Source organism: Musca domestica, unplaced genomic scaffold (genome assembly GCF_030504385.1).
Source record: "Musca domestica strain aabys unplaced genomic scaffold, Musca_domestica.polishedcontigs.V.1.1 8, whole genome shotgun sequence".
Lineage (NCBI taxonomy): Eukaryota > Metazoa > Arthropoda > Insecta > Diptera > Muscidae > Musca > Musca domestica.
In genome coordinates this window covers 3,900,636-3,972,724 of record NW_026712409.1, presented here as the reverse complement: position 1 = coordinate 3,972,724, position 72,089 = coordinate 3,900,636, and the positions used below count along the sequence as shown (strand labels likewise).

The 72,089-nt window shown below is 33.4% G+C and overlaps 2 protein-coding genes across 3 annotated transcripts; one reads left to right on the top strand and one right to left on the bottom strand.

Moving 5' to 3' along the window:
* Positions 1–11,670: 11,670 nt before the first annotated feature.
* On the bottom strand, positions 11,671–14,691 carry LOC131806636 (aldehyde dehydrogenase family 3 member A2-like). The gene is made up of 4 exons (XM_059131116.1): positions 14,275–14,691; positions 13,816–14,210; positions 13,556–13,753; positions 11,671–12,109 (listed from the first exon to the last, which is right to left on the bottom strand). The coding sequence occupies exons 1-4, from the start codon at positions 14,647–14,649 to the stop codon at positions 11,977–11,979; spliced, it is 1,101 nt and encodes a 366-aa protein (XP_058987099.1). The 5' UTR covers positions 14,650–14,691; the 3' UTR covers positions 11,671–11,976.
* Positions 14,692–20,076: 5,385 nt separating this feature from the next.
* On the top strand, positions 20,077–33,955 carry LOC101893703 (uncharacterized). 2 transcript variants are annotated; one of them, XM_059131114.1, is made up of 3 exons: positions 20,077–20,636; positions 31,195–31,333; positions 32,064–33,955. In XM_059131114.1, exons 1-3 carry the CDS (start codon positions 20,599–20,601, stop codon positions 32,706–32,708), a joined length of 822 nt encoding a protein of 273 aa, XP_058987097.1. In that variant the 5' UTR covers positions 20,077–20,598; the 3' UTR covers positions 32,709–33,955. The 2 variants fall into 2 exon arrangements, with proteins under 2 accessions (XP_058987097.1, XP_058987096.1); XM_059131113.1 differs by having other exon boundaries at positions 20,080–20,636; positions 31,192–31,333.
* Positions 33,956–72,089: the final 38,134 nt, after the last annotated feature.

The following is a 72,089-nucleotide window of genomic DNA, read 5'->3' as shown; positions in this document are numbered from 1 at the left end:
TTCAAAGAAAATAGTTTACTGCATAGTAATAGAGAAAGAATAATCCGATTTTGTTTCAACTTTGCAAATACTAATATTTGCCCTAGTTCTCGGTCAGGTGCAAAAATGGATAATATTGGTCCACTCCATCAAGTACCTCTCCCACAAAGGGACAGAATTTTGAATAATTTTAACTCTTATAAAATGTAATGCAAGTGACCGACTGTCTTGAAAATAAACATATCACAATATTTTTTATTAATCCAAGGTCTGGTGTGAAGATGGATTATATCGTACTACTCCTTCTGGTACCTCCCCCACAAAGGGTCAAAATTTTAAATAATCATAAGGCTCATAAAACACGAAATTGACGTCCGTTTCCATTCAGACTTGGCACATCTCAATATTTCCATCAACACACGATCTGTTATAAAGATGGTAGAGGTTGGATCATTCCTTATTGTACCTTCCCCACAAAGGGTTAAAGTTTTGAATAACCAAAACGATCATAAAATCCGAAATAAGCATCCGGTTCTCTTCTGGTTACAGAAATTACAATATTTTTATTAACCCAAGGTCTGGTGCGAAGGTGGGATATATTGGTCCACTCCTTATGGTACCTCCCCCACAAAGGGTCAACATTTTGAGTATCCATGAAGCTCAAAAAAGGCAAAAATAACGTCCGATTACATTCAGACTTGATACATCTCAATATTTCTATCAACACAATATCTGTTATCAGGTACCACTCCTACATAGGGTTCAAGATTTTGAAGGAAGTAGTAGATATAGTCCAAATCTGGCACTTTGTAATATTTTTATCAGTCTTACGCTAGATACCAATTGGCCAATTGCTTCGGAACCTCCCCCATAAAGGGTCAACAGTTTGAATAATCATAACTAAAGACTAGAGGTACACAATCTGTCGGCAAAACCGACTGATACTATTTAACATTTATTTAGATAATCACTTAGACATTTAGAAAATCTGTCAATATTTAGTTATAGCTCCTATATACGTCAAACAAGTAAACAGACACCTCTGCTGAATTTGTAGACTTCGGTTCTGATGTGGATATATTTCCCAAATATATCTTGATTCGATTTCACGTCATTGTGCACCAAATGTGTAATATCAGCTCAAATGGGTTTGGTTTTGGGGAAAATTGGTGTAGAGTCGAGAGACACAAATTTTATTGAAAATCGATTCATATTGGGAAATACCATATATTAGTTATTTCCGGTTTCAAATCATAATGTATAACTTTACGGGTAGGTTTACTAAATATGTCTAGTGGGGTAGGGTATAAAAAATCGGCCCCTTTGACTTTTGACCTTTTTTAACGGGTTATTATCGTTTCTGTACCGGTATTACTACGTGTTGTCATCTAATGACATTTTAGGGAACTACGTTTGGGATTTGTTTACCAAAATCCTGAACTCTCTTCCAGAGACAGTTTTTATACTGCATTAATTATTGAAAATTAATATAATTTATTCATGGAAATTCAATCGCTCTCAAATTTACAACTAAATCCCTTTAGAAATGCCAAGGGACTTTCATTTATTTTTTTGTTTCCTAATTTAATATTTTTTTTAATTTAAACATATGAAAATGCTCTCCAAATAGAAAATAAAAAAAAAATATTCAAAACTACTCTCACTCATAAAGCAATTTTTTCTCATCTCTTCAAAAACCAACAACAAAAACATATAAATTAAGTGATAAAATAAATATAAATTTATACTGTATGAATAAAAACAAAAGAGAGAAAAAAAAAATACTAAATATAAATATTACTATTATTATTAAACAGAAGAAGAAGAAAAACAAAAGCAACAAAGTTCTTATATATATATTTTAAAAGACAAAATAATTGAATTGCAATTTATTCATTCTAAAACTAAGGTAATAAGCAGCGAAAAACAAAAAACGCAGCGCAAAACCATAAATATTTGTTCTCTACAAACAAACAAAACAAAATGGAAAAAATATGGTGAAAATTAATGATTTTTTTAATTATATACATACATATATATATGAATCAATTAAGTACTAAGTGAAATTTAATTATTCGACTAAAAAAACAAAAGGAATACCCTTTATTTTTTAATTGTCTGTTTGTAATTCTCCTTCTCTCTCTCACTCTCTATCTGTTGTCTCTCCTTCAAGCCAAAACATATTCCTGTGTTAAACACACCCTCTTCTAACTGTTATCCACCAACAAATCTATCTCTCTCTCTCTGTATTTCCTCAATCTCTCTTCGTCTTTCGATCGTATTTAAAAATATATATTTAATATTTGATATTAAAAACAAAAAACAAATGACGATGAAGAACGATATAAACTAATAAATAAACCAAAAAAATAATAACAATTAAGATACAAGCTTATACTTAAAGAAAGTAAACTGGAAATGGTAAAAATTAATACAACTTTTATAAAGATTATTATTAGAGAAAACGATAGTGGCTAATGGCTAGCTGGCTGACAGAGGAACAAACAAACAAAACACCTTAGCTTCTTGGCCTAGAATGGAAAATAGTGTGCTAGCCATGTTAGTAGGGGGTCTCCCCAGAATAATAGGAGAAGGTATTTCCAAATTAAAAGGAAAAATAAAATAATTTCAATTTTTTTTATTATGAAGAGAAGTTAAAGTAAATGCAATGTTAACATATATATATAAATATATTATTAAAACTTAAAAGAAACAAAAAAATTTAAAACAAAAATTTACATATAATTTTTTTAATAAGAAAAAAAAACTAATATATAAATCTAAGAACCAGCTTCAAAACTTAATCCTCCTATAGAATCCCTCCCATTCCTTTTGAAAAATGAAAATTAACCATAAAAACCAATAATATTAACGTGGTGTTACAGCCAAAAGAAAATGCATAGCTGTTCAGTTGGAAGGAGCAAAAATGACAGACCTTGACAGATTTCTAAAATACTTTTAATCTTTCTTCTCTGACAATTCGAAAGTGAACTACTATTTAATTTTGAAAAAAAATCTCATGGAATTGGTTTTCTTTTGAAATCACTTTCGTATTGTCTGAAGGGGAATGGAATTTTGTTTTTAATGAAAAAATTAAAGCAAAAAAGCATCTAAAGGTTATGTTTCTGAATTGTTAATAGTCTGTGTGGCCCGATTTGTGTGGCTGTAACGCTGTGTAATTAAACCAAAACTAATTTAATATATACAAAATTTAACGACAACAACACAAAGTTCTATTGTTTAATACTATTTACATACAATTATACAAATTTGCTAAAAACAACAACAACAAATATGAATGTGTATTTTTTTATTTTTGAAATTTCAACTCAAAATCACTTTGAAAAAATGCTTCCTAAAAATCAAAAAAATGGCAAATAAATAAAATACAAAAACAAAAATAAAATTTAAATACAACATCGAAAATAAAACCAACACCGTTTTTTCCTTTTCCTCTAACCAACAACACACACACACAAAGCAAATAAATAAAATTAAAACCAAAAATAAGTTTTTTTAATAAATATTCCATAATTTCCCCAAGAAAAAAATATTTTGTAGCTAGGCAAGAATTAAGAAAATAATAATTAATATATTGAAGAATACACAACAGAGAAAATATCAACAATTTTAAAATATGTGAAACATTTTTTTTTAATTTATTTCCATTATCTTCTTGTTCAGTTTTCCATTAAGTTTTAATAAAAGAAAAATTTTCAATATTAACAAAAAAAAAGAAAATAAAACAAAATAAAGCAAATCAAACTTGTTTTGTGTTTATTCCAAAATGGTTTCAATACTCAAAATATTTGCAAAACTATAAATCAAACTTGTGAGAATATCCTATTCTACAATAAATATGTATAGCGAACAATGTTACATATTTTTATTAATTGCTCTCACCTGCGTAACCTAAACCTTTTCATGCTACTCAAAACATCCCATACCAAATTTCCAATATTAAATATTAACATTTTTCTCTTCCCGTTACTATTAACCAAACCAATTGAAACCACAGATCCAATTTTATTGATGCAAGAAAAAAACAAAAGAAAAAGAGACAAAATAAATTAACAAAAAAAAAAGAGAAAACTAAATGAATTTCCGAAAAAAAATATTAATTATATTATTGCATAAGCAAACAACCAACACAGTTCAACCAACAACAACAACCACATGATTGCTATTTGAAACAAAATAAAAATGAATATTTCAAAAAAAAAAAAAAAAACGTTAAATTCTTTTTGGAAGTATTAATATTTTTGTTTTACTGTCGACAGGTATGGAATGAATGAGGAAATAATTTAGGCAGCCATCGAACCATTAACAAACTCTCCATGAAGTGTTTTTGTACTCTTTTTTCAAGGCTTCTCTTTTGGCTTCGTCAAAAGATAAGAATTTCAATGAAACAAGTAAAAAAGTGTCTGTCGGTTTTGCCGAAAGATCTATACCCACAGCTACTGTTCGATTATTTAAATATATTTTGACTTCTGTTAGGATTGTTCAAACTGTTGACCATCTATGGAGTAGGTTCCGAAGGAATGGCCCAATATTGTCCATTTAGTGTCGGACCTAAATAGATATGATATACATATTAAAAAGTGTCAGGTTTATTTACCGGATTTTTTCAAGTTACCTACCTATTTGTATATTGTAATGGCCTATGACAAAGCTGGCCGTCGCAGGTCCACTTCTCTTCTTGCAGAAAATCGAAGATTTATATCTACTTTTATGCGAAATAATAAATTCCATATTCATCTCAGGTCTCTGGTTGAGAGAAATATTTGGATATAGCAACTTGTTATATCTTTTTCAAAATCTTGTACCCTATATGAAGAGGTGCCAGAAGAATTGGTGCGATCTCTACCATCTTTATAAGATATCATGTGTTGATGGAAATATTGAGATGTACCAAATCTGAATAGAATTGAAAGGTATTCAAAATTTTGACCCTTTGTGGGGGAGGTACCAGAAGGAGAAGATCAATATATCCCATTTTCACATCAGATCTTGTGTCAGCTGAAATAATGGGATGTGTAAATATGGAGAGAACGGGATGCTTATTTCGGATTTTATGATCGGTTTGTTTATTCAAAACTTTGATCCTTTGTGAGGGAGGTTCCAGAAGAAATGGTCCGATTTCTACCATCTTTTCAACAGATCTTGTGTTGACAGAAATATCGGGATGTGCCATATCTGAATGGAATCGGATGTTAATTTCGTGTTTTATGAGCTTTACGGATATTCAAAATTTCGACCTTTTGTGGGGGATGTACCAGAAGGTGTGGACCGATAGATTTCATCTTCTCACAAGACCTTGGGTTAATAAAAATATTGTGATATGTGTAATTTGAAGACAATCGGACATTTACATCACATATTATAAGAGTTATAATTATTCAAAATATTGACCTTTGTAGGGGAAGTACTTGATGGAGTGGATCGATATTGTCAATTTTCGCACATGAACAAGCACTAATATTAGGATTTGGAAAGTTGCAGTAAAATCGGATTATCCGTTCTCTTTCTTGAAAATTTTCGAACTTCTGTACTTTTTAGTACTTCTGCGATCCTGTTTTACCTTAACTTATATATGTTCTGTTCCGAAACTGCAGGGATAAACAACTTTTTATTACGACAACCAACATTTCCTTTATGATATCGAAAAAATGTCAAACTAGTAGATTCTTGCAAGTTTTGAAACAGAGAATTTCATATACCATGGATACGATATGAGTTCTACTCGGCCAAGGACTTTTAACCCACACTCATGGTAGATGAATACAGGTAGATGCTTGGAAACATTGATATATCAAAATATTTAATATGTTTTTTTCTTCAAATATTAGTAGATTTTTGCAAGTTTTCTTATACGACACTGAATAATTTTTCACATAAAATTTTCAATTTCAAAATTGGTTTGACAGTTCATTGTCTCAGCAGCTACGTCGATGCGACTACATCTATTCTTCTACCACGCCTACACTGAAATCTAGTTAGAACTATACGGAACTATAGTCGGCTGTAACAAAATCCATTTCTAACAACCACAATGAAATGACTTATTTGCTAAATTGAGATTTTCTATTGAGATAAATAGATGTATGAAATGCGACTCCCAGCAAAATCACCTTCGTCTGAACACTACATGATTTAAACATTCGATTTCGAAATGTAAACAAAGATTCGTTTTCATTTGAATCGATAGAAAACCCCCACATCACAAATCGATAACTCGAATTTCGTTCACCACAAGTTATCGATTGTCATATATCGACTTGTTTAACATTATTGGCCCATTCCAACAATTTTAAGTGGCAATTGACATTAGAGGAAAAGAGATAGCCATATAGAAAATTTGATTGAAATTGAACGCTCAAGATTGAATTTGTAGGGCATTTTTATTTTTTAAATAATTATTAGTTTTCCTCACAGAATTTACAAAATGCTGCTTTGCATACTTTTAAATATTTGACAATGCCAACATTGAAAATATATGGTTTCATAAAGTAGAAGAATGCCCAGAGAACATCTTAGTACCTGCGAGTAATGTTTTGATTTTTGTCATTAGGATTTAACTGAGAATGCAGGGCTGCCAATAAAATTTTGCTTAAAAATCGTAAATTTTTAAGAAAAAAAAAATCGGCATAACCGGTTGTTGCTAAAAATTGTCAAAAATCATTTGTCATAATTCTATGTACGAGTTTAGACAAAATTAGAAATGCCAAAATGAAATCCCCATGATTTATTTCAGAAATTTATTTCAAAATTTCTTCAAAACTTAGAAAGTTTAACACCTTTAGCTCGGATTCTAAGGGTGGAAATATATAAAGCGCATATTTGGCTGGCTTAAGTCATCGACTGGCTTCTTCATAGATGAACAAAGGAGTTTTAGGTTGACTTGGCCCTAGGTCGATTTTGGCCCTAGGCTCCTTTGATCATTTCCGAAGAAGCCAGCCAGATAAGCGCTTTATGTATTCCCACCTTTAAGAATAAAATAAGAGCGTGGAAAAACATATCTAATAAGGAATTATTTCTCTTTTTCAATACCTTTCCAGTTTTTAAATCAAATTTAAACATTTAAAAGGATTTACATTTAAATCAAGGAGTTTTTAATATTTGATTTGCAAGTTCTACGTGACAATTTGTGTCGTTTGTTAAAATATCGTAAGTTTTTAAGGCAAAAATCGAAAAATCGGCAAAATGCCGATAAATTGGTAAAGCTGGCAACCCTGTGAGAGTGTTCAATCATTTAGTGGAGAGTAATATGAACAAATTATGTTCTCTTCTCGTTATGAATTCCTTTCTCACTCTCTCGCGGCATATAAGGGAATATAATATACTATATCCACTATATTTATTTAACATTTGGTATAAAAGGTTTTTATTTTAAATAAACCGTTGGTAGTGGCAAGAACAGAGCGAGCGCAAAATTGTAAAAAAAATTAAAAGAAAAAATTATAACACAAGAACAGCAGCTTAACTTGCAAATAAATAAATCATCGGCAACAGAAAATTAGAAAAAAATTCTGAATTCGGTTATAACAAACAACAACTAAACACGTAATGCACTCATAGAGGGGCGTTCGTTGAAAAAAAGAAAAGAATTACACCGAGAGTTAATGGATATTGAAACAACACACAAGCATAACAAAGCTAAATAACAATTGGAAAGAAAAAGATTTCGTAATTTCTTAAAAAAAACCGAAGCAATTTTCAAAGGAAACCTCAAACCAAAAAATTACAAAAAAAAGTGAAAGTGAAAAAAATTACAAGCAACATTAACTAAGGGACGCTTTAAAAAAATAAACGAAAGATTAGACTGACCTCAAAACAGGTGCCTACCAAAAAGAAAAAAAAATCATAAATTTTATAACCAAAAGGCCAAGAAGCTCACAAAAAATACAAGCAAAATGAGTGGATACACAGATATAACCAAATTGGATACACGGTAAGTTGAACAGACAGCAGTCGTAACCAGCAGTAGCAGCAGCAGACAAGGGCGGGGTATTTTTCAATGAAGAGACAAGTGTGAGAGACGTTGGAGGAAAAAATTGAACATTTTCAATGATTATGTCAAAAAGTTGGAAATTGAATATTCCCAAAAAGTTTGATCGAAAAATTAATGAATTTTTTTATATTCCATTTCTATGGCCTTATGAAGATTCAAAATTGGAATGGTTTTATGTGTGTGTGTGTTTAATTTTATTAACGAAAAGTAAATATTGTAAAACCAATAGCCTAACTTACTGCCACACATTCAAGCGCTGTTTAAAAAAGCTAAACACAGTAACCTAGCTTTGGCCCCCTCACCCAGACTGACTGGCATAAGCTAAGCTACTACTACACCTGTCCATTTGACACCAACACACACGCGGACACATGCCAAAGCATTTTCCCCCAAAGACCCCAATAGCATTTATTATGTTGTCCGGCAATTATCATAATTTAAAGTTTAACATAAATGCTCCAAACCTATCTTCTCAATTCGATTTTTTTTTTGTTCAAATTAATGAAGGTACCACCTATGGTTCCCCACACCTACCCAACCCTCCCCTCCCATTCCTATGGCCCACCATGAAATCACCGTCATCTGTTCGATACAAATTTTTTTGTTGTTGCTGTTGTATTCACCACTAGAGAAAATATCGTACGATACGGAGCGGGGCGAAAAGTGTATTGAAAACACATTCACACTGACACGAATCTAGCAAATACACCAAGCAGCTGACGTTGTCGGCAAGTTAACTGGCTTTAGCTCGAAGAGTAGTGGAAGTAGACGTAGCAGTTATGGCTAGCTAAGCATTGATATGACACAATCATCATCATCATCTTTACAATTTGCCACAGAGGAGCGAGGAGCAGGCACTCAATTCTCACACTTGATTGATAATAGCGGACTATTGTTAGATGCCCTCTGATTATGGAATTCATGTAAAGTCTAGGCACTGATTCATATATTCCATTACGACGACAGTCACAACGTCACCACAACTTTCATTGCCCTTTCCTCTAATAACTAAAAGTGAAATGTGGGCATTCCTGTTGGCATTGAGCAATTTTTTCTAGACTTGGGGGGAATAATGTATAGCTAGAACCCACCGTTTGTTTCTTTAAACATTATATATTATTTATTTTTGCCATTTGTCGGCTATTTTCATTTGCAAAATCATCATCAATAAACTCACGCCACCCGCATTTGGTTGTATTAAAATGTTTGCTGAACATGGACGCGATGATGACGACTACAACCACGAGCCGGGGCCGCTTGGTTTGTTGAATGACTGGTAATGATGGTATGGCTGGCGGTACAGTAGAGGCCAAGGGAATATGTGGCTGTATCGAAAGACAAAACCACTTCAACTTGATGAGTTGATGAGTTGTTCTTTTTAGAATCTAGGTAATGTTTATTCTGTGAATTATGATGATGTGCTGATTTGAAATGAATTTATGACATGGAATTTTATCTTCCCATTATACAAATGGTTTTCTAAACGAGAAAAGAATTTCAATCATTTCGGGGATTTTTGTATATAACATAATATTTAAGATTCCTCAACAATAGCACGAGATTCCTTAACGCAAAACTTCGAACTAATAAAAAATTTGAGTTCTTTGGTCTTTGTGAAGGTATTTTCAAAATCCAATGGAATTCAAAAGAATACAAATCTCAGTGGAACATCATTTCCACCTGTAGCTACTATTGATTTTTATAATGCCTCTTATTTTGAATGTAACTTTAAAAGTGTTTTTAAGAAAATTATAAAAAATTAATAAACAAATGTTAATCAAATATACAATTAGAATTAAAACCCACAATCTTCATCCTGGTAGTCTAACCGCAAAATCTGAAGAAAGCAACCTTTTGGGTATGGAGATTAATGCTCTAAATTTGTTTAATCTTGAAAAGCTTGAGTCAAATTCCCAAAATTGTTGTTGATAGTGCAAAGATAAAAAAATCAAAAAGTTAGAGCAAAAATGTTGGCTTTTATATTTTTATTACAGCAGTTTATATTCCTATAAGAGTGATTGTGATTTCCAGAATATTATCAGTCATAAATATGTACCCATGTAGGTCCGTATCTATTTGTTATTGATGTGTCATACTTTACAAGTACTTGTCCTTTTTTTGATTTTGTAAAACCCCACTACAAAATTCCCTATTAACTGATTAGAAATGGGTAAACAATTCTTATTGATTTGGTAATTAGTTAGGTACCACCACCTATTACTCATAAAAATCGATAAGAAATTCACAATTATGTCAATGTCATTATCAGCGAAATGCTAAAACTGCAAAGTTGAGGTGTGAGACTGTCAAAGAAGAGGTGACAATATTTTTTGTTGTTTTCGCTGAAAAAACGCTAAGATATTTTACATTTCAGTGCGTTAAAAACATTGAATTAGTCATATTATTGACGTCGATGACAGTCACATAATAATAATATGCACAAAGACAGATTAAAAAGATAATGCCAATGATCCAATGAACATCCTTCATATTTTAATAGGAAAAATACCCATGCATCATGGTAAATAATATTTGTGCAAAACTATTTGCAAAATATTTACACAAATACCTGCAAAAAAAAAAAAAAAAAAAAATAACTGGCTACTGAAAAATAATAACAAGCAACGACCCCCATGGTGTTGATAATTTTTATTATTTTTTAATTTGATTTAGCCCATAGATTGATTGTCCGTCTGCTGGACATATTTAAATATAAACAACAAATGAAAACGCAATGTTTTGTTTACATTCTCATCACACTCTGCCGCTCCTTTCTTCACACGCTCATTTTTAGCAGGCATTGAAATTGTTCGTTGGGCACCATTATAAATAAACAGAAACAACCTTCATCTCATCTGTTTTTTTACTCTCTTCTACAAAATGGATGGTCGGTGTCTGTTGTGTGAGAGCAAGAGAGTTGGGGTTATAGAAAAGATGTTTGTTATTGTTTATGTTTCACAATCAATTTAAACAAGACAGCACGAAATCATACGATACGTTTACGTTTTGTTGTGGGGATGAGTGAGGAGGATATTGATTCAAAAATTGATTCACAATAGCATGATACGTACGCTGCTTAATTTAAAAAATATACATATACATTTGAGTGTGTAAGCTCTACTGAAATTAAATTGATTTTTCAAAATGAAATATGTGCATACCTGAGAAATGACTCAAAATGTCGTTACTGCAAAAACCACCACTGCTGGTATTGGTTTTAAACAATTCAATGGTTTTCTTTGAATTGCTCAGAACGTATAAAGCCAAAGGTTTTTCTCTATATATGTTTTGTATGGTATATAGTATATGTAAAGTAGGTTGGTTGTTAGTTTTGCAAAAGAAAAATGAAATTAAAAAGAGTCATTAAAAAATTTATAACCTCAAACCCCTTATGAAAACAATTGATTGTTGGATGAGTCGCATGAAAATGTTAGAGCAAAGGTGTTAACAGCTTTTGCACGTTTTGTTAGGAAACTCTTATTCTATTTCACTATTAATAATTGTTTAAATAAAACCATGCATAGAACATTCATTCTTAGGGTTACTCGTTTCATATACCTGAACAGTGCATTATAACATCGTTACTGCAAAATCCACCACTAGTTGTCTTATCTTTAAACAGCTGTACAACTGTGTCCGATTCGGAGAACACATAAATCGCTAAGGGCTTTTCCCTGGTTGAGTGTTAAAAATCATATATAGAACATAAAGTAATGCAGGCATTTAAATGGGAATTTATACAAATATAGATTACAATAGGTGAACAATAGGTGTGTAACAGATATATAGGGGAGGATGTGATTCAAGGCCGCCACCATTACAATTAGCATACAGAAATAGAGAATACCTTCACCACAAAAAATAAACATAAATCAACTACCTATCGAAATTGTAACCAACACCAAATCTATCCTAGAGACAACTCTATTCTACAGGTTCTTGCTGGGTGCAAACTGATTCCTTCGTTTTGTTGGAGGTCTTTGGTTTTATTCTAGTTTCTTACCGGCATAATGCATGATTGTGTCGTTAAGTAACATGCCTCCTGCTCGTGTACTGTGTATGAATAAATTTTGTATTTCTGGTTCCGTTGTGAAGACATACATCGCCAGTGGGCTTTCTCTAATTGTTTTGATGTGTTACATTGTGTAGTTGGTGGACATGACACAAAACCAAACGATGAGAGAGAGGTGTTTGTTTTTTTTTTAAATTTTTATTTTTGGTTGGAGACAATCGACATGTTTGACAAATGAGACAAGAAGACAAAATAATATGAGTGTGACGATGACAAATTGACAACATTATTTTATGACAGCCTTGCTCAAAATATATGTATTAGTAGTTGTAAGAGACTCTCTCGGCCTGTGAAATCAATGGCTAATGATAATCGAGGGAGAATACGTGAGCTTTGTTTATACTTTTTCGTTCTCATAGCTGTTTTATGAATTATTTGTGATTTCTCTTCAATGTTCAAGAAATGTTGTTACTGAAGTATATTTTTTGCATCGCCTAGACGAGCAGAATGAAGACTCCTGGTATTTTGTTATTATCCAAGAAAAAAAGTATTCATGAAAACCATTGGCGCATAACAACTTTTATATGAAATAAGGTTTTTGATTTTTTATTCAAGAAATTTTTCTCGGAGAATCTTAAGCCAAATTGTTTTTAATTTTCCATATAAAAAGTTGTTGTCTTGAAATGTTTTGTTACTTTTCACCTGCTTCAAACTTAATGTAAATTGTAAAAAAAGGTGCAAAAGCCGTCTAAAGTGCAACAAAAACAACGTGGACATTGAATAATGATTTCTTGACTTTCCACATTTAGTAAACGATTAGACGCCAATATTGATGGTTCAAAATGAAAAACTGGAAAATGTGAATGATTAACCATTGAAATTGATGAAATTAAGTGAATTCTATTTCTTTTTTTTTATCAATTTTCGAATATCAAATAAGAGTATTCAAAACGCTTAAACTGTTATAGATTTTTTGAACTAAATCCTCCATATAATTACCCAAATTTAATAAAAAAATAAATCTAAGTCGAATAAAATCACAAAAATCATCTTCTAAGAGACGAGATTTAAATCTGTTTGCCTATATGAAACAAATTTGTGTCCCATCATGGAATAACATTCATATAAACTAAACTATTTCTTACTTTTTTACCTTAAGCCAATAATGACATTCATATCCAATGTTTTTTCTTCCTAAGTTTTGCAAAGGTCTCACCTTGTCGTTTACTTGGAGATAGGTAATAAAATTTCTTCTGATTTATACAACCTTATGCCTTTTCTATAAAGCCCAGAATTTGATAACCTTGTCGTAAAAACGACTCTAGTTCCAATTTCCCAAAAATAGATAAGATTATTTTTTTTTTGTGAAATAAATCCCAATTGATCCTCTATCCTCTTGTTTTGAATACTCTGCAATAAAAACTCTTTGGAAAAACCTCTATCTATACTTCCTATTATCACACAATAGCTGAAAATGACATGGAATTATTTGAAAATGCATTTCATGAATTTGATGGATTTACCCATTTGGTTGTGGAACCATGTTGACCTACCTGGAGTTAATGAATTTGATTGCATCGTAGGCACTTTCAACATTATATATGGGCAAGATTGGACCGAAAATTTCGGATTGCATCACAGGATCTTCTGCTTTAACATCTACAATAATTGTGGGTTCAATATACAGTTCATTGGCGTTATAGCTACCGCCAACGGCAATTTTGCCATGTTTCATGAGACCAAGCAAACGGCTGGAAAGAAAATTTGCAATTAATACTGTATCCCAGCATTATTTTTCTCTTCTGCAACTTACTCAAAATTGGTTTTGTTTATAATACGACTGAGATCAGGACTATCTTTGATATTATCACCATACCATTCCTTAAGGATTTCTTTGGCCTCCTTGATGAATTCTACTTCAATTTCTTTGGAACACAACACGTAATCGGGAGCAATGCAAGTCTGACCACAGTTAATCAATTTGCCCCAGAGAATACGTTTTACGGCTGTCTTTAGCTCAACCGATTTGTCAATATAGCAGGGACTCTTGCCACCCAATTCCAAGGTGCAGGGTGTCAAGTATTTGTTGGCGGCAGCGTGGATGATTTGTCCAACACGCGTGGAACCGGTATAGAAAATGTAATCGAATCTTTGTTTAAGCAGTTCTGTTGTTTCCTGGGGTCCTCCACAGACAATGGGATAACATTCCTTGAAATAGAAAAAAGTAAAAGTAAAGTTGTGGTTGCAACTAAAGCAGGCAGAGGAGACTTACATTATCCAAATACTTTGGCAATGTTTCTTGAATGAATTTGGCACAATTGGCAGCAACTTCACTGGGCTTTATCACAACACAATTACCGGCAGCAATGGCTGAGGCAACGGGCACCAACAACAGCTGCAGGGGATAATTCCAGGCACCAATAACCAAAACTACACCATATGGATCCTTGTAGATCTGTACATCGTCCATGAGATTAACCATCGACTTGGGTGGCAGCTCGGGCTTGACCCAATCATCAATGTTGTACAGAATGTTTTTGACATCATTTTTCAGAAATTCTGTTTCCACAACTAAACTTTCCTGTTTGGGACGTCTCAGATCGGCATCCAAAGCATTAATCATGTCATTTTCATGTTCTTCGTACATGCGCAACAGATTCTCCAATTGCTTCTTTCTGTTGAAATTGAGAAAAGGGATTAATGAAATATCAAATTTATTGAATACATATTTCTTCTAAATATCATAGCAACATTAGATCCAATTTAAAAACTCGATTCGAAACTGCAATGTTTCATGATTTGCAATAATTTACCAATTTATGTTTTATTAATGCAAAATACTGATAGTCATGATGACTCGGTATATAATAAGTACCTAAATTAATTGTCATTGTCAGTGATGGCAGGCAGGCAGGCTACAGACTTTGAACCGTACTTATCATGCGGAATTTAAATTAAAGGTGGAAGAAAAAGGAAAATTGAGTATGGAACTGGTAGTTTGCCACACGGCAAACTAATCTTACCCCTAGTCTACATACAATTTGAAGACATTTTTTTTGTATTTCTATGTCCGTAATAGAGATTTCTTTCTGATTTTGGGATTAAACAGGGGTATTAATTTCAAAAAAAAAAAAAAAAAGATAAAAGTGACATTCTAACCTTCTGATGCCATTTTTTGGAGTTCGTAATGCATTTTAAGGAAGGTATTAGCTGGCCAACATTAAATTTGATTTTACTTTACTTTCTGTTATATTCAATTTCCATATGGGAAGGTCTGAACACTATGTATGAGATCGATCTATATAAGGTCGAAAAGTAAGTCCATATGATAACTAAGTTTGCGGACAAAGACATAATTGTGACTTTAAATTCGAAAAAAAGCTAAATTGGAATAGTGCAAAAACTACCTTTTTTATACCCCCCACCATTGTATAGACGGTATATTGAGTTTGTCATTTCGTTTGTAACACCCCAAAATATATATTTTAGACCCCACAGAGTATATATGAATTCTTGATCAGCATGTCCGTCCGTTTAGCGATGTCCGTCCGTCTGTGGAAATCACTCTAGTTTCCGAACGGAATGAAGTAGATTGATAAAAATTTACTCAAATGCATATTATGTCTGCAGCATTTTTGGTATTGAAAATGGACAATGTAGGTCCAGGCCTTCATATAGCCCCCATATAATGGTACCTCCCTATTTTCGGTATTTTGGTGGTTTAAGCGACATTTTTCACCGGAAATGTTTCGAATTTGGTATTTGAAGTTGGTTATGGATATTATAGTCTAAGACAGAAAATTGTCTGTGCAGGTCCACGTATTCGTATAGCCCCCATGTAACGGTACCTCCCGATATTCGGTATTTTGGTGGTTTAAGCGAAATTTTTCACCGGAAATGTTTCGAATTTGGTATTTGAAGTTCGTTATTGGATATTACAGCCTATGACAGAAAATTGTCTGTGCAGGTCCACGTCTTCGTATAGCCCCCATATAATTGTTCCTTCCTATTGTCTGTATTTTGGTGGTTTAAACTACATTTTTCACCGGAAATGTTTCAAATTTTGTATTTGAAGCTCGGAATGGATACTACAGCCTATGACAGAAAATTGTCTGTGCAGGTCCACGTCTATAGCCCCCATACAAAGGTATCTCCCGATATTCGGTATTTTGATAATTTTAGCGACATTATTCACCGGAACTGTTTCAAATTTGGTATTTGATGTTTGTAATGGATACTACAGCATAAAACAGAAAATTGTTTATGCAGGTCCACGTTTTCGTATAGCCCTCATGTAACGGCACCACCCGATATTCGGTATTTTGATTATTTTAGCGACATTATTTACCGGAATTGTTTCCAATTTGGTATTTGAAGTTCGCATTGGATATTACAGCCTATGACAGAAAATTTTATATGCAGGTTCACGTCTTCGTATAGCCCCCATATAATGGTACCTCTCTATTTTCGGTATTTTGGTGATTTATGCGACATTTTTCACCGGAAATGTTTCAAATTTGGTATTTGAAGTTCGTAATGGATGCTACAGCCTACTACCACGTCTTTGTATAGCTTCCATATATTGTACATGCACCTTTTACAAAATGTTGATAAAGTAAAATTGATAAAGTAAATTTCTCTCTCGAAAGAGGTTTTTCTTTTTGATTACAAATATATAAAAATATATCGTTTATAACCAAAATATACCAGTAAAACACTGAAATATAGAATTTCTGAAAAATATTTTAATATTTCCTTCCCTTTTAATGGATTCAACGCAGAAAAACATCTGAAAAAAAAGAAGACTAAGGCCTAAATTCACCGGCAATGTGACCTTATTTAATAGGCCTTGTTTGCTAGTAAATATTACCGGAAAAGTACCCAGACAATATATGTTTATTCAAAAAGAGGCTTTCTTTTTTTGAAAATTACACATATTTTCAAAGTTAGTCCAAGTCTACAATAACTCAGATATTTCGTTATTCCAAGATAGACCTGCTGAATCTCTGGATTGGGATTTAAAGATTATTAAAAAAGCGTTTTTTATCACAAATCGTATCCTTTATCAAAAGGAAAATCAAATGCACTTCAACGCACGAATGATTCACTCATGGCTTAGTTTTTTTTTTTTTTGCTTTCTTCAAAATTTGTCGCTTTTTTCTTTTGCATATTTGGTATTTCCAAAACAAACGTGAGAAAATACATAAATTAATTCCAATAGTCTGCACTTTAAACATGGTTTTGGTTTTGGCAAATTACTTCCGAATTCGTCAGATATTCAAAACAAAAGTGTTGGCTGCTCAAAGTCTCAGCAGATGGGGAGGGGGGGAGTAGGTTTGTTGGTAATAGGTGCAAACATAAACGAATGGATGAAAATGATGATGGTGATGCTCTGTTGCTGTCTGATTTTGTTATTTTAATAGCTGGCGTTGTTGTTGTTGTTCGTGTCGTTGGACATGCAAAATACAAAGCAAAACATGGAAATGAAGATATGACAACAGAAAAATCAACAACTAAATTAAAATAATATTTCGTCTACGAAAAGGAAAAGAAAACAAAACGGTATATCTAATGGCCAATGCTGGAGATTATCAAGTTGCTGATGGTGATGATGACGATGATGATGATGATGGGCTAGCATGCCAACTTATCTGCGTGCCATCATACAGCCGTTTGTCTGTCCACATGGGCGAGAGCAAGGTCAAGCATAGCTTAGCACAGAACAGAACAGCACGGCCAGCTTGGATCGCAACACCCAACGAAACGCTTAATCAATTAACATGTGAGTGAGTATTACAAATGTATCTACAGATAAATACTTTTTGCATGCAAACACGAATTGAATTCGATTTGTTTGGATTAATGGATTTTGCCAATCATGATCATACGTTTCTCAATCTCTCGCTCTCCCTCTCTCTCTCCACTTGAATTGGAAAAGAACTTGAGGAATTCTCAAAAATACAAAATGTTATTCAATTTGCATTCATTAAAACGGCAAGTGATATAATATCTTGAATAAAATTCTTTTGTTGGCTGGGCGGCCACCAACAAGTGCTTGGTCAGAATGCGTTTATGCGATATGCAGACCCTCATGGCAAGCCAAAGAAGAAGAAAGAAAAAAAAAACGATCAACTTTATTAAAATTTTCTAAAATTTGATTCTCTATTTTTCTGTTTCATCTATTTCCATAAAACTTGCAATAATTTTGACTTGAAATTTACTAGCGAACCTTGATTGGGACGGACTTACTTACTTCCGTTTTAGAACACAGAACAACGATGACGAAGAACGAATGCGTTTTATTTATTGGTTGGAAAAAGACCACGAAAAGATAAAATAGATTAAGCCAACTTAAATGACTCCTTTTGCGAAACATAAACATTCGATGGTAATCTACCTACCTACCTAACCCTAGCATTCGAAACAAAAAACAATAAAATCGAAAATTTATTATTTATTGTTATTAATGATCTTCAGTATTTTGGGCAGAAATTTGCCACATGCAAGCATACGTTTTGTTTAAATCGTTTTGCGTATTTCAACTAAACCACACGAAATGATTAATTGTGTGGTGGATGGAAGATGCAAAACTTCCAAACTTCGTAATAGAAAAAAAAAATCGATCCAAGAAACAGACAGCAGAACTGCATTCATTTTCATGGGGTGTTTGTTTGTATGGCGGAACAATTTGTTATAAGACATCAAAATTAAAAAAAATAAAAATAACTTTAATTTTGCCAATAATTGATCGATGTGGATGACTGCATTTCGGAATCATCTATCAAAGTTTTTGCTTCTCCATTAAATTTTAGATTAATTATATTCTTAATTGTATATAATGTATTTAATTGTTATAATTTTTTCCCATATGCTTATAAAACCTTTTGCACGCTAATGATATGTAAGAGGTTGTGTGGGGGAAAAACTTTAAGGCATTCGATTAAAAAATGTCAGATGAAAATAAGGAAATTACGTTTGATTTTACTTCTATAGCACATAACGTATATTGCGATGTTTAAAACGGACATTGAAGAAAATATTTAAGAAAACTTGGTGCCTTTTTTTTTGTAAAATTTAAAAGAAAATAACTCGGGGTAGATATAAGCCTTTTCCGAATCGTTTAAGTCATCGACATGGAAAAATTAAGAAGTTAAAGTCCTTAATAGCATGTTTCCATTGGAAACCGAACAACGTTGTTCGCTCTCAGAATTAGGTACACGAATTAACCCGTTCATACGGCACGATTCGTAATTCATAGTAAAATAATTCCTTTTTTCAAAATTTTGTTTGTTGATTTTAATGGGAATTTATACTAAAATACATTAAATTCTCATTAATATGGATAGAAGAAATGATTATTTTTCTCCCAAAGATTTATTAAAACATTAATTTTATAATTTTCATTCACGTTTCCAACTTTTTGTGTAAATGTTGACATTTTGAACATATTTTTGTATTTTTCAATTTTTAAATTCTGCTGGAGAGACACTTGTCAAACATTTTTTCTGCCGATACAAACATTTTGAAAATATTGCCTCTTTTGTTTCCTGTTTTCTGTGGTAATTTCAACTCGTGGACAAAATGCGTACCTCGGATGAGAGAGAAAACAAAATTTACTTTCGTTTGAATGTACATACGCTATTCTACATTGTAGTTTTCATTCATAAATTTCAGTCTTCCCAAAATTTTTCAAAATTTCATTAAATTTTTCTATTTTCAATTTTTAAATGTCATAATTAATTTTTTCGATAAATGCTCTCATTTGTTAGGGATGGGACATATTTTTTCGTTGTTCTGAGAGTGATTTGATTTGAACAATGTACAAATATGAGTGTTCGCTCAGGAAATTTTGTGTGAAGAATTAAGTAGTTTTTTCATAGTTAAGGGTCAAACAACGAATAGAGAGCGAATCAAGTGCAGTGGAAACGCCACATTAGTGGAGAGTAATATGAACAATATATGTTCTCTTCTCCTTATGATTTTCTCTCTCACTCTCTCGCGGCATATAAGGGAATATAATATACTATATCCACTATATTTATTTAACATTTGGTATAAAAGGTTTTTATTTTAAATAAACCGTTGGTAGTGGCAAGAACAGAGCGATCGCAAAATTGTAAAAAAATTAGAAAAATATATAACACAAGAACAGCAGCTTTACTTGCAAATAAATAAATCATCGGTAACAGAAAATTAGAAAAAAAAATCTGAATTCGGTTATAACAAACAACAACAAAACACGTAATGCACACATAGAGGGGCGTTCGTTGAAAAAAAAAAGAAAAGAATTACACCGAGAGTTAATGGATATTGAAACAACACACAAGCATAACAAAGCTAAATAACAATTGGAAAGAAAAAGATTTCGTAATTTCTTAAAAGAAACCCGAAGCGATTTTCAAAGGAAACCTCAAACCAAAAAAATTACAAAAAAGTGAAAGTGAAAAAATTTACAAGCAACATTAACTAAGGGACGCTTTAAAAAAAATAAAGGAAAGATTAGACTGACCTCAAAACAGGTGCTTACCAAAAAGAAAAAAAAAATCATAAATTTTATAACCAAAAGGCCAAGAAGCTCACAAAAAATACAAGCAAAATGAGTGGATACACAGATATAACCAAATTGGATACACGGTAAGTTGAACAGACAGCAGTCGTAACCAGCAGTAGCAGCAGCAGACAAGGGCGGGGTATTCTTCAATGAAGAGACAAGTGTGAGAGACGTTAGAGGAAAAAAATGAAATTTTTCAATGATTATGTCAAAAAGTTGGAAATTTAATATTCCCAAAAAGTTTGATCGAAAATTTAACGAATTTTTGATATTCCATTTCTATGGCCTTATGAAGATTCAAAACTGGAATGGCTTTATTAGTGTGTGTGTCTGTTAAATTTTTATTAACAAAATTATTGTAAAACCAATAGCCTAACTCACTGCCACACATTTAAGCGCTGTTTAAAAAAGCTAAACACAGTAACCTAGCTTTGGCCCCCTCACCCAGACTGGCTAAGCTACTACTACACCTGTCCATTTGACACCAACACACACACGGACACATGCCAAAGCATTTTCCCCCAAAGCCCCCAATAGCATTTATTATGTTGTCCGGCAATTATCATAATTTAAAGTTTAACAGAAATGCTCCAAACCTATCTTCTCAATTCCATTTTTTTTGTTCAAATTAATGAAGGTACCACCTATGGTTCCCCACACTTACCCTACCCAACCCTCCCTTCCCATTTCTATGGCCCACCATGAAATCACCGTCATCTGTTCGATACAAATTTTTGTTGTTGCTGTTGTATTCACCACTAGAGAAAATATCGTACGATACGGAGCGGGGCGAAAAGTGTATTGGAAACACATTCACACAGACACGAATCTAGCAAATACACCAAGCAGCTGACGTTGTCGGCAAGTTAACTGGCTTTAGCTCGAAGAGTAGTGGAAGTAGACGTAGCAGATATGGCTAGCTAAGCATTGATATGACACAATCATCATCATCATCTTTACAATTTGCCACAGAGGAGCGAGAAGCAGGCACTCAATTCTCACACTTGATTGATAATAGCGGACTATTGTTAGATGCCCTCTGATTATGGAATTCATGTAAAGTCTAGGCACTGATTCATAGATTCCATTACGACGACAGTCACAACGTCACCACAACTTTCATTGCCCTTTTCTCTAACAACTAAAAGTGAAATGTGGGCATTCCTGTTTGCATTGAGCAATTTTTTCTAGACTTGGGGGGAATAATGTATAGCTAGAACCCACCTTTTGTTTGTTTAAACATTATATATAATTTATTTTTGCCATTTGTCGGCTATTTTCATTTGCAAAATCATCATCATTAAACTCACGCCACCCGCATTTGGTTGTATTGAAATGTTTGCTGAACACGGACGGGATGATGACGACTACAACCACGAGCCGGGGCCGCTTGGTTTGTTGAATGACTGGTAATGATGGCATGGCTGGCGGTACAGTAGAGGCCAAGGGAATATGTGGCTGTATCGAAAGACAAAACCACTTCAACTTTTATATGTAGATTCCAATATTTCTTTTTTCTTGTTTGGGATGAGTTGTTCTTTTTAGAATCTAGGTAATGTTTATTCTGTGAATAATGATGATGTGCTGATTTGAAATGAATTTATGACATGGAATTTTATGTTCCCATTATAAAAATTGTTTTGTAAACGAGAAAAGAATTTCAATAATTTCGGGGATTTTTGGATTATAACATCATGATTAGGATTCCTCAACAATAATTCGAGATTCCTTAACGCAAAACCTCAAACTAATAACAAATTTGAGTTCTTTGGTGTTTGTGAAGGTATTTTCAAAATCCAATGGAATTTGAAAGAATACAAATCTCAGTGGAACATCATTCCCACCTGTAGCTACTATAGATGTTTATAATGCACACACATATTTTGAATGTAACTTTTAAGAATCAAGTATGTGATTTGAAAAATATTAAAAAAATATATAAAAAATTACATCAAATACACAAATAGAATTAATCCTAATCATCCTAGTAACCTAAACCCAAAAATGAAGAAAGCAAATATTTAAGGATGGAGATTAATGCTCTAAATTTGTTTAAAGAAAGCTTAATTCAAATTGCAAAGATAAAAAAATCGAAAAGGTGTAGCAAAAATGTTGGCTTTTATATTTTTATTACCACAGTTTACTTTTATGATCCATCTAGAGTGATTGTGATTTCCAGAATATTATCAGTCATAAATATGTACCCATGTAGGTCCGTATCTATTTGTTATTGATGTGTCATACTTTACAAGTACTTGTCCTTTTTTTGATTTTGTAAAACCCCACTACAAAATTCCCTATTAACTGATTAGAAATGGGTAAACAATTCTTATTGATTTGGTAATTAGTTAGGTACCACCACCTATTACTCATAAAAATCGATAAGAAATTCACAATTATGTCAATGTCATTATCAGCGAAATGCTAAAACTGCAAAGTTGAGGTGTGAGACTGTCAAAGAAGAGGTGACAATATTTTTTGTTGTTTTCGCTGAAAAAACGCTAAGATATTTTACATTTCAGTGCGTTAAAAACATTGAATTAGTCATATTATTGACGTCGATGACAGTCACATAATAATAATATGCACAAAGACAGATTAAAAAGATAATGCCAATGATCCAATGAACATCCTTCATATTTTAATAGGAAAAATACCCATGCATCATGGTAAATAATATTTGTGCAAAACTATTTGCAAAATATTTACACAAATACCTGCAAAAAAAAAAAAAAAAATAACTGGCTACTGAAAAATAATAACAAGCAACGACCCCCATGGTGTTGATAATTTTTATTATTTTTTAATTTGATTTAGCCCATAGATTGATTGTCCGTCTGCTGGACATATTTAAATATAAACAACAAATGAAAACGTAATGTTTTGTTTACATTCTCATCACACTCTGCCGCTCCTTTCTTCACACGCTCATTTTTAGCAGGCATTGAAATTGTTCGTTGGGCACCATTATAAATAAACAGAAACAACCTTCATCTCATCTGTTTTTTTACTCTCTTCTACAAAATGGATGGTCGGTGTCTGTTGTGTGAGAGCAAGAGAGTTGGGGTTATAGAAAAGATGTTTGTTATTGTTTATGTTTCACAATCAATTTAAACAAGACAGCACGAAATCATACGATACGTTTACGTTTTGTTGTGGGGATGAGTGAGGATGATGATGATGATAATTACGTTTGTCGTTGTTGTTATTGCTCATGATTGTGTTTGGTACTACTGTACGTAGCCATTCAAATGACGTATGTCAAATAAAGTCTGTATTGTCCGTCCATAATAATTTTTTTGTAATGGTGGTGGCATGGTCTGATGTTGAAAGAAATCAGGTCAACCACCACCCAAAAGCAAAAACAAAAATGAAACCACCCCATTTTTGTTGCACCGTTTTGTTTTTGCTTTTTTTTTTGGCAAATATGCCACCTAATGTTTGCTTGTGTGGTGCTGGGCTGTACACCGTCGTTGTTGTTGTGTGGTGAGTCTCCTTGCCTCGTGCCACATAAAGCCACCTTAAAATCAGCCGATTTTCATGTTGTATTCCTGTGCCGGATAGCGCATGTGCCATTTGAAACAGCTGCCCAATTTCAAATACTTACCTTCCCCTCATATGTTATTTAAATAATATCGCTAGATATGGCAACTCTGTGGGGTATTTTTGACGTTTTGCAAGAAAGCGATTACCGGTTTTTCTTCCACACAAATGGCACAGTAAACTTTTGTTTTTAACTACGGTCTAACGAAGTTATGATGGAGTATTTTGACAATTTGGACTTGTGCGGAAACTAGGCTAAGCTCTCCTCGCCTTCATGAATTCAAGACGTACTTGGCAGTAAGAGAATTCATAAAGTAATAACAATTTTGTTGTAGAGAAAGAAAAGAGAAAGAAAATTCATATTAAATTACGGAAGAACTCAAAGTTGTAAAAGTAAAATGTTTAATAATACCTTTTTTTGTTTAAATTAACCTAATTATTTAATATTTGCAGACCTTTATGAAAATGGAAAGCAATGTAGAACTTATTAAGCGAAGACACTTTCATAAATATTTCCTTTAGGAATTCCAGGAAGTTGTTCAATTCTACCGTTTTACTTTAACTATTCCATGTTCGTTTAGTCTAGTGTAACTCCGTTTGACTGTATTGTATAATACCATATCTAATTTGCGTTATTTCTCAAAAACAAAAAAAATCATTTCATCAAGTTGTGGTCAAAACCATAACATTTGTATCTGCTCCCATTTTCTATCTAATTCAAGCTTTTAAAAATTAATCGCAAAAAAAAAGAGTAAAACAAAACATTGCAAAATGAGGCAATCACTATCATCATCCTCAGCCGCCCCAGTAGCTGACGTCTTATGGTCTGCATCTGTGTTTTATTTCTTTCTTCCACGGGGTTTTACGTCGTTAATATTATGGGGCGACATTAATGATGATGATGCCAAAAACCGAAAAATGTGGCGTGTTTTTCATGCGAGATTATCACATCTGTGACATGATACGCCACACGGTGGGAAAAGGAACATCCACACAATGGCGGTCATAATGAATCAATGAATGAACAAACCAATGAATAGCTCGGGAACAAGCCATTGTCAGCGAGAGGGATAAAAGACAGACAATCAACTAAATTGCTTTGTGGTTTTATTTTCAGAATGCACTCACTTTCTAGATCCGTTTGGAATTTTAGAGTCTCTGTTTTTTTTTTTTTTGGATTTGCACTTAGACGACCGGTTCTAATTGATTTAAAGTGACTTAGATTAAGATGCTTTCAAACGTGGATGATGATGATGAAAGTTTGCATCCACAATTCGTAGTAATTGCTGCATAGCATTTGTTGTTGGCTTTTGTTAAAACGCAATTAAATAAATTGTCTACTATTGTATGAAGAAAACTAAAAATAGTGTCTAATGCAATTTGAATTTTCCTTTCTATCAAACCCCCACCCCATATCTGCCTTCTATGTCCAAGTCAATTGGATGTTATGTGTCTGAAGAAAGTTCTGGGATTTTGTGATGAAATGAATGTGAGAATTATAATTTATTTACTGCTGCTTGGGTTTGCATAATGAAATTGAAAGCCATTCTTATTGGGTGTATGAAAATAATTCTCAATTCAATTAATTCAAAGATATCTCATCTTTATAAAAAAAATTAAATGAATCAGTTTTCAAATACTTTTTAGGAAGCTTTATCTGTTTAATAATCAAATGAATGTGGGAATTATAATTAAGTTACTTCTGCTTACGTTTGCATAATGAAATTGAAAGCTTTTCATATTGGTATTTAAATGAGTAAAAATATAAATCAATTCCTTAAATTTCCCAATCCTTTTTTAGAATCTAACCTCTATCCGTATTAAGAAATGTAGGAAATATCTAGCTGTTGGAATTATGGCATTCACATGCTGTTTCCTAAATGTACATCATCTCTCTACACAAAAATAATTGGAGAAAAGCAATTATCAGACGGAAATCATGTTTAATCCACTCGTTCATCTATTGTCTTGATTATTATTCATCACGTTCCTGTGCCGGCTCACATTCAATTTAACCATGTAGTAGGTACATCAAATGAACATAGGAAGTCGTTTCTTTGTTGATGACGACGAGTAGTTAAAAAAGTAAAACAAAATTATGGGCGTCGATACGAGAACATGAAATGAAATATGGTTCTTTATGCGAAATATGGGGGTACGAAGAAAGAACTTTTCCATGGACTTGGGTTTCCGCATTACACAAAGGCAGAAACTTTTAATAATTCGATTTTATTTCCCACATCTTTGTCAAATTTGTAGTCTAGAACAATTACCCCACTTTGTTTTATTGGCAAATTATGGTGTTTAGTGTTTATCTTAATTCAAATAGATATACAAAAGTAGACCAGACAATTGCGATAAATCCATTTATTGACGTAGATATGTGCGTCAGAATGAGTAAATGAAATATGGGACTCTAATCAATTTTGATATTACCTAATTGGTATTTTGTTATGAAATTAGAATTTCAATTTTAGATATTCAAAAATAGGTTTTGGAACAACTTTTCATTTATGTACAAAAATCTTGACAATTTTTACTAAATGTTTTGGCACTCGTTGTTTTTGAAGGTCGGTTCCCCCTTCATTTGTTAGAGGTAATTACATATATTTTTAATTTAATTCCATATACCCTTATAATTATTTCCATATTATCAATGACAGACCCCGCTTTGTGTATACCACAAAAAAAATCCATTGTTTTTTTTTTTTTTTTTTGCAATATCTAATTAATTAGACATGTAAAACAAATTAATTAATAATTGCAGGCTATAATACATGCAAATTATGGTGAAAATAATTCTTTATCTCCAACACGTCTAGGGTAGTGCATTGTTTAATGGCATTTTCACACCCTTCAATCATATTTAAATGTGCGTCTAAATGTCTGTAGATTCTAGAGTTTAAACAATTTGTAAGTACCTAATGATTATTCAACATCATGGGAGGGAGGTACTCAACTCCTCCCCTTTCTCAACACACACATGTGGTGTATATTTTTGTTTGACTTGGGTAATCGAGAGTCATAAAATATCAATAGAAAGTAAATATCGGTTATAGTACCCATTGAAGTGTATATCAATATTACTTGCTATGCTGGTGGCTGTACCTCCTCCACCACCATAGTTCCTCCTACAAATTGGGTATTTTATTTCCTTTGCCTCAAGAATGCACTAACCACAAGCAATCACTACTGAAAGGGAAATCTTCTTGGCTTTCTTAAATGTCTACAACGTAGTTTTTATTGGATAGTTTACAACGTCATTAGCGTCGAAATCATTGGGCTAGACGCGTCGTACAGCCAAGTATACATTGTTATATTGAAACATGCTTTACAACGTGGCGCAGAGCGAGCGGCGATCACGTTGTTAATGCGTGCCATATACGTGAACGTGAGCGTGTACAGCGAGTTTTCCCACTTGAAGTCATTGGTCGGCCGACGACGGACTGTATGCATGAATGTCAACTTCTGACTAACAGACTGCTTGGTCGGCCAGCCGGTCGAAATGCCTGACACACGCCGATAAAATAAAAAAAGAACAATTGCTGGTGCTGATATGCTGCTGGCTCGTCTTGTAATGTATTGTCTGTCCGCATTTTACCCAAATAAAATAAGTGTCAAGGCATTACCACCCAGACAGCCAGTCCGGTATTCATGAAGTATTTCATGTTTCCCTACTTTCTGCCAACAAAAATGTATTATTATTATTATCTTATCTTAAGGACACAAGATAACCCTTAACAGTGGGCCGATATTTTGTTTTATTGAAGCCCTTTTAATTTTTGCCACTCCACTTAATAGTAATTCAATTCTGAAAATCTGTACCACCACAGAAAAAAAATCAGTCATCAGATACCACCGTCAAGTCAATCAGGTGATAGTATTTTATTGGCCATATACGTGGTGCCGGTTCTATATTGGCTTCTGGCCAATGGCACACAAGTGGTGGCGGTGGTGGTGCCATCAGACTTGAAACGAAAATAACTATCGAAAATTCTATATTTAAATAAAACAATGTTCTATCGATTTTGATCATTGATTTGAATTTGCAAAACACTTTTGGTGATATTGATAAGCGAGCTTATGATTTAATAACTGTTATTTATAAAAATCAAATGAATTGCATATTTGTTTCGATAGAGGAAAGCCCACAAGTGTTTGTCTAAGGCACACAATGAGACAATCATTGTGTCGTCCATATGGCTTAAATTGGATGGAAGATAGATTTGTTGTCTTAGAATATTTGTGCGGGATCTTTATTTGAATTCTCCAAAGGATGGGGAAGGAAATTGTGTAATTAAATATTCGTTGAACAATAAGATATTAAAATGTCAATACCTAAAAGGATGCAACAAATCCTCTGGGAACCTAATAATTTGGAACTATTTTAAAAATGTAGCTAAATAATGAAACATGGCTCTCATACCACCACCCTCCCATAGAAATAATTCGTTATACCCTCCACCATAGATAGTACCGAGGCCATATTAAGTTTGTCATTCCGTTTGTAACACCTCGAAATATACATTTTAGACTCCACAAAGTATATCTTTTCTTGATCAGCATGAAATTCTATGTCGGTTTAGCGATGTCCGTCCGTCTGACCGTCTTTGGAAACCACTCTAGCTTCCGAACGAATTGAAGTAGATTTATAAAATGTTACTCAAATATGTTATATGGCTGCAGGACTTTTGGTATTGAAAATGGGCGTTTTGGTATAGTCCCCATATCACGGTACCTCTCAATATTCGGTATTTTGATGATTTTAACGACATTATTCACCGGAATTGTTTCAAATTCGGTATTTGATATTCGTAATGGATGCTACAGCCTATGACAGGAGATTGTCTGTGCAGGTCCACGTCTTCGTATAGCCCCCATATCACGGTACCTCCCGATATTCGGTACTTGTTTCAAATTTGGTATTTGAAGTTCGCAATGGATACTACAGCCTAAAACAGAAAATTGCCTGTACAAGTCCACGTCTTCGTATAGCCCCCATTAAACCGTACATTCCGATATTCGGTATTTTGATGATTTTAGCGACCATTATTCACCATAATTGTTTCTAATTTGGTATTTGATGTTCGTAATGGATGCTACAGACTATGACAGGAGATTTTCTGTGCAGGTCCACGTCTTCGTATAGCCCCCATATAACGGTACCTCCCGATATTTGGTATTTTGATGATTTTAGCGACACTATATACCGGAATTGTTTCAAATTTGGTATTTGATGTTCGTAATGGATGCTATGATGACAGGAGATTGTCCTTGCAGGTCCACGTCTTCGTATAGCCCTCATATAACGGTACCTCCCGATATTCGGAATTTTGATGATTTTAGCTAAATTATTCATCGATTTTTTTTAATTTTCGCATTTGAATATTGTAATGGCTATGCATGTCCATGTCGTTATATAGAACTTAAAATAACAGCTATTTTCTGTATTTTTAAGATTTTAACAGAATTTTTAACGGATTTTTTTTTTGTTTTTGAGAATAGCCAAATTTTTTCCAAAATAGTGGAGGGTATTCAATGTTCGGCCCGGTCGAATTTACAGCTTTTTTACTTGTTATTAAATGATTTATTATATATTAATAATTACCCACTTCCATGCTTATTCCATTGTGTTTTCCCCCGAGAATTTGCGTCTTAATAATGCTGTGAACCCCAATTATTACACTTATGTCATGGGTCTTTGTGATCATTATGGTGGCGCCTTTCCCTCTTCCATTAAAAAAAAAAAAAAAAAAACGAAACGAAAACCTTTGTATTGTTTGTTAGTGGTTTCTATTATTTATTGTTTCTCTTTTTTGGCCACAATTGCCAAGAAAATTACATCAGCCAAGTAACTGAGTGTCTTTGTACAATGTTCCTTCCGCTGACCAAGGTTATTGGTTGCTAGAGAGTGGTGGTGGCGTTACTACTACAACCCACAACAGTGTGGACAAACACCGGCCAAACATATGCTTAAAAGTGGTAAGACAAGAGCTTTGACTGTTGTCGTTTGGTTTCGGGAAGAAGGGTAAGGCAGTGAATCAAGTGGTTTTGAACTTGGCCCTTAATTATTGGCTGCCACCAGCCTACATTTACTCAAAATCCAAGAGAGACATACAAATACAAGTTTTCGTTTTCAATATGTGTTTGGTGCTTCAAAACTTCCTCTGTATTCTCTCTGGCCTTTTTCCTGTTGGGTTTTGGCTCCCAAAACTTAAACCAAGCCCCCTTTTTGACAAGTTTTGCTCTTGAACATCGCTGAGTCGAAATATTTGAAACTAACAAACAACACCTTTGGCATATTTAATTACCCTCAAGTTTAGTTTGGTGATCATTTTAAAACACACACGCACCAACACACTCTCACTTGAATTATAAATGTTTACCCATTTCAAACAAGGCTTTTATATTTTTGACAAATTAAGAAAACTGACCATTGGATTTTTTTTTTTCATAGACCAAAATTTAATTTAAAATTCAAAATACAATAAAGTCGATAAAAAATCATGAACACGTTAAGACTAACCCCTACCTATCTCTTCCATGCCATACCCCAGCTATAAATGCAAAATGAATTTTTTGAATGTTAACTGTTTGGCATTTTGGTGGCTACAAAAAATGAATATTTTTTTTTAGAATTTAAAACGGTTTGGTCGGTGTTAACTAATTTTATGGCAAATGCCAACAACAACAAGCAAACGAACCTGTTAAGCACTTAGAATACTGGCTTGTGTAGCTAAGGTTTTATTGTCTAGCTTTTTTTCATCTTCGTTTTGGGTGTTAATCATATGTGATCGGTCATGATGATTTGCTTAAATCTTACCTCTACATTCCTAAGATTTTCAAAACTGATTCTCAATGCGGAAGCTTTTCAGAATTGTTTTTTTTTTTTTTTTTGCTAATCTTCTTAAGACAAACTCATGGCAGACATAAAGACGTCTCCTCACACTTGTCTTTATTATATCAATGGGATTTAATAAATCATTTCCATATATTTTTTTTGAGAATCTATAGTATTTTAGCGTAACAATTAACTTGTCAAAATTCAAATTTGTCTTATCTTGTATTTCGTTTTTTTTTTTTTTCAATTTTCAGAAGCTGTTTGCGCCGCATTGCCCGTCATGATGAACTGCAGTTCTCAAAAGACAGTATTGTCAATGTTATGGAGAAGTTTGTGAAGACGGTTAATGTCATGGATGAAACAATATTAGTTCCATGCAGGCTCATGGACCGACAGGTAAATATCACAACCATAAAATAATTAAAATCATTCGTATGCCCTTCCATTTACATTCGAAAATTGTTAAAACTCTCACAGAATTGAAGTATTCACCACGTAATTCCTTTTTTTATTTTATTAATTCATGCATTTGGATTGAAAACAGTTTATTCTGTCGAAATTAATATTAATTTTTAATCTGTTCCAGAACTTCAAGAATCTAAAAGTTTTTACTGGAGAAAATCGGCTTTCCCTTTATGATATCGAAGAAAATTAAAAAAAACTAACAAAATCTTGCAGGTTCTGCAACAGACCATAAATGCTATTTACCATTCTCTGATAATTATTGTAATAAAATAATCGAAATTTGCTGGGAACTGAATGGTTATACAAATGCTCTGTTTTAGAAGCTGCTAGTTTTGCAATATTTTTTTTCGATATCATAGAGGAAAAATCGGCTATCGTAGTCAAAACTTTAACATTCGTGCAGTTCTGGAATAGAACAAAAATTAGTAAAGACTTCTTGCATATAATTCTCCAAAAAGAAGTTCATTGCTGCTGAATATTCTATTCTATATTCTAGCCAATAAATGCCTATCACTCTGTGATATTCAAACCACAAGACATTATCGAAATCATACCCTTCTTCCATTCTCTTCATCAAATTTACAAACCAGCACCCACCCAACAAAAACCAAACCAAATCTAAAATTGTTTCTTTTTTCTCTCCTCTCTCCATCTCCATTAGGTGGGTGATAGTACTGATATTATACCAACTCCTGGCAAAGATGTGACCTCCAATCAACACACTCTTCTACCAAATGCCAATGGCAAACGCAAAAATGTCAACTCGAAAAATGTTCACGAGTTCCTACACTCATCAGAGCTCTCCAATCTCTACAATGTTTTGAACGCTTTGAAAAATGACCTCTTGTGGACCGGCAAGGATGACTCTGAAGATGATTTGGAAGAACAGATGAACAGCTGTTTGCACATCAGTGAAACGTCGAAGACTGAAAATATTTGCAATGCCACCGCCGCCAATGCCAACAACAATAGCTCGTCGAAGGGCCATGCCAGACGCCCTTCAACCGCCTCAATGGCCTCCATTGCCTCCGTTAGCCAGTTGAGCGACTCCGAAAGTGATATCTCCAATGAAAACGATTCTGGCGTTGAATCGGAGAGCAACAAGAACGGCAGTGATGCCAACAGCAGCAGCAGCAGTGAAGATGGTCACGTACAAAAGAAATCATCGAATGTTGACAAAGCCACCGAATTGGCCAAACGCTGTCGAAGACATTTGAATGGCTTGTACCAGTGCCTGGAACAAATGACAGAAGCCGCCAACTATTTGACTGCACGGTACCAAAGTGATATTGGTGGTAGCGTGTAGGATCTGGTTGAGGGCTGTGAAACGTCACCACCATTACATAATCATCATCGTGGGAAGACCACTCTCACGCGCACACACACACACACTAACTAACTAAGCTAACCTAAGAAATGGAAACAAATGAAAACTGAAGCGGGGTTTGGGATAATTACTTCGCCAAGAAATACACAAGGGGGTTCATGGTTCTAGTTTAGTTCGATAGAAACAAAAAAAAAAAAACAATAGTTTTTCTTTTAGTAGGTGGTACATTTTTAAAAAATGCATGCTAAAACATAAAAGAAACACGGAAACACACAAACATAGGAGCACTCCTGCTTCCAAAGGAGTGCTAACTGGATATTATATCATAAGTTTAAGGAGAGTATCATAATTATGTTATAGTTAGTTTAAAATATATAGGTTGAAGTTATATTGTAGATGATATTTCTTTTTGAGACAAAAACAAAAAAAAAAAACCCTCAACAGCAACAGAAGCTTCACAATTTGCAAGTGAGGAGGAGGAGGTGCAGGCTAAAAGTAAAACCTTAATTCTTAATGAACTTGAAAATTACAACACAAAAATCATTTGGATATACAGTGGACTTCGTTGAAAATGCCATGATTTTACGCTGATCTTATCGGTTAACCTAAAAAAATTTGCATAGCCATAACCAGATATTGACCTTTGTTCCTACATTGTAAAGTCATGGCCAACAGTTGCATATCTCCAAATTGTTTCTTCTCGTTATATGGCGAAGAAACCAATTTTCATTTATGACAACATTCGGATATAGCGAACATTGTTTGTCCTCCTCTCCAAAGGCAGGGGACATTTTAAAACGAAATCTATTGTATATTTAAAAGTTGAATAACATCTCCCCATTCCCATTCCCCTCTACGTATGGGAAATACAAAAATATAACCCTACTTTTAGCAGCTTAACTTGTTTAAAAAACCAATCAAATACAAATGTGATGTTTGATTTTGCATGAATTTAAAAATGGATCCGCCGCACATTACCTTTGTATTTAGACTATTCAGATTTGGTCGAACATATATTTTGTTTTTGTTTTTTTTTTCTTCTTTCAAGCTATACAATACTGAGACTGATCGACCACTCAAATACTACCACAGCCAACCAACATTCGCTCGTGCGATTGTTCGTTCGTTCGTTTCAAAGCTAGTCTTTAATTACAAAAACAAAAATCTCGATAGCATTCCTCACTTCTTATTATTTTAGATTTCGTTGTTTTTGTTTTATTTTTTTTTTAAGAAACAAAGTTAAGGCTGTTTGGGTTTTTTTTATATTTGTGTGTTTCTTCTTTGTGATCATGAATCGTTTGCTTCGTCGTAGAGCAAAAAAGTGAAGAAAAAAAGTAAACACCTCTTAGAGTTGTATTTAAGGCAAGAAAAAGAAAAAAGAGTTAAGCACCAATACTGCACCAAAAACCGCTTACTTTATGGTCGATTGTGAACTGCAAACGAAGTTAAAATACGTTTTTTTGTTCTAATGATGGACTGGATGGACATCAACCAAAGTTTAAAAAGCTTTGATGGGTGTTATTGAACAGCCGTCATTTATAATTGACTACAAGAAAAAGACAATTCTCTGAGTCCAATATGTACTATGTAAATGTTGTTGTTTACTTTTAGGTGTTTTCGTTTCGTGGATCTGGGAATCAGAAAAGTTTTAACAAATTTTATTAAAATTCTCCCAATTTTCCCCTTTTGAAAAAAAGACAAGTTTGGCTTTCTTCTGTTTTTGGAATTTCTTTAAAATTTGTTAAACATTTTCTCTTCCCTTTCAATGGAAGAAAACAAGTGAAGGGAAAGTGAGAGGTGGTTATTTTGTTGTAACCATAGTTTGTAACACGTTTTTAGTCATGAAAGAAAGGTTTTAATAAACAAAAATTTAGTCGTTGACATTGTCTTTAATGAGAGGAATAAAAGAAATCAAAAAAACCCACACACAGACAAAGTAAAGAAATCAAATTTCTTTACTTTATTTTAAAAAAATCAATAACATTGTGTAAATGATATTTTCCATTTTTCTTTTATTCCCCACTTTGAAAAAAATAATAATTGGCTTTAATATTGTATTTTGTTTTTAAACAGTTTTTCTTAATAATATTTTTTGTGGAGATTTGATTTTTTCTTAAAAGGAAAAAATTCTTATTTTAAAAGAAAAATCTATTATTAAAAAGAAAAGAGAAAAAACAATTATGCAACACCCCAAAAAAACTCTAAGTTATTCGATTATTTTCTCTTTTTTTGTTGTTGTAAAAAAGTGAAGAAATGTTTTTTTTATATATATAATTTGTACAATACAAACAAAACAAACAAAGAACAATGATTTATTATATAATATTATTATTATTATAATTTGTATGTAATAATTGTATGTATTTATGTCTGTAACAATAGTAATAATACAAAGAAAAAAAACAAAGCAAAACGTAAAAATTGTATTTAATTGAAAACAAAAACAAAAAACAAAAGAAAACACAAGAATCAAACCAAACTCTATGTACAATTATTTTTTCCAAATATTAAGAATAAATCATAAACAACATATATCGTGAAAAAAAAAACAAATTGAGTTTCTTTTTTTACTCGTTATCATCTTAAGCGATTTCGAATCGATTTTGATGGTTGCTATGTGCAAAAAAAGTAAACGAGGGGAAAGTAGATCAAGTGAAAAGATATTGTTGCGTTGTTAATGACCTAAAGCCGAGGGATTAGAAATATAAGCGACTTTGTCACCTAAAATAAAATAAAAGGAAATTTAGATATTTTTTTTATTTAAATGTTTTTAATCATAATGACACTGAAATACAATTTATCTGTTCATCTATTCAATTAGCTTTGTTGCCAGAAGAATATTTGTTGCATTCGGCAAATACTTTACTCGGAAGCCTTTAGTCCATTGCGTTCATCCTGGGAACAAATGAGAGATTTTGAAAGAGATCTAAAATGCAAAAAGGAGAAAAAGAGATTTATTTAGAGAAATATAGTTAGCAGGATGGCCTGAGACGGGGATCCCTCTCAAAGGGATCCGTTCCATTCCCTACTATAACAACTCCCAATGAAGCTTAAGAAGTTTTTTTTTTTTTGCAGTCAAAAGTGTCTCTCGGTCGATAGCCTTGAGGGGCGCTTGTCTATGGAAATGTATAATCACTGGTCCTGCTATGCTATTCCAGAGTTTTTTCACCATTGGATACTTTCAAAATGCCTGTCTGAAAAGCAAATACTTTGAAAATGGTCAATTTGGCCATTAATCGGGGGTTTAACGTATCGATCTGGAGAAGGACCAGGTAGAGAGTACCACTTTTATGTTCTCTCAGCTTTGTAACTTCCTTATTATATTATTTTACCCTCTACCATTCTATGGAGGGTATATTAGCATTGCCATTCCGTTTGTAACTCCTCGAAATATTTATAATAGAACCTTAAAAGTATATATATTCTGGATCAGTGTAAAATTTAAAGACGATCTAGCGATGCCCTTCTGTCTGTTGTATTCACGCTATCTTTCGAACGAATTGAGATAGAAGGCATTTTGCATACATGCATTGTTTACAAGTAGGGAGGTTAAATTCTTAAATGGGCCATGTCGGCCAACGTTTTCGTATAGCCCCCATATAACGGTACCACCCGATATTCGATATTTTCATAATTTTAGCGACATGATTTACTGGAATTATTTCAAATTTCGTATTTAAAGTTGGAAATGGGTACTACAGCCTATGACAAAAAATGTTTAAGCAGGTCCACGTCTTCGCATAGTTTCCATATAACGGTTTTCATTTAAGTGGTAGTTTGCGGATTTTTTTTTTTTGAAATTATAAAGGGCCTTCTAAATGGTGGAGGGTATTAAAAGTTCGGCCCGGCTGAACTTGGCTGCATTTTTACTTGTTTTTCACTGGTTCTGAAGGCCAGCATATGCCTGGCCCTGATCTAGAGTCAGATCGGCTGGTTCGTAAGCTGTTTCACTCTCTAAGATAAGACTTTCGGACGAACGATATAATATCACTAAAAAGTGCATTTTTTATACCCTGTGGCCCATATTATTGGAATTAAACTAAAAGATCCATAGGGCATAGATTTATGTTTAAGGAAATTTTGATGCTCAAGATGACTATTTCGCTGGATGAAAAGAAATTGGTTGACTTCTCCGCTGGATGAAAATGATTTGAAACGCCATTCAATATTTTCAAAATTATTGAATTAAGCAATCGTAGGGTCGCATATAAATCAAATCTGAATCAATCGATTTCAATTCGATTCAAACTCCCCCAGTCTAGGTCAAACCAAACCGATAGTTCCAAATCTTTTTCGCATGGTCAGCGACCAGACAATTTCTACCCTACAACAATAGTTGTTATTTCACAACAATATTCAATATTTACTCAATTATTATGAAACAATTTTTGGTTAATTTTCAAAAATGATGTCACCTTCCAAATGCAAGGTAATTAAAGTCTTGTTTTGCTTTTTATTTCAAACTGGGTCTGGAAGCATTTTAAGAGGCAAAAGATTAGAGAAAGGTAAATAAAAAATACGTTTAGAATATTTGCATTTTTCTCATAATTAAGACGTATTGAAATTGAAATTATTTAATAAATAAGAAATCAAAACACTTAATGGATATTAGCCATTATTTTTGTAAAATTCAAATAAAGTACCTTCCAAAAAATGGGAAAGGAAATTTAAAACTAATTTATTCTCAAATTTATTTATTTCAATTTTATCGAACCTACCGAACTTTACAGTTTGTACCTTGGTCGACCAGTGTAAATTTTATGAGAATTTTATTTTGTTTTGTTTGTTAAACTTTCTTTTCCAAATATCTAGAGTTGAATATACTTTTTATTTTGTTTTGGTTTGTTTTTTTTTTCTGAACATTCTAACCAAGAGATAAGCCTCCAAATATTCCTATGAGCAATTCAAGTGGCTGGAAAAAAAACAATAGCAGCAACAACGGAAAGAACAAGTCACTTGTCGGCATTTCCCCCATTTATTTAATTGGCGAATGAAGTGTGCCCCGCTTGATGTTATCTTTAGTTAGGAACGTGTGTAGGTGTATTAGGCTGGAACGAAGTGGATTTATAAAAAGTAAGACGAATTTCAGGGCGAAAAAAGATAATTGTTGTTTGTTGCTTTTTAAAGGGACTTCGAGGTTTTGTTATTGTTATGGCTAGAGAGGGTATATCATTTGATATGACCAAAACGTACCTTATCGAAATAACGGTTTTAGAACCTAGGTATCTTTGGACCAAATCCTTTTCAGGTTATTTGAAGTCGATCTAGCGATATCCATCCGTCTGTTCGAGTCCGGAGATGCCAAATATCGGTTCACTCTTTCTGGTACCTACCCCACAAAATGTTCGCATTTTCAGAGAAAATAATTTACTGAACAGAAAGAGAAAGCATTTTGTCCTAACTTTGCAACTCCTTATATTTTCATCAGTGCTTGGTCAGGTGCGAAAAAGGACAATAGCAGTCAACTCCATCCAGTACCTCCCACACAAAAGGGACAACATTTTGAATAATTTTAAATCTTATAAAATGTGATGTAAGTGTCCGATTGCCTTCAAATTACACACATCAGAATATTTTTTATTAACAAAATGTCTGCTGTGAAGATAGAATATATCGGTCCACTCCTTCTGGTACTCCCCCACAATATGTCAAAATTTTGAATATTCATGAAGCTCAAAAAACACTGAAATAACCATCCGATTTCATTCAGACTTACCACACCTTAATATTTTTATCGACACAATATCTGTTATAAAGATGGTAGAGATTGGACTATTCCTTTTGGTACCTCCCCCACAAAATGTCAAAGTTTTGAATAACAAAAACGATCATAAAATCCGAAATAAGCATCGGGTTCTCTACAAATCACGCACATCACAACATTTTTATTAACCAAAGATCTGGCGTGAAGACGGGATATATCGGTCCATTCCTTCTGGTACCTCCCCCACAAAGGATCAAAATTTTGAGTATTCATGAAGCTCAAAAACAACGAAATAACCATCCGATTCCATACAGACTTGGCACATCTCAATATTTCCATCAACACAAAATTTATTATGAAAATGTTAAAGATCGGACTATTCTTTCTGGTACCTCCACCACAAAAGGTCAAAATTGTAAATAACAAAAACGATCATAAAATCCGAAATAATCATCCGATTCTCTTCAAATTACACACACCACAATATTTTTATTAGCCTAAGGTCTGGCGTGAAGATGGAAAATATCGGTACACTCCTTCTGGCACCTTTCCCACAAAAGGTCAAAGTTTTGAGTAACAAAAACGATCATAAAATCCGAAATAAGCATCCGGTTCTCTATAAATTACGCACATCACAATATTTTTATTAACCCAAGGTCTGGTGTGAATATGAGATATATCGGTCCTCTCCTTCTGGTACCTCCCTCACCAAGGGTCAAAATTTTGAGTAACCATGAAACTCATAAAACACGAAATTAACATCTGAATCCATTCAGACTTAATACATCTCAACATTTCCATCAACACAAGATCTGTTATGAAGATGGTAGAGATCGGATCATTTCTTCTGGTACCTCCACCACAAAGGGGGTTGCGATTTTGAAAAACAAAATCCTCAAAAATGCGAAATAAGCAATCAAATCTCTTCAAATTTTGACACATCCAAATATTTTCCTAACACATGATCTGTTGTAAAGATGATAGAACTCCTTCTGGTATCTCTAACCCACAAAGAGTCACAATTTTCAATACTTTTATCTGTCATAACTTGCGAAACAAGTCGGTGATTCTTTAAAACTTGCCATATCAAAATTTTTTTTTAACCAGAAATTGTATATGAATATGTAATTTATCGACTTCGCATAAAATTGGATATAAATGTTCGATTTTCTTCTAATTTTGGCCATACCCATATTTTTATCTGTGTTAGATGAAGTATGAAAATGGAATACTTCGGTCCGCTATATCTGTTATGTCACGCAAATTTTTTCCAAAAATTTGTACATATTTAAGATAAAGCATAGGAAATGGTCGATATAGTCCAAATGTGGCACGTTGTGATATTTTTATTAGTCTTAGGTCAGATACGAATTTGTTCGGAACCTCCCCCATAAAGGGTCAACAGTTTGAATAATCATAACTCAAGACTGGGAGTATACATCTGTCAGCAAAACCGACTGATACTATTTTACTTGTATTGTTTCACTTTCTTATGTACCACACCCCAATATACAAAAATATATATGTATGTATGTATGTCAATATCAAATGTGAAAAATCGTATGACAATTGTCATAAAGTTTCCCTCGCAACAACAAACATTTTTTTTTTAACAATTCCCGACTATATTTGGCTACTGGACTGACTGCTAACGGCGGCTAATGGACAAATGGAATATTCTTTGCATTCGATGGCAATTTGTTTTGGCCAAGATAACATAGACACGTAATACTATATTTGTGTATGTGTACCTAATATGAATAAGTGTGTGTGTGTACCCGCCTATGTACCTCTAAATAGGGCATTAAGTTCACGACAATATTTTTAATGTTACAGAGTAATTTCGATTTTCAATATTGGCCACGGCCGAATCGATTGCCATTCCCTGAACGGCTGGTAAATTATTGATGTCAGCCCATCAAAATACAAAATAACTAAAGGTGAAAAGGTAACACCGACAACTAAGGGCGGTGTAATTTACACAAATTGTAGGTATAGTTGTGTGTAGCTTTGGATAGCTTTCACAACCGTAATAAATGACGCAAATACATAGATTTGTAATAATCGATTCCAGATTGATGGAAATTTATCATGACGCAGTTGGAGAATAATTTGGGATTTTTATGGCGCTATACAACAAAGTGGGAAATTGCTGTAAATTTATTATTGTAGGCATTTAGTGTACAAATGCAGGTACCTTTCATTTTAATTTTAGTGGGTTTGTAAAAAAATTGCTATTGAAATAACTTGTATTATTCGATTTTTTAACATAACCCTTATCATTTCAAATAAGCATACCCATCTTTGCATTTTCTGTAATTTAACTTGTCAAATCATAGAAAACAGGTTCCCATCTCTGTTTTGTGTGCAAGCAATGGATTTATAAACAAATATTTTGACAATGAGATGTTGTCAAATGAATTATTTTGAAAAAAAGAATTGTAAACATATGATTGTATGACTTTACCTTCTTCATTCTACCATGATCCCATCTTCAGAGTTGTATTTTCCACATTTAATTAACCTGCCCTACCTTATGTCAATATTGCAACCACATCGACTGGAAGTTGTGGAAGGACCTTAAATATACAACTTCACTTATGTCAAAGAGAAACGATATCGATATATTTCGTAGGTCAAATTTCTATGCAATGAGAATCCAGATTGTCAAATTTGAGCAAATTAGGCTGATATAAGGGTCATTGCATATAACGGACTTGAGGCGTAAGTACATAAAGAGCTGTTTTACTGGCTTAAGTCATCGGCTGGAGAATAAGGGATCGTTGGGCAAGTATAAATTATTGGCCAAAATTGAACTAAGTCAACCTAAAATTCCATTAATTTAAACTGTAAATGTGAAATTTGAAAAAAAAAAAAAATCCCAGTCGAAAATGTCGCTAGAATCATCAAAATATCTAATATCTAGAGGTACCATTATATGGGGGCTATACGATAAAGGAACTCCCGGTGTGGACTTTGAGATATTTCCATTGAAAAATGTGGATAAAATCATAAAAATATCGATATTCGGAGGAACCGTTATATAAGGGATATATGATATCGTAGACTTATGTAGATAATTCTCTTCCAGGGGGTAAGGGACTCAAAAGGAACTCCTTGTGTGGATTTTCAGACAATTCCATTGAAAAAAATTGGCTACAATTATCAAAATACCAAATATCGGGCGGTACCATTATATGGAGTCTATACGATATAGTGGACCTATGTAGACAATTTACTTCCGGGGGGTAAAATACTTAGAATGAAGTCCTTGTGTGGATTTTCAGACAATTCCATTGAAAATTTTGGCTACAATCATCAAAATACTGAATATGAGCTCGGGATAAAGCCAATGGAATTTCAAAAAGTGCAAGAACTTACACCGCAATAGAAAGAAAATAGACTCAAAAGAGCTAAAGAGTTGCTTCGCTTGGCCGAAAGTGGTGAACTGCCGAATTAGAGTTTCTCCGATTAGAAAACATTCGTTGTCCAGCAGTTTGTAAGCAAACAAAATGATCGGTGTTTACTTGCCAAAGAGGTCAGCTGAAAATATGCACCTTCGGTTGGCCACCAGAACTCAAGCGCCGGCCATGGTGATGGTGTGGGTCGCTCTCCGCTCGTATTAATAGAACGTGGCATCAGAATAAATGCCGAACATTATCGCGAAAATATTCTGGAGGGTGTATTAAAGCCTTGGGCACGCAAACATTTTGGCACTTTGGCACTAAAAAATACCAAAGTGTCGATCACCTTAAGCAAGCGCTTCGCCGAGAATGGGCCAAAATACCACAGAGGCAATATTCGTATTGACGTATCAATGTTTCCAAGCGTTGATGCATCTACCTGTATTCTTCTACCATGGTAAAATCTAAGCGATGAGCAATTCAAGCGTTAAATATTATTTGGGATTGATTCACTGTCGATAAACTTGCCTCTATGTGGTTGTTGTTTTATCGATTATTCTGCTATGATTTAAAAAAAAAATGCAAACTCTCACTGGCTCAATTGTTTCAATTTCTCTCTCTCTTCAGTCGCTCTCATTTACTGGATTTTTGGGTTAACGGACATATTGCAATAATTTGTACAATTATTGGGCTATTAATGCAAATTCGATAGTCGTACCCCGCCCTTGATTTCTTTCCTTTCCTATCATGGACCTTGTTTCCTATGAAATCATAGATTTTATTTAAAACCATGTTAATTTGGTGTCTTGTCAGTCTAAATGGTATTTATTTAAATTAAAAATATAATTTCCCCCAAAGATCTTAGATCAGATCATCACAGTTTTAGAATTTGCCAAAAAAAAAAAGATACCAATATTTCCTTAATGCGAATCAAGAAACTCTACAAGGTTGGTTATTGCCATTTGAAATTTCATTCGATTTGGCAAAGGAAAGATTCAAATTTAAAACTTCAAATTTCCTTGTTCGTTGATCGAAGGCCGTCCACGGTAATTATTCGATTCTTTCTATATCTTTTCTAATGGAGATTCTAAATGCAAAATGTCAAAGGCTTTTTTTCAGATGATCAGCTCAAAAGAAAAGAAGATGACGAAAATATTTCCGCAAATGTTTGGTGATTTTTTTGTTGTTGTTTTTGCTTAAGCTTTAACTAAATGATAAGAAATGAAAAGAAGACGAAGATGTATGAAACGAAAAACCGATAAAATAAGAATCAATTAGAAAAGATCTATGGAAATAATGTGTTGAACTAAGAAAACGGAAGTAAAATATTAAAAATTATAGCAGAATCAACAGTACATGCAGTTGACCCCTATCGAGACTTTGAAATTCCAAAAAAATGAAAAAATCTCAGGGCTGTTATTACAAGTTCGAATTTAGTTGTTGGTTATATTTTATTCGGCAGATTTAAAAAACAAATTAATTTAAGGTTTTCAAATTAATATCTCTAGAGGTCAGAGGTAAAACATTTCCTTAATTTAAATGACATTTTATTAAACAATCAACGACTTTTGCGAAAATGACCTTCAACTCTTTTCTTCCAACTTTATTTCTTGACAAATTACTTTAACAATTAACTGAAAATTTAGCAAAACGGTCTGGATGATAATCATCTCATCGTCACCTCATGCCACTCGTTGGCTGTCAAACTGGTTATTTATTTCCCTATTCGAGCGGGAATTATTTTTTCAAAATAAATTTTGTGAAAGTTTTTTGTATTATCTCGATTAATTTATTCACAAATAATTTTATATTCTGGCGAAATTTTGTCATTCTTGTTCGAAATGGAGTGTTCGGTTACATTTACATAAGTTTTGACTTTGAATTTCAAATTTGCAAACCGTTCCGTTTGAATGCCGTGCCTAAGGCTGTAAGTTAAAGACTCTTTTATTTAAATTCAAATCTTATCGAATCGAGAAAGTTCAAAGATTAAATGCTAATCGAAGAGATTCAGATTATCGACCCTATGGATGGCTAGACAAGTGTGCGCCATAAATTGTATGCCAAGTGATGATGTTATTCTTTAAAAATAAACAATCCAGACAAGGAAGTCTGAGATATTAATAATTTTGTAATCAAAATAAGATCAAATTTTCGATAAATAAACAGTATAATCATAGACAAATAAATATGGTAGAATTAAGAAGGTAAAGTTGTGCAATCATGTTTATACTTTTTTTTTTAAATTATTAATCTATTTTATACACAGAAATCAGAGATGAAAAACTGTTTTTTATGCAGTGAAATTTGACAAGGTAAATTACAGAAAATGCAAAGATGGATAGTCTTACTTGAAAATACTTTGCTGTCTTGATTTTACTATTTAAATAAAGAAGGTATATACCATGGTACAATGAAGTAAAGGTAACCTCATTTCAAATTTGCATTCCCAGCTCTGCATTTTCTGTAATTTACCTTGTCAAATTTCAATGCATAAAAAACATTCCCATCTCTGATTTTGTAAAATGTTGGGCTATAACAGAAAAGCCCAGTAAATGAGAGCGAGAAAAGAGAGCCATTTTGAGAGTTGACTCACGGAGAGTTTGTAAATCTTATTGGACTCTCTCGAAGGAAGTGGTCGATTTGATCCAAACTTGGTACATCGTAATATTATTGTTAAAATTAGATCGAGTTCGGAGAAGGGCAATATCGGTCTAAACCTTCTGGCACCTCCCCTACAAAATGTCAATATTAAAATAATTTACTGCACAGAAAAAGAAATGTTAATCCGATTTTGCTCCAACTTTGCAAATATTTAAATCAGTGCTAGGTCAGGTGTGGAAATGGACATTATCGGTGCACTACAACAAGTACCTTCCCCACAAAGGGTTTAAAAATTTGAATAATCATAACTCCTATAAAATGTGATATAAGTGTTCGATTGTCTTCAAATTACATACATCACAATATTTTTATTGTGTGAAGATGGGATATATCGGATATTTCCATAAACACAAGATCTGTTATAAAGATGGTAGAGATCGGACCAGGGTCAAAGTTTTGAATAACAAGAACGATTGTAAAATCCGAAATAATCATCCGGTTTTCTTAATATTTCACACATCCCATTATTTTTACTAACACAAGATCACTGAGAAGATGGGATACATCGGTCCACTGCTTCTGGTACCATCCCCCCCAAAGGGTCAAAATTTTGAATAAGTATAACTCTCAAAAAGCGTGTTGTATGATTCCGATTGCCTTCAAATTACACACATGACAATATGTTTATTATCCCAAGGTCAAGTGTGAAGACGGATAATATCAGTACACTTCTTCTGGTACCTTCCCCCAAAGAATCAAAATTTTGAATATCCATGAAGCTCATAAAACGCGAAATTAACATCCGAGTTTATTCAGTCTTAATACATCTCAATATTTCCATAAAAACCAGACCTGTAATAAATATGGTGGTGGTCGGATCATTTCTTCTCCGATCTCTTCAACCGATTCTCTTCATATTTCACACATCCCATTATTTCTACTAACACAAGATCTGCTGTGGAGATGGGATATATCGGTCCACTCCTTTTAGTACCACTCCACAAAGGGTCAACATTTTGAATATTCATGAAGCTCATATAACGTGGAATTAACATCCGATTTCATTCAAACTTGGAAAACTCAATCAACACAAGATTTGTTATAAAGATGGTAGAGATCGGACCATTTCTTCTAGTACCTCCCCCCCAAAGGGCCAAAATTTTGAATAATTACAACTCTTATAAAATGTGATGTAAGAGTCCGATTGTCTTCAAATTACAAACATTACAATATTTTTATTAACCTAAGGTCTGGTGTGAAGATGGAATATATCGGTACACACCTACTGGTACCTCAACCACAAAAGTCCGAAATTTTCAGTACTTTTGTCTGCCATATCTTGCGGAACAAGTCAGCGATTTTTACTACTTGCTATTTCTCTCAAGCTGAAACCTGAGATGAATATGGAAATTATGATTTTGCATAGAATTGGATATAAATGTTCGATAGACTAGGTGAGGTATGAAAATGGAATACTTCGGTCGACTATATCTGGTACCTCACGGACATTTTCTAAAAATTATCACATATCTCATATAAAGTGAAGGAAATAGTTGATGTAGTCCAAATCTGGCACGTCGCAATATTTATACCATATTTACTTAGGTCCGGCACGAAATGGACAATATTGGCCCATTCCTTCGGGACCTACTCCATAGAGGGTCAAGAGTGATTAATCATAACAAAAGTCCTAATATATATAAATAAACGAACTTTTGCTGAGGGAAACCCAAATTATACTTTTTAACTTGTTATTTGATAGATTCTCGCACTCTCATTAAATTAACTGTTAAAATTTCTCTCTTTTCTCGCTCTCCTTTAGTCCGGTCATCCAATAAATTTAAAATAATTTTGAGCTAGGAATCGCCTTAGAAGTGGACATTTTAAAACTGTGATCTTAATAGAATAGAAAGCAAAACAATCAAACCAATAACATTTAATTTTGGAAATCTTATGCTCCTGATAAGACTTTGAGACGCGTGCCATGCCGTCTCTCACCATTGATTCATATCATCATAGTTTCAACTCGAAAACAATTGAATCAGCATTTATTTGCCAAACAATGTCTAACCATGTTTTGTGAATGTCAAACATGGGGCAGGAGTAAATAATTGAAAAAATGTAACCACTTGAATTGAATTGCGCATTGAAATCTATTGCGAAGTTATTTCACTGCCAAAGGACGAAGGAAGGACTTGTGTGGAAGAATGTCGGTGTGGCTGCACCAGAAGAAACCTTATGTCCGAGACAAATAGTTAATTAACAAGACATGTGTATCCCAAAGAGGATATTTCGATATGCTGTTTAAAGAGAGAATTCAAGACTGATATCATTTGTAAGGAAATTGCAAGAATTTTGTAATTTTATGTAACGGCACCTCCCAATATTCGGCATTTTGATTAGTTTAGCGACATTCATCGCATTTTTTTTTTTCAAGTTTCGCATTTGAATATTGCAATGACTTATGACAAATATAACCGAATATAACGGCTATATTCGGTATTTTTAAGATTTTAACAGAATTTTTCAACGGATTTTATTTATTTATTTGTTTATTTTTTTTTTTTTTTTTTGAAATTGCCAAATTCGTTCCAAATGGTGGAGGGTATTCAAAGTTTGGCCCGGCTGAACTTACAGCTTTTTTACTTGTTATTTATAGTCTTTACTAAGATAAACGATTTCCCTTTATGATAACGAAGAAATTTGAAAAAAAAAAAAAAATAGCAGATTCTTGCAGGTACTAGAACAGAGCATGTGTGTGCCTAAATTTTAATTATTTTTTTCTAAACCTTAAAAACAAAAGATCAATCATTTTTGTTTATTTACTAATATGTCATTGTTTACTCGTATCTTTTCCTAACTTTGTTTATGGTGTTTAAAAAAAATTAGTCATCTTTGCAGAGCTCATATCCTGAGCATATTGCCGTTATGTATGTAGGTGAAAAGAAATATATTTTCCTTCAATTTCTTTTTAATTTATTTTAGATCATAACCCGTTTAGGAAATATAAAATCAAATGATCCAAATATTATTATTGAATTATTTATGGATTTTATTTATTTATGGCATAATTAATTTTTGTTTTAGAGCAACAACAAATGTGGGATTTACATTTGTAATCTCGTTTCCCGTTTCAAGGCTATCAGTCCAAGTTGAAAAGTCCAAAGGGTGAAGATTTTCCAATTGCACGTGTTTAAAAGAAGAAATGTTTTAAAATAATTGACATTGTATTTATTTATTTTTTTGTGATGCATCTCTCAAGAGCTGAGGAAGTCGAGAGCTGAAATCTTTTTTAATGAAAATTTATATTAAAAAAAAAACAATTAAAAAAACCTCTTAGTTCGGCCGGACCGATCTTTAAATAAAGGAAAAATAAAATCCGTTAAAAATTCTGTTAAAATCTTAAAAATACTGAATGTAGCTCTTATACTATGGTCTATACGAAGGCGTGGACCTGCATAGGCAACTTTTGTCATAAGCCATTACAATTTTCAACTACGAAACTTGATAAAAAAAATTTGGTGAATAATGTCCTAAAATCATCAAAATACCAAATATCGGGAGGTACCGTTATATGGGGGCTATATGAAGACGTGGACCTGCATAGAGAATTTTCTGTCAGAGGCTGTAGTACCCATTACGAACTTCAAGTACCAAATTTTAAACAATTCCGGTGAATAATGTCGCTAAAATCATCAAAATACCGAATATCGGGAGGTAACGTTATATGGGGGCTATATGAAGATGTGGACCTGAATAGACAATTTTCTTTCATAAGCTGTAGTAGTCATTGCGAACTTCAAACACCAATTTTGAAACAATTCCGTTGAATAATGTGGCTAAAATCATCCAAATACCGAATATCGGGAGGTACCTTTATATGGGGGCTATAGGAAGACGTGGACCTGCATAGACAATTTTCTGTCATAGGCTGTAGTACCCACTACGAACTTCAAATAACAAATTTGAAACATTTCCGGTGAATAATGTCGCTAAAATCACCAAAATACCGATTAAAGGGAGGTACCTTTAAATGGGGGCTATGCCAAAACGTGGACCTACATCCCCCATTTTCAATACCAAAAGTCCTGCAGACATTATACACATTTCAGTAAAATTTTATCAATCTACTTCAATTCGTTCGGAAGCTAGGGTGAATTCCCGGATACACGGACGGACTAAATCGACACAGAATTTTATACTGATCAAGGATATATATACTTTGTGGGGTCAAAAATGTATATTTCGAGGTGTTACAAACGGAATGACAAACTTAATATACCCTCCATACTATAGTGGAGGGTATACAAATATTTATATAGTACAATTTTTCATTGTTCATATTATCGTAGAACCAGAATCGGGTCCAGATGGCAAGGGGTTCGAAATGAAATGTAAGACCTGAGAAACGGGGAAGAATATAATCCCTACAGTGAAAATCTCAATGGGGCTTATATTGGAATGACTTTTAAAGTTTTATCTGTGAGGGCGAATATTATGTTTCTTGGAGCTTTTTCGAGCTAAACGAGCAGTAAACAGGAAAGATAGAGAAAATATTTAAGCTAACGTTTGGTAATTGATTTTGAGTTCTCTCCCAATAAACCCAATTCGATTTGATGATTTCCTTAGTGGTTTTTGTAAATTTATTTAATTGTCATGATATTTGAGTCATATCTCATGAAAAATTTATTATTATTTTTTTATTATGGTGAGTTCACGTTTTGAACACACCACTTGACATTATCGCAAAACAAAAAAAATTCAAAAAATGGCATGATATCTGGGAAAATTCGCTAGAATTTGTTTTGGCCCCCAATAAGCCCCAATCGTGTTATTGTTTCGCTCATTTCGCTTGACACAGGGAGGAGTTGCGATATCGGCAATGATATGCCCCGATAATTGATTGATTAACAATTTAGAGCCAAGCCAGGCAACAATAACAATTTAATTTTCGGCTAAAGTCCACAAAAAATTGATGTTGTTTATTTTATTTATTTATTGTTGTTGCTAAACAAAAATAAAAATTAGTTGATAAACAGAATTTAAAAAAAAAAGTTCAAATAACTCTTCTTCTTTTTATGAGTGGTGTGAGCCAATATTATTTTGCCAATAGTTAAATTTAACATGTTAAGTTTTTTTTGGTTTTTGATAAAAAAATGACTCAAATCTTAAAATTAATTAACAAATCAAAATAAAAAATTTGTTAATAATATGACATTAACAAAGTTTGATGGTCGTTCTTTGATGTTGAAGAGCAAAACGTGATTAACTTGTGTGGAAGTGGTTGTTAACACCTTAATCAGGGCTATACGATTTAAGTTGGAAAGAAAAGCGAACTCATTTTTTTGTATTCCACATAAAAGGAAACAAGTTTTGAAAGCAAAAAAAAAAAAAAACATCTGCCTAAGAATACGTTTTGTTGCTGTTAACATGATTTGTTTTTCGGGGCAGGCTGTTCTGTTTGGGTTTTTGAAGTTTGACATAGAACATCACAAATTTTGGAAAAACCACAAAATGTTTATTTCAATTTGGATCCATTAGATGACTTTCAAGCTCCAGATGGGCTACTTAGTCTCTTTTCTCTCCAATTTGGTCCAAAATATGGTACACAAATGTAATAGTACTACCGAAATTAGATAGCGTTTAAATGGGACCTGCAAAAAAACTCGTTCGAATCTGAGTAAATAGTGATAATCGCTCGAATTTGAGTAAAGATTGACACTCGCTCGAATTCAAGCGGGAAAAAAACAAAACGGGTCATCTCCATTTTTAGGTTTCGCCCGAAAAAGAGCGATCATGCTTTGTTCGTTTTTGAGTGGGAATAAAGTTAGCTCGAAAACGAGCATATTCTACTCTTGCCTATCAGTTTTTGTGATACCCAGTTCACAGTTCCAGGTCATAGCAAAATCAAAATCGTTACCAGTAGTGAGATTCTCTAAATCATTTTTTCAATTACTCACAAAAATTGGTAATTTTGAAACCCAAATTTTTAATATAAACAAGTGAAAAAGCAGCAAAATCGGCCGGCCGAACTATAAATACCCTCCCTCCACCATTTGGAAATTTTCCAAAAAAAAGTAAATAAATAAAAATAGAATTCGTTACAAATTCTGTTAAAATCTTCAAAATACCGAATTTAGGAATTTACCGTTATTTTAAGGTCTATGCGAAGACGTGGACCAGCAATTTTCTGTCACAGACTGTAGTACCCTTTACGAAGTGCAAATACGAAATTTTAACAATTCCGGTGAATAATATAGCTAAAATCATCAAAATATCGACTATCGTAAGGTACCGATATTTAGGGACTATACGAAGACCTCCTTAGACAATTATCTGACACAGGCTGTAGTTCTCATTAGGAACTTCAAATACGAAATTTGAAAAAATTCCCGTGAATAAAGTCGCTAAAATCATCAAAATACCGAATATCGGAAGGCACCGTTATTTAGGCTCTATACCAAGACAATTTTCTGTCATATACTGTAGTACTTATTAGAATATTCAAACACGAAATATGAAACAATTCCGTTGAATAATGTCGCTAAAATCATCAAAATATCGAATATAGGGAGGTTCCGTTATATGAGGGCTATACGAAGACGTGGACCTATAAAGCCCATTTTCAATACCTATCTATCTATTGGTAGGTCATAACGACTACTTTGATTTTGTTGCTAATTTACCGACAAATTTTGTTAAATACCGAAATTTTTTGAAATTCGAAATTTGAATTTTACCGATTTTTGTCTGTAACTAAAAAAGTTAGTTAGAGAATTCCACTACAAACCCCAGAAAAACTCAGAGATACAAAACAAAATAGTAAAGAGACAAAAACTTCCATTCTTTTTTCACTTGATTTCACTCTTAAAGCAAACCCTCACTCAATTTTGAGCGATTCGGCCCACTTTAATTTTTCCAAGAGTAATGACTCGGGAACGCTCTTACACAAAACAAAAAAGTGAAGAGTAAACTCCGTATAAAATTCCAACTCTTCAATCACTCCCGCTCGCGAGCAAGTTTCGCTCCCATGTGAAATTAGCAAATCATGGAATTTATAATATATTCCGTTAGTTTTTCCCTAAATGGCATATAATGCTTATGTTCAGAATATAGGGGTCTTGTTCCTGTATTCCAGTCTATCAAATATCCCCTCTTAAAAAATCAATTATCGATATTCATGTTTGTATTACGCCTCGGCTGGGACTACGCATCGAAAACCTTTGGAATCATTATTTATAAAAAAAACCGCAACTGAACGTGGATGCTCTGGATGATGATATTTCAAGCTGGTTTCACAAAATAAAATATATTTTAACAATTTAGATAAATTTATGACGATTAAGACAGATTTTATATATTTTAATGGCCAGAGAAAAAAAAACCGCTCGAATAAAATAGGAATTTGCATACAAAATATGTCGAACGTATGTCTTTATTGATCTATAAATGAACGAACTGCGAATGAAAAAATCCGGTCACAGTACATTGATTGGGTAGCAGAATAAACGAGTAAAATGAGGCGATCACGAATGCGTCTTTAAATTTGTTAAATGTTTCTCTGAAAAAAATTATTTTTTTTCTTTAGGGTGAGATGAAAAAACTGCAACCATCTTCAGACTGCTGTCATTTCTAAGCCACTCGTCCGACAGCTGTTAAATTTATTCCAGTGACAGCTCATTCTATTGTTGACAAGCGTACGAAAGCATTTTGGTGAGAATTTTCCAGAAAAAAAAAGTTATTTGTGATGGAATTCAAGCGTGATAGTGTAATTTCCTTATATTTGGCTGGAAAACCACCACCAAGTGGCTATAGTTAGAGCACTGCAGCATTTAAAGGTGAATAAATATTTTGTGACTCGTACCATCGCTTGTTACCGCGACTCTGGTAGCGTTGCCCAACGTCAAGGAAGTGGACGGAAGAGAACAGCAACATCAGCAGAAATGGTTCGAAAGTAAAGAAGCGACTTGAAACCCGCGTCGCAGTGGCCCAAAAATAACTCGTGAGCTAAACATATCGCAATATTCCATTCGGCAAATATTGAAATATGAGCTCGAGGTAAAGCCATTACAATTTCAAAAAGTGCAAAAACTTAAGGTGCAAGTGCATAAAAAGCTTGAAGTCATGGCTAGGCATATTAATGTCAAATTATAATGGAAAACGACGGCAGGATTTTAGTGCGGCTCTGTAATCCCTTTATGCAATGTCACAAAATATGCCTAGCCAAGACTTCAAGGTTCTTATGTACCTAGACCCTTACACCGTCGCTACAGAAAGAAAATAGACTCAAAAGAGCTAAAGAGTTGCTTTGCTTGGCCGAAAGTGGTGAACTGCCGAATTCGGGTTTCTCCGTCTCCGATGAGAAAACATTCCTTTTCCAGCAGTTTGTAAACAAAACCAGTAAAGAAAGTCCTAAAGTCGGGCGGGGCCGATTTTATGATACCCTACACCACTTTGCTAATTTAGTTGAACTCCACTTAACAATTAAAAGTTTTTATGGGAGAATTCAATCATACACCCTATGATTATAATTTAAAATTCAAAGGACTCTTTTAAATTCGGACTTGTATTGCCCATTTGGTCCAAAATTAATTCTAAATCAGATAAAGATATATATGGGAGCTATATCCAAATCGGAACCGATCTCGATAAAATTTGGCAAAGATATTTCTGAGGTGTATTTGATATATTTCCCTGAATATCGTTGTTACGGAGTGCATATTACGGCTGTGGGTAACAAATACAATAAATCGGATGAACAATATATATGGGAGCTATATCTGAACCGATCTTCACAAAATTTGGCATACTACCTTCTAGACTAAATTCGGTCGTATGTGCCAAATTCCATCCCATTTGGACAAATATTAGAAGTGCACAATAAATGGTAAATCGGACGAAATTATATATGGGAGCTATATCCAAATCTGAACCGATCTCGATAATATTTAGCAAAGGTATTTCTGAGCTGCATCTTCTATATCTATAAAAGAGGAAAATGTTTGTATGTTTGTTTGTTTGTTTGTAATTTATGGACTCGAAAACCGCTGAATAGATTTTCCTGAAAATTTCCATATATACTGCAACATCGCCTGAAAGTAACATAGGCTATAAATATTTTTGAATTTTCACTTGGAACTGGAGATATAGCATCAGAATCGGAGGTACCTCCCAAAAATTTAGATTTTATATGCACATATCTACTGATTGGTTGAAGATACAGTCTCCAAATTTGGAATACGTAACGGAATTTGGAACAAAAATAAGTTCGCCAAATTATATTATCATCGGTTCAGATTTGGATATAGCTCCCATATATATTTTCGACCGATTTCGTTCATTTGATGCCTCAAACACAATATGAATGTTAGATTTCAATGAAATTTGGAATGTGTGACGGGATTTAATCCGAAAATAAATTTGTCAAATTATATTGAAATCGGTTCAGATTTGGATATAGCTCCCATATATATTTTCGGCCGATTTCAAGCATTTGATGCACCAAACACGCTATGTATCCCCAATTTCAATGAAATTTGAAACGTGTGATAGATTTTATCTAAAAAATTGATTTCCCAAATTATATTGAAATCGGTTCAGATTTGAATATAGCTCCCATATATATTTTAGACCGGTTTCATGTATTTGATGCACCAAACACGCTATGTATCTCTAATTTCTATGAAATTTGGAATGTGTAGCGGAAATTAAAACAAATATACATTTGTCAAATTATATTAAAATCGGTTCAGATTTGGATATAGCTCTCATATATATTTTCGACCGATTTCATGTATTTTATGCACCACAGACGATATGTATGTTCGGTTCCAAAAAAATTTGGAATATGCGACGGGATTTTGATTAGAAAATAAATTAGTCAAATTATATTGAAATCGGCTCAGATTTGGAAATAGCTCCCATATATATTTTCCGCCGATTTCACATATTTGTTGCACAAAACACGATACGTATTTCCGATTCCAATGAAATTCGGCATGAGTGGCTAAATTTGGTACAAAAATAAATTTGACAACCTGCATTTTGTTCACAAGAATACATGAACAGACGGACGGACAGACGGACTGACATGCATAAATCAACTCAGAAAGTGATTCTATGCAGATCATCAAAAGGAACTAAGGGCCTATCTCGTTTCCTTTTGCCTGTTACAAACAAATGCACAAAGACATAATACCCTGACCACCTTGTGGTGTAGGGTATAAAAAATGTTTACTTGGCAAAGAGGTCAGCTGAAGATGTGCTTCTTCGGTTGGCCACCATAACTCAAGCGCCGGCCATGGTGATGGTGTGGGCCGCCGTAACAGCCGGTAGTCGCTCTCCGCTCGTATTAATCGACCGTGACATCAGAATAAATGCCAAATATTATCGCGAAAATATTTTGGAGGGTGTATTAAAGCCAGACCTTGGATATTCCAACTGGACTCAGCACTATCGCACTCAGCACGCACCACCCAAGAAGTGTTACAAAATGAGATTCCTCTCTTTATTTCCAGCGCACAATGGCCACCAAAATCTCCGGATAACAATCCGTTGGACTATTGTGTCTGGAATATTTTGGAAAGCAAGGTTGGCACTAAAAAGTACGTGCCGAACTTTTAAAACCCTCCATCAATTCAAAGGAACTTGACGAATTTCCAAAAAAAAAAATCGGAAGGTACCACTTAAATGACAACCGTCATATGGGGGCTATAGAAAGACGTGGACCTGCATAAGATTTTTTTTGCCATAATACCGAATATAAGGAGGTACTGTTGCATGGGGCTATACGAAGACGTGGACCTGCATACAAAACTTTTTGTCATAGGGTGTAGTACACATTATGAACTTTAAATATGGAATTTGGAATAGTTCCGGTAAATAATGTTTCTAAATCATGAAAATACCGAATATAGGGAGGTACAGTTATGTGGGGGCTATACGAAGTCCTGGGCCTGCATAAAAATTTTTTTGTCATAGGTTGTAGTACCTTTTAGAATTTTCCAGTACGAAATTTGAAACGACTCCCTTAAATAATGTCGCTAAAATCATGAAAATACCAAATTTATGGGAATACCGTTATTTGTGGGCTATACGAAGACTTAGAACTGCATAGAAAAAAATTTTGTCATAGACTGTAGTATCTATAACGAACTTCAAATACGTAATTTTAAATAATTCCGGTTAATAATGTCGCTAAAATCATTAAAATACCGAATATCAGGAGGTTCCGTTATATAGGGGCTATACGAAAACATAGACCGACATGGCCCATTTACGAAGTTAACCTGCCTACTGGTAAGCTATGCACGGGCATCGCTAGATCGTCTTAGAATTTTATGCTGATCCAGAATATATATATTTTTATTGTAGGGTCTATTATGAATATTTCGAGGAGTTACAAAACGGAATGACGAACTTAATATACCCTCCATGCTAAATGTAGTGGAGGGTATAAAAAATGTAAAAATTATGGCGTTTGACTTTGTTGCAGTTTTTTTATCTCACCCTGTATACCAACATTTTCCCCTTGTTATAATTTGAAATGTTTAACACGTACATTTTGACAGAGCGAAAACATTTGTTTATTTATTACGTAAAAAAAACAAGATTATCAAAAAAGGAAGAAACTGGTCTTCCTGTTTGTCCTTATAAAGCAAACACATTGTTTTTGAAAAAAAAAACGAAAATAATTTGTAAACAAAGGGAGGAAAAATTTCAAAATTTTATTTAATGTTTTTGTATTACAAAATAGGTAGTTGTGTTGTTCTCGACTACCTTATATATATCCCTTAAGCTCCATATTGCCTTTCAAGTAATAATGTATTAAAATGTTAATTGCCTTGTTTAAATCAAAATTTTCAAAATAATATTTCCAATTTGCAAATACATCTTTCATTTGTTTGACAAGGATTATGTTTTTTTTTTCGGCGTGATATCATTAAATTACAATTTATTTTTTTTTTTAATTTTTTTTTGTGGTTTTTTTCTTTTAATGTGTTATAATGTGTTTTTTTTTTTTTATTTAATTAGACTTATTTAAGTGAATTACAAAATTGAATAGATTTATACCTCGTTGCCTGCGTCACAAAGTACGCAAATGACAGCGTAACGTCAATAATGTAAATCCTGGCCCATTGACTTTGGTTGAACTTTAGCTGAACAAGAAATTTGTTGAGTTGGGTCAATTAACTGCAACTCAATTCGGAAGACGTACGAAATTCCGGTTTTCGGAATTAGTAAATTGTATTCACTTCCCACAGCATGTTGTTACAGTTATATGGTGTGAAATATGTAAATACAATTCACATTCTAAAGCTCAGCTGGATCACAGACGTCATCACAAAACTTTTACAATTTCAATTCCGGCAGGTACTTTTCCTACGGTTTTCTTTGGCTTCATTTCGATTTCGCCTGTTGCAGTGTCCAAGTGGGTTATTTAATTGACCAAAACAAAACAATGTTAAAAAAAAACAAATACAAATTAGAAATCCAAAAAATTATATAAACTAATTCCTGAATTGAAAATAAAAAACAAATATTCTACGTCGGACAATTAAAAAATTGTAAAAGTCGGTCAAACCAATAAATGTTGTTGGACTTTTGTGCCAATGTTTAGGAACCAAAAAAAAAAAAACAAAGTGAATAATTTTTATCAAATAACAATGGACAAAAATAAAGAAACACTGGGGTCTCCCCATAAAATTGTATAATCATACCGTACGATAAAAAATAGGTAAAAACAAGATTTGATCGAACAGAATTAATTTCTACGGCTGTTCAAGTACTAACGAGCTAACAATTTTTCCGCGGGCTTTTATTTCAGATTCTTAGATTTCTAATTATTATTATTTTTTTTTTTAGAAATTTACTGATTTTTTATATCCTCCACCATACATAGTATGGAGGGTATATTAAGTTCGCCATTCCTTTTGTAACTCATCGGAATTATAACACGCTACAGTCAAAACGAATTAAGATAGGAAGCTAAAATTTTGCACAGATTTGTCTTTTGTCTGCAGGCAGGTCAAGTTCGAAGATGGTCTATATTGGTCCACGATATCGTATAGCCCCCTTATAACGGTACCCCCGATATTCGGTATTTTGATGATTTTAACCACATTTTTCAACGGAATTGTATGAAATTCTACACAAGGAGTTCTTTGTTGGAGTAAAGTACTCACCCAGACATAGATTTGTCTATATAGGTGCCCTATATATCGGCACATTCCGATATTCGGTATTTTTAAGATTTTTACAGAATTTTTAATGAGGTTTTATTTTTTTTAATTTCCTAATTCATTCCAATTGGTGGAGGGTATTCAAACTTCGGCTCGGCCTTATTGCTTTTTTTCTTGTCTAAATTTCTTCTAGAAATAGGATCGATTGAGATCGGAAGGAATTCGAAATCAGAATCGAAAAATTCAGCAGGGAATCGAACACTTTCCGAATTTGGAAAAAAATGTTAGCTGGGTTTATAATAAATTTATCTATTTATCGGAAAGCTGTAAAAGCTCTTCAATCTTTATGAAAGCTTTAACGGTTTTGTGTAGATAAATGCTTTATGAAATACAGCTTTAATAGCCCTTATATAAAACCTTAAAAGCTACCTGCCATATAAAAAATGTAAAAAAATCTTCGTAAATAAAAGAACTATACAATTTTAAGACTTATGTATAAAAGAGCCCTGATACCTCAACCATTCTTGATAACTTGACCATTAACTTGATTATTTCTTACTCTCAAAGAAGAACTGAAGTCATATAGGTACAGAAAAAATATATTTTGTTCAAATAATTAATACAGATCTTATACACAAAAACTATTCGATCTATATTAAAGTTACAAGAGCTCATCTATCTGTAGAAGATCATCAATGGTACTCTATTCCAAGAAAAATAGAAAAAGCTTTTTATTCATAGAATACTTTCAAACGAATTTTATTAATATAAGAGTTGCAAATGTTTCTGTTAAAGCTCGTATATCCGTAGGAGGAAAAAAAGATTTATTTTATTCATAGATGAGGTCAGAGATAGTAGGACCGTAAAGGAAGTTCTAAGTATATCCGTAAAAAAAGCTCTCAAATCTGTTCTATTCATAGAAAACTGAAAAACACTATTCACAGAGAAGTTGTGAAAGCTCATATGTATGGAAAATCTATTCCACCTGATGAAGTCCTTTATAAACTCTTTTATATTAAGTAGAGCTATAGGCAAGTTGTAGGCATATAAAAAAGCTCTAAAATATGATATATCAATAGAAAAGCTATTAAAAAGCTCTATTTATAGAAAATTGGGAGCCGTATTGAAAGGTCTTTAAAGCTATTTTATTAATTCAAAAAAGAGGTGTAAATATTTCTGTAAAAGCTCTACTATCCGTTGGGCAACTATAAAAGCTCGTCTCAGCATAGACCAGCTGCGTAAGCTCATGTATATTTGGAAGATCTAAAATGTTTATTTTAACCACATATGAAGTCGGAGTCTAGGAAGTTCAATGATTTTTATAAGATTTGTAAAGTTCTTGTACCCATGAAAAACCTTTCAGATTATTCCCATTCATAGAAAATTTACAAAAATGTTGGATAGTCCCAAAAGGTATTTTATTTATAGAAGCATAAAAAAGCTTTTCTATGCATACATGAACTTTACGAATCTTCTATTCGTAGCATAAGTATAAAAGCTCTTCTATTCTTAGATGAATTCATACATTTGGAAGTTCCATAATTTATCTTCTGTCTTATGAGTTCATCTATAAGCTCTTATAGAGATAGTATAACTGCAAAAAATGTGCAATGCTAGTGCTATAAAAGCTCTTCTTATCATGGACAATCGGTCAAAGCTTTCCTGTCCATACAACAATTCTGAGAATTGTCATAAGTTTTTTTGATTTATAGCAGGGGTGCTCAAAACCGTGTTCTAGAACATGAAGAGAAAAAAGAGATAATTTAAGAGAAAATTAAAATTCTGTTTTTCTTTATGTTTTACTGTTCTATTTAATTGTTTTTAAACACGAATGTTAGCCAAAATAGTTTATAAAGCAAATGGATAAGAAATATTTGTATGAATAATGAGTTAACACTGTTTTGTTCTTGATTTAAATAAGCAAAGAGAAATTTGACTGAAAACAGATATTTCTTCTTGAGCACCCCTGTTTATAGGAACTCAACAAAAGCTTTTCTACTCATAGAAGGACTAAAGCTCTAAAGCGCTGGAGCTGCAAAAACTTTTATATCTATGGAATTGCCGTACAAAATGCTATATTTTAGAATAGTGTTCTTTTATTAGAAGTTGAGCTATCTTTAGAAATAACTTCTTTATTTACAGAGGTGCAGTTACAGATCTCATATTCAAAGAAGAGCTTCAAAAGTTGTTTTATTTATAGAGGAGCAGCTGGAGCTTTTTATGTATAGCTAACTAACGAAAGCTCTTCTATAATTAGAATAGCTAAAGAAATTATTTCCCCATAGAAAATAAGTAAAATTTATCCGTAGAAGATGCTCAAATACTGTTAAAGCTTTTCTACATATAAAGGAGCTGTAAAAGCTCTTCAAAATATAATTTGGCTATAAAAGCTTTTATTAATACAAGAACTGTAAAATAGGTGTAAAAGTTGATATAAATTAATCAATAAAAAGAATTTCATAAAAATATTTTCTATTAAAAGCATATGCAGAAGAAGTTAACAAATTTTACATGTAGAAGGGATATTATGTCCATCTGTAAGACATGTAAATAATTGGTTATTAACATATGACCTGTAAAAGCGTTAATCACATACCCATGGCATGCTCCCTTATCACCCAATAACCATTGCCCAGAGAGAGGAAAACCTATAGCAGATAGTATTAACACTCTCCCTTAGCATGATTGGAAGATTTTCTTTGTCAAAAAAAAAATAACAACTAAAAATAAAATCCATAAAACGTTAATTCCAAATTGTCCGATGACATATGGTAATTTACGTTTTGAAGTGGTCTAAGTCTGGCGGAAAATAAATAGAAAAAAAAAGAACATTTAATTGCCGGTTATCTTGCGTCTGGTAGTTTTCCAGAAATAACAACATTTTGCGAAGTAAATAACTTTCTTCTAATCTAAGAACTGATAAAATATTGCACCCTTAAGAAGTTAATAAAAAAAGGTACAGTTGTGATCGCAGCCAATAGCTGGACAAAAATGAAGAAGACACGCATGATATATGAGTGGCAATAATACAAAAACTAGGGATAATAGTTGTAATCCAGGGAAGTGTTTATCAAAATCGGTAATATTTTAAGATATTTTGAGAAAGTTTGGAAACATTTCATTTAAGAAAATATTAAGTACTCTAAACGATGCATTAATATTTAAAAAAATCGCCTCTTAAAATGTAACAAGTTAAATAGTATCACTCGGTATTGCCGACAGATATATACCCCCAGCCTTGAGTTATGATTTTTCTAACTGTTGACCCTTTATGGGGGAGGTTCCGAAGCAGTTGTCCAATTCGTATCTGACCTAAGACTGATATAAATATTACAACGTGCCAGATTTGGACTTTATCGACTACTTCCTATACTTTATATGAGATATGTCCAAATTTTTGGAAAATTTGGAAATATACGTGAGGTAACATATTCGGAACGAAGTATTCCGTTCTCATAGTTCATTTAATACACCAAAAATTTTGGTATCTGACTTGTTTCGCAAGTTATGACAGATAAAATTATGGAAAGTTTTGACTCTTTGTGGGTTAGGTACAGAAGGGATTTGCAGATATATAACATCTTCACAACAGATTATGCGTTAGCAAAAATATTTGGATATGTGAAATTTGAAGAGAGTTGGATACTTATTTTGCTTTCTTTGAGCATTTTGTTTTTCAAATCTTGAACCCTATTTGAGAGAGGTACAAGAAGAAATGGTCCGATCTCTACTATCTCTTTAACAAATCTTGTGTTGTTGGAAATATTGAAATGTACAAAGTCTGAATGAAATCGGATGTTAATTTCGACCCTTTTCGGGGAGGTACCAGAAGAAGTGGAGCGATATATCTCATCTTCAAACCTGACCTTGGGTGAATAAAAATATTGTGATGTCTGCAATTTCAAGAGAAAAATAGCTTATTTTGGATTTTATGATCGTTTTGGTTATTTAAAATGTCGATCCCTTGTGGGGGAGGTACCAGAAGGAATAGTCCGATCTCTACCATCTTTATAACTTATATTTTGTTGATAGAAATATTGAGATGTACCAAGTCTGAATGGAATCGGATGTCAATTTCGCGTTTTATGAGCTTCATGAATATTCAAAATTTTGACCCTCTGTGGGGGAGGTACCAGAAGCAGTGGATCGTTGCATTTCCACACCAGACCTTGGGTTAATAAAAATATTGTGTTGTGTGTAATTTGAAGGAAATCGGATTCTTACATCACATTTTATAAGAGTTGTAATTACTCAAAATTTTGACCCTTTGTGGGGGAGGTACTTGATAGAATGAACCGTTATTGTCCATTTTTACACCTGACCTTGAACTGACGAAAATATTAGGACTTGCAATGTTAGAGTGAAATTGGATTACTGCTTCCTTTGCTGCGCAGATTTTTTTTTGAAAATTTTGACCTTTTTATGGGGGACCAGAAGGAGTGGACCGATATATCCCATCTTCACAGCAGGTCTTAGGTAAATAAAAGTATTATGATCTGTGCAATTTGAAGACAATCGGACCCTTACATCACATTTTATAAGAGTTATAATTATTCAAAATTTAGACCATTTGTGGGGGAGGTAATGGATGGAGTAGACCTATATTGTCCATTTTCGCACCTGACATAGCACTGATGCAAATATTATGATTTGCAAAGTAGGATCAAAATCGAATTATGCTATCCCTTTCTGTGCAGTAAAATATTTTCTTTGAAAATGTTGATATTTTGTGGGAGGAAGAGGAAGAGGACCAATATTATCCGAACTCGATCTAAGTTTGACAATAATATTACAATGTACCAAGTTTGGATCAAATCGGATACTACCTTCGAGAGTTATCGTGCACATCAGCCAGCCAGACAGACATACGGTCGGACGGACGAACGGAAATCGCTAGATCGACTCCAAATGTCCTGAAACGGATTTGGTCCAAAGAGAGCTAGTGTCTAAAACCGTTATTTCGATGAGCCACGTTCAAAATGATTTATACCCTCTCTAGACATATGACTGAGGGTATAAAAAATTGTCCTATTCTATTTGTAATTCAAAATTGAGGGGACGACATTAGGTCAATGGAGCAGTCCCCCAAAACGTTCTGTCTTCTTTGGCGAGACTTTGGCTCTTTTCTATACAATGAATAGCTCTTTCCTTAAACTTAAAAACTATGAAATAAGATAGAGATATTTGAATTAATTATGAAAAATATAACTTTTAAAACCGGGCTATTTTTGGACTAGGTTCTGTCTTTCCCCTACTTTTAGGTACCTTCCGATGTTAGTCAATCCTAAGGACTTATACATATGTTTTCCATTTAATTTTGTTGTAACTTGGTATTTGGTTTCTCAATGGGCAGTCCACATATTCGCAACGTCCCGCAAATTTTACGTCAGCAACGCAGATAACTTATTCCCACTTCAGCCTATGTATGTGGGCACCCATTAAAACACATAACAGGACCCTGTGACGTATGAGCAACATTATTGTCATTAATTTACGACACGTTCATGCCATGTTTGGTACAAGGAAGACACGAGGTTATAAATAAAAAACTCAAATTACTATCAAAAAACAAAGAAATTTCAAACTATGCCAAATTAGTATTCAGAGCTGTAGTGGGGGGAATAATTAAGGCTGATAGCCAAATTTTTTGGATAGTTTATCAGAAATTATCTACGCCATATCGAAGAGGGTGTGTACTTCTCTTTCTCTCTCGCTCATCTGCCTCTCTTCCACTTAATTTAATAACAGCAAAACATCAACAACAATACCTGAAATATTTAATTGAAAACAAAAATTCCCAAATAAGAAATCTCCACCAAATCACAACAACAAACAAACAAACAACCAAACCAAAATAACAAAAAAAAAATGAATTAAATTGAAAAGCTTTAATTAATTTCATGCAAAGTACGTCAGCGAGGAGACAACTGTTTATGGCCAACTGACAGTTTGCGGCTGCCATAATTAAACACGCCACCCAAAATAAAAAAAAATCTGAAGAAACCCAAATTTCCATGATAATAACTTTAACAGCTTAGTTCTGGCCAGGGAAATATGAAAACAATTCTAAAGATTGGCATGATTTTGCAAAAACTCAAAACAAAGCTTGCAAAAAAAACAAAAACAAAACAATTTTTGGTGGCAAATCAAGACAGTGTCTGGCCACGACAATGGCGATGATGTTCATGATGCGTATTGCTTGTCACTTGAGAATAATTTAATCAATATTATTGTTGTTGTTGTTGTTGCCGTTGTTGTTCTCATTGTTTGTTAATTTCCAACAATTGAATTGCTTGAAATGTTAATAAAGCTCATTAATAATATTTCGTTTTTTTTTTTTTCATTTAATTATTAATAAATTTATCTATTTTGTTTGGAGTGACGACGATGTTAACGAAACCGGCCAGCCAGTCAGACAGACGGACGGACGGCTGATGACGAAGTAGAATTAGATTTAGAAGCAAACAAATCATTGTTTAAACTTCCTATTTCCTCGTTTACATTTCAACGTTTAGGCTTTTTTGTGGTGTTCTCGTCGTCGTGGTTGTTGTTGTTGTTGTTGCTTTTGGTTATTTGTCTTAAAAATTGATCTCAAGCATGGGGAGGTGGTCAGACACCGCTTAAAAGCTTATAGCCATTAGTTGAAATCACTTGAAAAGCAAGACAAATATGTGGAGATTTTATTGTTGTATTTTACAGTCGGTGTGAACGATCTTCGTGGGAGATTTTCAATCGATTTTCGCTGAAAATAGAATCGGATTTATGAATTTACTGTACTCAGAATTAGGTCTGTTTTTTTTTTTATTTCCCCATAAAAATTGTTCTACAACTTTTCAGAACGTTCTGCAACGTTTTCAGAGAGTTAGGTAGTTTTCTTGTCTTTGATAATAGCTTTTTTATACCCTCAGCCATATGGCAAGAGAGGGTATATATCATTTGATATGGTCAAAATGTGCCTAGTCGAAATAACGACTTTAGACGCTAGGTCTCTTTTGACCAAATCCGTTTCAGAACATTTGGAGTCGATCTAGGTATGTCCATCCGTCTGTCTGCCTGTCTGGCTGGTGCGCACGATAACCCTCGAAGGGAGTATCCGATTTGGTCCAAACTTGGTACATCGTAATATTTTTGTCAAACTTAGATCGAGATCGGAGATGGGCAATATCGGTCCATCAAGTACCTCCCCCACAAATGGTCGAAATTGTAAATAATTACAACTCTCATAAGATGTGATGTAATAGTCCGATTGTCTTGAAATTTCACACATTCCAATATTTTTATTAACCCAAGCTTTGGTGTTAAGATGGCCCACTGCTTCTGGTACCTCCCCCACAAAAGGTCGAAATTTTCCAAAAAAAATAATTTTTGCACAGAAAGAGAAAGGATAATCTAATTTTACTCCAACTTTGCAAAATTTGCGTCAGTGTCAGATCAGGTGTGAAAATGGACAATATCGGTCCACTCCATCAAGTACCTCCCCCACAAATGGTCGACATTTTGAATAATTACAACTCTTACGAAATGTGATGTAAGAGTCCGATTGTCTTTAAATTGCACACATCACAATATTTTTATTAACCCAAGGCCTGGTGTGAAGATGGAATATATCGGTCCACTCCTTCTAGTATCTCCCCCACAGAGGGTCAAAATTTTGAATATTCATGAAGCTCATAGAACACGAAATTAACATCCAATTCCATTCAGACTTGGCACATCTCAATATTTCTATCAACAAAATATCTGTTATAAAGATGGTAGAGATCGGATTTATCCTTCTGATACCTCCCTCACAAAGTGACAACATTTTGAATAACCAAAACGATTATAAAATCCGAAATAAGCATCCGGTTCTCTTCATATTTCACACATCCCAATATTTCTACTAACACAAGATCTGCTGTGAAGATGGGATATACTGGTCTACTCCCTCTGATACCTCCCCAACAAAGGGTCAACATTTTTAGTATCCATGAAGCTCATAAAACGCGAATTTAGCATCCGATCACATTCAGACTTGGTACATCTCAATATTTCCATGAACATAAGATCTGTTATAAATATGGTAGAGATGGGACCATTTCTTCTGGTACCTTCCCCACATAGGGTTCAAGATTTTTGAAATACAATACGCCCAAATAAAGCGAAATAAATATCCAACTCTCTTCAAATTTCTCACATTCAAATATTTTGGCTAACACAATATCTGTTGTGAAAATGATATATATCTGGGAACGAACCTCTTCTGATACCTCACCCAATATCCAATATTTATATTTGTCATAACTTGCGAAAGTAGTCGGCGATTCTTTACAACTTGATATATGTCTGAATATTTCTCTCAACCAGAAACCTAATGTAAATTTGGAATTTATCGGAATTTATGATTTCGAATAAATTAGGATAAAAATGTTTGATTCTCTTGAAATTTTACCCATACCAATATAATTTAGCTGTATTAGATAAAGTATGAAAATGGAATACTTCGGTCCGCTATATCTGTTACCTCACGTATATTTCCAAACTTTCCAAAAATTTTGCACTTATCTCATATAAAGTATAAGAAGTAGTCGATATAGTCCAAATCTGACACGTTGTAATATTTATATCAGTCTTAGGTAGATACGAATTGGCCAATATTGGCCAACTGCTTTGGAACCTCCCCCATAAATGGTCAATAGTTTGAATAATCATAACTCAAGGTGTATACCATCTGTCCGCAAAATCGACTGATACTCTTGTTTTAAACCAACTTTGCTTACCGAATATGTTTTTCCACAACTTTCATTTGTCCCCTAAAATAAGCAATTCCGAAGGTTTATTATTTTATTTTTTATAAATTCTCACAATGGCTTTCTATTGTGAGCCACTGTACGGTAATTTCCTAGAAACGAATCTGTTGTATTTGCTAAATCGAAAACAACTTTGTTTTTTTTTTTTTTGAGTTGTAGTTTCCTAAATATTTACAAAAATGTTGTCCGTCATAGAAAACGGTTCTGTTTAACAAAAACCTGTCTGTCGTCTGAACCATCCCATGATGACTTCGGACTGGGGGTTTTCCTTTTCCAATCATCCTCAGTCATCGTGAGTTAACATTTGTGAATGGAACGTGATGATCGTCAATGTATGTGTGGCTTCGTAAATTAATATTAGCTTGTACCGATATTGAGTAGGTGCAGGGTTTAACATTTAAGCCCTATAACCTAAATATTTTCAGCAATGGTTATTCACATCAGTTACTTTTGTAACCACAATAAACAGGCTTTAAGGAAGCCAACCAAAGAATAATTTAAAGCTATCTGTTACGCAGACGAAGTTAGAAGACTTCTGAGAGCAAATATTACAAATTTATTGTGCAGGGTAAGGCTAACAAAACTAAATGTAAACCCAAAAACACGATACTATCTCTTTTCCACAAGAGGACTAAAATTGGGTATCTAGACAAACCAGTCTTCCGGAATAAGACAATTCGTATTTCCTATAAAGTCAAATACCTAGGAGTAATCCTGGATAAAAAAAAACTTAAATGGAAAGGCCACATTAGCGAAAGAGCAAACAAACCTAACATATGCTAGTAAATCTGCAAAAGGACAATATGTTCAAGGTTCAAGATTGGGACTAAATCCAATTAATCCTATTCTAATATACACCCCAATAGTCTGGTGTACAGCAATGGAAAAAAGAGAATAATTAAAATCTTGCAGTAAGTCCAGAATGCATCACCATTGCCTAGGCATCAGTGGACTAATAAGTACAACACGAAACGAGGGCTTTAGAGACTATCCTTTATATACACCCAAAAGAAATACAGATTAGATATAGAAAGATTATAGAAATACTAGCCATCGTAGAACAATAAAGATCACACAACATACAGTCAAACAGTTATGCTGGTCATTATGAGAGTCTCAATCACCGACCTCTGGAAAACTCGCTCGAATTTGAACAGGGAGTGAAGCTTACTCGAATTTCAGCGGAAACGCTTCTAGGAGCGGAAAAAATTAATTTTATTTGAAGTCACTCGAATAGAAGCAAACTTGTTTTCTCTCGTTTTTGGGTGGGAGCAAAATTTATTCGAAAACGAGTAGATTATACTCTCCCCGAGAACTCTTTTAGTTTTTGTCATTTTGTCTTTTAGTCTTTGCCTTTAGGAACGGCCAAAACGTGCCTAGTCGAAATAACGGTTTTAGAGCCTAGGTCTCTTTGGATCAAATCCGTTTCAGGACATTTTGAGCCGATCTAGCGATGTCCATCAGTCCGGCCGTCTGTCTGACTGGAAGGTGCGCACGAAAACTCTCCAATCAGTATCCGATTTGATCCAAACTCGGTATATCGTAATGTTATTGTCAAACTTAGATCGAGTTTGGAGATGGGCGATATTGGTCCACTCCTTCTGGTACCTCATCCACAAAATGTCGAAATTTTCAAAGAAAATATTTCATTGCATAGAAAGAGAAAGCATGATCCGATTTTGCCCCAACTTTGCAAATCCTAATGTTTCCATCAGTGTTAGGTGTGAAAATGGACAATATCGGTCTACTCCATCGAGTAACTCCCCCAAAAAGGGTCAACATTTTGAATAATTATAACTCTTATAAAATGTGACGTAAGTGCCCGATTGTCTTTAAATTACAAACATCACAATATTTTTATTCATCAAAGATTTGATGTGAAGATGGAATATATCTGTCAACTCCTTCTGGTACCTCCCCCAGAATGGGTCAAAATTGTGAATATTCCTGAAACTCATAAAACACAAAATTAACATCAGATTCCATTTAGACTTAGCACATCTCAGTATTTCTATCAGTACAAAATCTGTTATAAATATGGCAGAGATCGGACCATTACTTCTGGTAACTCTCACACAAAGGGTCAAAGTTTTGAATAACCAAAACGATCATAAAATCCGAAATAAGCACCCAGCTTTCTTCCTACTACTTCCTCACAAAGAGTCAAAATTTTGAATAATCGAAACGATCATAAAACGCGAAATTAATATCCGATTTCATTCAGACTTGGTGCATCTCAATATTTCCATCAACACAAGATTTGTTATAAAGATGGTAGAGATCGGACAATTTCTTCTGGTACCTCCCCACATACGGTTCATGATTTTCGTACGGAAGCTGCTGCTTCAAGAAGGACTCAAAGTTGGGGAGAGAATGGTGCTAGTGGTGACATGACGTCACATACCCCAGCTTTCCTAAAGAATTCCTTATCGCTGAGAGGACTCCCCTGTATTGAATCGTGAATATTTATTATTACAAAAAAAAAAAAAAAAAATAATAATAATAATTTGGCCACCCTAATACTAGACTATGAATCTTAAAATCGTGGGCCATTGAATAAACTTTAAGCATACAATTAGCGTTCAATAGCTAAATCGATTACGAAGCGGAGAATTTGTTAAAAAATTGTTAAAGATCAGCTATTAATTCTGTCAAGAAAAATAAAACACTTAACTCATCTTCTCCATTTTTACAGTGTGGTGCAAAAGTTAAGGTTTATCTAAAAATTAATAAACATGATTAGGTTAGTAAAGCATATTTTTGAAATTATTACGAGGATTTTTGATAAAAAACTAAGAAAATGTACGATCTTTGTGCTTAGCCTATTACTTGAAATTATATTTAGAATAGGAACAATTTTTGTAGAATTTTTTAACATTTGGTAACAAAAAGTACGCATTTGAAACTTCTTTTGGGAAGGATAATATTTATAGTATAGTACAAATTTTAGTAGTACAAATTCGATGGGATAAACATCTGCAACTATTTTTTATTCATTCCCTAACTTATGTCGGTCGCTGCCAAAATCCAAAATTTTAATGTTTAGCCCTCGCTGGGTGTCTATAACCTGCTGTACCATTTTGTATTCTTTGTAAATTTTATGTACACATTTTAAAAAAATTGTTTACATTTTATAAGAAGAAATTTATATTTTGTCACCCCCATGTGATTCCAAACTTCTTGGCCTTCCCTTTGAATGCTCCTGTGCTGACTTCTAAAATAAAAAAGTATTAACAAACAATTGCAGAGACATGACCACCACTGTTAATATTCGTGTCTTTATTTTTTGCCATCATTTCAGGTGTTGTCTGCAAAATTTCTGGTAGCGGTTGTTGATGGTTCTTCATAACGGCAGTAGCAGAAGTCGCCGCAGCAGCATTCGCTCAGCGGTTAAATAAACAGTTCATGGCTAGCGTTCAAAGTCCAAGTCTGCGACGACGGTTTACGACGAATCGTCTGGAAAGAATTACATACAGACACCGAAATATGACACTCATACACCTGCCCGCATCAGTGGCCGGTAAAGAGGGGGGGCAGTCGATGAATGGCAACGAATGGACTTTGGAGTATGGAGACGAAATCCAAAATGAAACCAGAGCTTTGTTCTAGTGGCCAGACAAACATGCCAGGTAAACCTCCATCGATGGGTATAGAGTTCGATGAGGGGAGTTGTCTGAACTGTTTTTAATGTTGTGCTGTGTCATGCCGGACAATAAGAAAAAAATTTCGCATTTTTTCTGGTCAAGATGTGGATGATTTGAAATGATATGATACTCTTTTCCACCATGTATTTATGTCAATAAACAAACAATTAATATTCATATCAGAAATATGTATTATTGTTCTTTTTGGAATTGTTGTTATTTGAATTAGAATTTTATTAAATCGTGTTTTTTGTCACATTATGAAAGTGATGGAGGCGGCCCAAAACAAACGAATTTTAATTCACAATGTGTAACATACAAAAATAATACAATTCAAAAACAAACACTCATTTGTATTTCAATTTTGTAAAAATGTTATAAATATTTATGTTTGAGTCTTTTTTTATGGTTTAAAGTTCAACATACTTTTTATATCAATTTGAAAATAAAAAAATCACATTTATTTTAACAATAAAAAAGAGATATCTCCAACAAAAAGAGTATGAACCAATAATTTGATGTTCGTTATATGTAATCGAATATTTCGATTCTTGAATATTCATGTGCAGTTACACGTGAAGTTTCAGCCCCAGACAATGGTAATAAAACTCAATACTTTATGGTGTCTGAAATTGTATCAAAGAGTGGCGCCCAATTGTTGCTACATGTGCTTAATAAAATGGTTACATTTTTTTGTTTTTTTTTTTATTTTATACATAAATAAAAAAATAATATATAAATAAAAAAGTATAATATTTATTTCACTTAATAATGAAAACTCTTTCTTTTCACCTATTTCGTTGAACAATTATTGATTACTCAATTTAAAAATATTTTTTTAATAATAAAAAAGAGATACCACTAGAAAGACTGAGTATTCAAATGAGCCAATAATTCGATTTTCGTTAAGTCTAATCGAATATTTTGATTCTTGAATATTCATGTGCAGGTACACGTGAAGTTTCAGCTCCAGACAATGGTAATAAAGCTCAATACTTTATGGTGTCTGAAATTGTATCAAAGAGTGGCGCCCAATTGTTGTTACATGTGCTAAATATTTTTTTTTTACAATTTTGCACATGTTTTTATAATAAAAACTTCTTTTTTACCAATTTCATTGACCAATTATTGATCAATTCACTTAAAAATAATATCATTGAGCCAATAATTCGATTTTCGTTAAGGTTTTTATCAAAGTTTACGTTTTGTCAAAGAATGGCGCCCAATTATTGCTACATATGTTTAGTAAATTGTTGAAATATTTTTTTACAGTAACAATTCAATTTTTCTTAATTACGTAGACGAATAATATTCATCCAAAGTTTTCCAATAACTCATTAATATACAAATATGAACCTATTGGAATTAAAATATATCACATAAAAAACAATTTAAAAAATGCAAGACTTCTATTCTATCTTTAACATTCCCTCTCTCTCTCTCTTCATGTGTAATTTTGGGTCGATTGGTTTTTACTTGTGACCCGTGGAGCCATTTCAATATCAGAAAGATTTTAACTTTTTAGCCCATTTGAACCCCGAAATATACATCTTCAAATAAATAGGCTTCTATTCAGACACTAACCCTATCTCCATGCAAAATTTCGTGAAAATCGGGCGTTAATTATTACAGGGTGTAAAAAATATTGAAAAATGTACCATTCAAAATTGTAAATTGTAAAAATGTGAAAAAACCCTTGCGATAAAAATGTTGAAAAAATGTTCACTTTTTTATTGGCATATTTTTATGCGATTTTCTTAGATTTTATCCTTTTCTGGAAAGAGGCCATTTCGTATTGGTGAGAATTGTCAAAATCAGTCCAGCGGTTATTGGCTTATAAACGACATAATTAATATCAATTTCTTGTACACATAAATTGTACCTATTTTGCTATGAACCCGACATATTGGCTATCAGTATCACTGTAACGCGGTTTAGTGGAAATTTTCGTATTTGTTGACATAAATGTTATATTTTACTTTACCCGCTAAATATTCTCCGATGACCAAACAAAATGCTAGACTTCAGCCCAGCCCT

Coding starts and splice junctions, on each gene's coding strand:
- LOC131806636 (XM_059131116.1), bottom strand. CDS start 14,649: ATGTACGAAGAACATGAAAATGACATGATTAATGCTTTGGATGCCGAT. Junction 14,211..14,274: donor TGCCAAAGTATTTGGATAAT/GTAAGTCTCCTC, acceptor TTCTATTTCAAG/GAATGTTATCCCATTGTCTG. Junction 12,110..13,555: donor ATCAAATTCATTAACTCCAG/GTAGGTCAACAT, acceptor CAAAACAATTAG/AGAAAGCCCACTGGCGATGT.
- LOC101893703 (XM_059131113.1), top strand. CDS start 20,599: ATGAGTGGATACACAGATATAACCAAATTGGATACACG. Junction 20,637..31,191: donor ATAACCAAATTGGATACACG/GTAAGTTGAACA, acceptor TTCAATTTTCAG/AAGCTGTTTGCGCCGCATTG. Junction 31,334..32,063: donor GCAGGCTCATGGACCGACAG/GTAAATATCACA, acceptor CATCTCCATTAG/GTGGGTGATAGTACTGATAT.